The 72089-nt window shown below is 38.9% G+C and overlaps 3 protein-coding genes and 1 long non-coding RNA gene across 4 annotated transcripts; 2 read left to right on the top strand and 2 right to left on the bottom strand.

Moving 5' to 3' along the window:
- Nucleotides 1-6358: 6358 nt before the first annotated feature.
- On the top strand, nucleotides 6359-8183 carry LOC122027524 (7-deoxyloganetin glucosyltransferase-like). Its single transcript, XM_042586515.1, has 2 exons — nucleotides 6359-6900; nucleotides 7027-8183. Exons 1-2 carry the CDS (start codon nucleotides 6405-6407, stop codon nucleotides 7950-7952), a joined length of 1422 nt encoding a protein of 473 aa, XP_042442449.1. The 5' UTR covers nucleotides 6359-6404; the 3' UTR covers nucleotides 7953-8183.
- Nucleotides 8184-19726: 11543 nt separating this feature from the next.
- LOC122026748 (E3 ubiquitin-protein ligase XB3-like) lies at nucleotides 19727-21198 on the bottom strand. Its single transcript, XM_042585472.1, has 6 exons — nucleotides 21188-21198; nucleotides 20919-21026; nucleotides 20676-20816; nucleotides 20480-20587; nucleotides 19842-20097; nucleotides 19727-19780 (listed from the first exon to the last, which is right to left on the bottom strand). The coding sequence occupies exons 1-6, from the start codon at nucleotides 21196-21198 to the stop codon at nucleotides 19727-19729; spliced, it is 678 nt and encodes a 225-aa protein (XP_042441406.1).
- Nucleotides 21199-27339: 6141 nt separating this feature from the next.
- On the bottom strand, nucleotides 27340-28304 carry LOC122027526. Its single transcript, XR_006124441.1, has 2 exons — nucleotides 28265-28304; nucleotides 27340-27442 (listed from the first exon to the last, which is right to left on the bottom strand). It is a non-coding gene; the product is annotated as an uncharacterized LOC122027526 (long non-coding RNA).
- Nucleotides 28305-50901: 22597 nt separating this feature from the next.
- On the top strand, nucleotides 50902-52431 carry LOC122026747 (7-deoxyloganetin glucosyltransferase-like). The gene is made up of 2 exons (XM_042585471.1): nucleotides 50902-51397; nucleotides 51524-52431. The coding sequence occupies exons 1-2, from the start codon at nucleotides 50902-50904 to the stop codon at nucleotides 52429-52431; spliced, it is 1404 nt and encodes a 467-aa protein (XP_042441405.1).
- Nucleotides 52432-72089: the final 19658 nt, after the last annotated feature.

The following is a 72089-nucleotide window of genomic DNA, read 5'->3' as shown; positions in this document are numbered from 1 at the left end:
GCACACACTTTCATAATAACAAAGGTCTTGTTCTTTTATTAAGTCAGTATAAAAAGAACTTACCTTAAATGACCCTACTCAATACACTAATAGTGTACTAGTGTAATATATCAGTCAAGATAAACTAATACCAAATTACACTACGATTATTTCAATGGTTTGTTCCTTTCCATCTTAGTCGTGAGTAACTATTTATAATTTATAAGGAATTGATAACATGATCTTCTGTGTGTGACACCACACACCATGTTATCTACAATATAAATTAATTGAACAACTACACTTAGCATTTAAATGTAGACATTTGACCAATGTGATTCTTTATTTCAAAATAAAATATTTACTAAAGGATAGACTTTCAGTATACACTCTAACAATTGGAGTGTTGTGTTTGCTCGAGCTGCTGCTCAAAATAGGCCTAAACTTGACCTACTGCTTGTATCAGTTACCATATTACAAGACCTGTGATGGCAACAGAAAGTATGATGGGCGGTAGGGTAGACTTTCCTAACTGCTGATATAATGCCGCGATGTCTATCTGATACTGTGCTCATTGACTCTGGCTCAATATCGAAGAATCTCTTCGTATGATCCAAAAATCACTCTCATGCGAACCCACATTCAACTTCAGCGATTCCAAAGGCTACTGGGAGGACATTGTCATTAGCATCAATTATTGCAGCCATCAACAACACACCCGGATATTTGCCTCTTAGGTGTGTGGCATCAATTCCAATAAATTTGTGAAGGTAAGACCTTAATACTCTTCTACAAGCTCTAAAATCCCAAAAACATCATTGGAACTTATTATGCCCATTCCTGTGTAACGCCACATAGGTTTCAGGATCTCTGACTCTTAACTCACGCAGATATAGTGGAAGATCTCTATATACTTGGTCATAATCTCCAACGACTTTATTCATCGCTTTCTCTCGAGCTATGTATGCTTTTATGTATAATATGGTCACTCCAAACCTAGCTTTTATATCTGCTATAATCATACTTGGCTTGTATTATTCATTAGCAAGAAATTGTTCTTCAATAAAAGAAGCTACAAAGGATGAAGAGCATGCTTGATGATCATCACTTTCTCTAATGGTGACACATTGGTGTTCCTTTATATATTTCGTAACAATGAACTCTACATCACCCTGGGCAACTACTCTCCATTTACACGGTTGATTGAAGCAGATGACTTTTACTTTATTTTTTCGAGTGTCAACTGGGTTATATCACATATGTTTAGCCATGACATGTTTCACAAGAGCATTCTTGAACTCTTGTTGAGACAAAAAACTCTGTCCAAGAAAAAATTCATGCTCATCTGTTGCCTCTTCAATTGGCCTTTGGAGCAATCGAAAATTTAGAATATATGGGTCATCAGCTATTAGGAACTCCTCTAAGTCACTGGACTGCTCTGGAGATATTTCATATTGTTCAATCTGTATATCATCAGCTAAGAATTCTTGTATATCTGTATTACATTGCAATTCCTCTCCAATTCGTTTATAATACTGTAACGCCCCTAGTTTTTTTTTAAAAAAAAACACATAATAAAGCATAAACTGCGGGCGTCACTTATTTTTACTTCCATAATGGGTTCTTAGTTCAAATTACATAGACGGAACAAAAGTAAACATAACAAAATATGAAGTTTAATCTAGATGGTCTTCGGGTTATACTGCCCTTGTTCCGAGCTGGCTCACTGGTCAATATCTCCTATCTCGTTTGTCTTATTATCTGTAAAAAAGTATAATCTGTGAGTCGAGAGACTTAGCATGTTCGAAACAGTATTATGCATTAATTAGCAACTATAATCTAGTGTACTAAGGGGTACCCAAGCTAGGTAACTTAGGACTTACTTACTGGCATATTATGGGCACAAGCATAGGCATTGACATAGGCATGCAGACATACACATACGCATAAGCATGTAAATAACTAAGTATGAAATAGACATAATCATGATCATGTATATAAACATATGCATAAGCATACTTACATGGCATAACGTGCATACTATGGATGAACAGAAACTTAAGTATAAGCATGTAAATAACTAAGCATGAAATAGACATAATCATGAGCATGTATATAAACATAGACATAACCATACTTACATGGCATAACATACATACTATGGATGAACAGAAACTTAAGCATAAACATGTAAATAACTAAGTATGAAATAGACATAATCATGAGTATGTATATAAACATAGGCATAAACATACTTACATGGCATAACGTACATACTATGGATGAACAGAAACTTAAGCATGAGTATGTAAATAACTAAACATGAGTATCAACATAATCACATAGGGTCAGTGAGCTCCCGGGTTAAGGTCACCGGTCACACTCAGCTACATAGTTAGGTGAGCTCCCGGGCTAAGGGCACCAGTCACACTCAACCACATAAAGTTTTGGTGATCTCCCGGGCTAAGAACACCGGTCACACTCAACCACATAAAATTTTGGTGAGCTCCCGGGCTAAGGACACCGGTCACACTCGACCACGTACATTTGGCGAGTTCCCGGGCTAAGGACACCGGTCACACTCGACCACGTAGATTTGGTGAGCTCCCGGGCTATGGACACCGGTCATACTCTACCACATAAGATTGACGAGCTCCCGGGCTAAGGACACCGATCACACTCGGCCACGTAGATTTGGTGAGCTCCCGGGTTATGGACACCGGTCACACTCGACCACATAGGTTTGGTGAGCTTCCGGGCTAAGGACACCGGTCACACTCTATCACGTAAGATTGACAAACTTTCAGACTAAGGACACCGGTCATACTCGGCTATTTAAATTTGATGAGCTCCCGGACTATATCCCTATTTCATAACTTAACCCGTGAAAGATTTATTTTGACCACGGTCGAATCACCTTCCTCATACATATCCTAAATACAAAGGTGCATACATCCTTTTCATTTAGCATTCATGAGTTCTTATGCATGGCCGGGACCTAACATTTACATATAACCATAGCATACATGATTATTAAAACATGGCTGAGATCCTGGCTGAGACCAATCTCCTGGCTAAGAAGTGAGACCGAGTTTCTAGCCGACAAGTACATGAACATGAAAAACTATTTGAACGTTCTCTAAACTTTGATACAGGCATGCACATGTAACGCAACATAGAAGAGGATAAATGCATAAATATGCTTTGAACATGATTTATCATTATTATTATTATATCTCATCAACTGTTTAATGCATTAAAAGGTGTATATGTGTCACGTGGCAGGGGGATCAATACGAGGATAGCACGGCATTAGCATCTTGCGTATCTTAGTGCATTAAGAGAGATGTTCAGCAATAAAATAGAAACCAAAGCATATCCTTATATTAAACGGGCCATTAGTATTGAAACTATAGCATAACTTATCCTTTAAGTCGGTCATCAGAACACTTTACCCCAAGTTCCCGTCTACAAATCCTCCAACCCAACCTATCTCTTTTGCATAACTTAAATTAACGGACACATTATTGATCTAAGAAATAGGAACGTACCAGGTTAAAACATGATCCGTTCTTTAACCACCGTCAAATAACAAACCCTACACGAAGGTAAATGCAGCACGTAGGTTTAAAAGCATGGGCTTAATTGACAAACTAAACTTAATCGACCAACCAGGTTAACTTAGAGCTGAATATTGCACCAATCAAAAGAGGCAAAAGAAAAGAGTATGGAACGCGCATGGTCATATGGTATGGTACCCGAAATTTACAAGACTATAGAAACTAACTAGAGCATTACAAGTTAAGGAACATACACAAAATTGTAAAGTAAGGACACCATCGCTAAATAGATCCAAAACTTATTGTCCATACAACAATTAGGAGCACAATAAAAGAACCTAAATCATAGAGTCACCTTCCTAAAAATAGTAAAGGACATTAGAAGTCATGAGATCCAAATTCCACATGTTATAGCAACTAACTAAAACATAATTCAAGTAGGGAACATGTCTTTGATTTCTCTTTTCTTTTTCTTCCCATAGAGCTCTAGGGCCGGTGGAGAATGATGAGGACGGTGGAGCTTCTTAGGACCAGCTACCAAAAATAATTTCCTAGAGCTTTTGAAGATAGAGTTCTAAAGAGGTGCAAGCTTAAGACTTTATCTAAATTCTATCAATTTTATTATATAAATTTTATTTTACTCAGTCTTTATCAAAATTCATATATATATATATATATATATATATATATATATATATATATAATTCCATATTCTATAATGTTCTACTTATCTATACGTTATATTATATTCATCATATTTTCTTTATATTATTTATAGAGATTAAATTTATATTATATTTTATATTATATAATATGTCAATTATCTATAGTTCATGATCATATTCGCTTTAGGTTATATATAATATATTATTTATAAAGATTAAATTTATATATAATAATATCTAATTTATTTATACGTTTCTTATATATATCACAATATATAATATCTAAATTATCTTTTAGATATGAATGGTCTATAAAAATTTCATATATTTATATCTTATTATTTGATTAATCTAAATTCCTTAATTATAGACTAACTTAATTAAATAAATTAAGTAAATCATTTTAATTAAATCATTGAATTTCCGGACACTACAATTTCGTTCATATGTATATAATAATATTATGTATCCAAATGTTACATTTCTAATATGTTATATATTTTATATATAACATGTCTATTATTATTATTATTATTATTATTATTATTATTATTATTATTATTATTAATCTATATGAAAATTTTATATACTTATATTCTATTATTTGGTTAATCTAAATTTTACACTAAATTAAATAAACTCCTAATTAAGTGAACCCCTTTAATTAAAATTACAATTAACCCAATTAATATTCTTAATTAAATAAATTTAAAATCTAATTATAATTAATCCAATAAATCTCTTAATTAAATAAATCCATATTCTAATTAAATTATAATTTAATTCAATAAATTTCTTTAATTAAATAAGTGATTTTGAACACTACAAATACCCTTCCTCCTCACTCCAAGTAGGCTCAAAGTAATCATCAAGTGTTGTACAAGGATTCAGAACATCATCTTTTTTAATATTAGCTTCTTTATTTAGATGAAATGTGAAATTACTGCTTCTATTTCTATTTGTATTAGACACACAACTATACTACGAAGATGATGGATTATTTGTTCTGGATAATTCTCCTGCATTAGCTCCATGCATGTCCAATGCTACAATTTGTATCAAGTGTATTCCATATCTTAAAGAGAATTTCTTCAGTTATATGATCGTCCCTAATAAATAAAATATAAAGTAATTTAGAAAATTTGCAACTACAAAATCGGGTGTTGTTAATTTGTAATTTTACTTAATTCAAACCACTAGGAAGGGTTCAGCGAGGAAAAGATCTATATGATATAAAAACAAAGTCTTAACCAAAGTTCACGTTGGGTCTGATATCATCGATATCAGACCTCTATTAAACTAGACAATTCTTGCTTTAAACTTGGACCACCACTGACACAATGTGATGCCTAAATAAAAAATGGTTAGCCCAACTTAACTAACAACCTAAGAAACTAACAACACTTAAATCAATTAAGTTTTCGATTACATCATATTGCAGGTGTTGTTGAATATTTATTCCCCACACAACCAAAAGAAACCATAACAACGATTTTTCCCATCACCCTTTACAACAATACTGTAATTTTTTTTTTACCATCACTATCCTATTTTTCAATAATAAATCTATAACATACATGGCTAAATCTTTACATGTATCCTTCTACTAATTTTCCTCTTGCTTGAAGTTTGTCCTTTTCGGCTGACGTTCTTAACTGCAGTTGTCCTTTGGTCTCCTCTTGAAACTCTTATAACAATATCGCAAAACCCTAATTCGTCTATTGCAATCCTGCCAACCAGCACAAGTAGGAATGACAACCGTAGGAGATTCATTTTTCTTTCGTGTTTATAACACCACATAGAGAGAGGGAGGGAAAGAGACGGTGAGAGGATGTGCATATGAAGCACAATATAATTTTCAATTCTATTTGTGGCTTGGATGCATGGATAATAGTGATTGAAAAAGGTATTTGTCAAGTAATAATCTGAGAATTAAATTTTTAAATTTGTACCATTTGGTATAATCCAAACTACGGTATACCTTTTAATAAATACAATATCTAAACTACGTCTTTTGATAAATTGTAACCAAATTTTTGATAAATTGTAACCAAATTTTTGACACGACTTTCGGGAAAAAAAAATCATAGAAAAAAAATTCTAAAAAAAAGTCACAGCTAATTTTGAACTTTAACCATGATCGAAATAAACAGATCGTTAATCAAGAGCGCAGCCAGTCAGTCAGTGAGTCGACTCAGCCATGTCCTCGCTCCGCCCTCACGCCGTCGTCGTCTCCTTCCCCGATCCCGGCCAGCTCAACCCCACCCTCGACCTGGCCAACCTCCTCCACCTCCGAGGCTTCCTCGTCACCTTCGTCAACACCAGCTCCGGCCTCCATCGGATCCACCAGACCTCCCAAGCTTTCCCGCCCGAATCTGACGTCCTCCGCTTCGAGACCATCCCCGATGGCTACTCTCTCGACTCCGCCAGCGCTCCCAACCACGAGGAGCTACGCCGCTCCATTAACCGCACCTGCGCAGCGCATTTGGGGCAACTCCTGCGGCGACTTAAGCAGGATCCGGTCCTACCGCCCGTCTCCTGCGTCGTCGCCAACTTCTTGATAGCATCGGAGGCGGTGGGGGCGGCGGAGGAGATGGGAATCCCCTTTTTTGTGCTCTGGACTACCAGCGCTTGCAGTCTCCTCGGATCTCTCCATCTGCGGGACCTAATCCGAAGAGGATACGCGCCGCTCAAAGGTAAAACACCAAGAACACAAAATCATCATTTTGGGAGAACACGAGCTTGTTTCTAGTTTCAGTAATCAACAAGTATGAGAATTTCTTTAAACGATGGATTTGTTGCTCTCATTTGTTCCTTTGTAGATCAGAGTTTCTTGACAAACGAATACCTCGATACCCCAATCGACTGGATTCCCGGCTTCCAAGGCATCCGTCTGAGAGATCTTTCCAGTTTCATCAGAACAACAAACCCTAACCACTTCTTCCTCAACTGTGAGATGGAAGCAGTGGCTTGTGCCCAGAGAGCTTCTGGTGTGATCCTCAACACATTTGATGAAATGGAAGGCAAGGTCTTGGATGCCATCAAAGCTTCCTTGCCTCGAGCCCTTGCAGTAGGCCCTCTGTTCCTGCTACTCAACCAGATGAAAGGCGTGCCGAAGAATTTGAACCTTTTCGAAGAAGATTGCGGGTACGAAGAGTGGCTAAACTCTCAGAGACATGCTTCAGTGGTTTACGCCTGCTTCGGAAGCTTGGCACGTTTAACAAGTGAACAATTGATGGAGTTTGCATGGGGTCTTGCTGATAGCAAGCATCCTTTTCTGTTGAGCATCAGGCCGGATCTCGTTGAGAATGTTGATGGTGGATTGCCTGAGGAGTTCATCAGGGAAGTCGAAGGGAGGGGTTGGGTCGCGAATTGGTGCGATCAAGGCCGAGTGCTTCGCCACTCTTCCATTGGCGGCTTCCTCACACATGGTGGTTGGAACTCCATGTTGGAGAGTGTTTGCAGTGGAGTACCAATGCTCATTTGGCCTGGCTTTGCCGACCAATTCACAAACTGCAGGTTTGCTTGCGTGGATTGGGGGATAGCAATGGAGATCGATCAAGAAGTGAAGAGAGAGCAGATCAGGAAGCTCGTTGTGGAACTGATGGAAGGGGAGAAGGGGCAGGAGATGAGGAGGAAGGTGATGAAGTGGAAGGAGATGGCAGAGCAAGCTACAAATGCAGAGGGAGGAAGCTCTTATGCTAACTTGATGAGATTAACCGAAGCTTTGTGTCGAAACGAAGTTTGAGACAGAATTTGCGAATACCAAATCGAAGAACTTAGGGCATTCTGGCCACAAAACAGCTTCATTCAAGCCATGTTAGTTGAATATGAGAGGATGGCAAAAGCTGAAGGAGTGAAGTATATGTAACTGAATCAAGAATAAAGTGTTTCAAGTGTGACTTCATGGTGCTTTCAATCTGTTCCTGTTGGAAAGATTTGCTGAAGATAATAAAATTTTCTTGAGTGTCCGAGTCAACCGAGTGCCTATGCTGACTGAGTGCCAAGTGCGCCAAGCTGTTGAATAAGTCGAGTGCCTGAGCTACCTACTGGGGCGAGCTGGCCGAACCGGCTGAGTGGTTGAGTGGATGTGTGGTCAATACTACATTGTTAGATTTAATATCTCTTAAGGTGGGTACATGTATGATTTAATATATCTCTTATGTGTAGAACTCATTTTTCGTATCATCATCTATAGGCTGATAATAGAAGTAGATTATATATAGGATTGGTCCAAGGATTTAGAAATATTGACCTAAATTTCTATTAAAATGTTTTATGGTGTTGTCTCCCCCAAATTCCTTTGGAAAATCATTCTCTGCTTCTTCTTCTTCTTCATTAGGAATTACTCAGATGATGCTTCGACAAAGACATAACTATTCAATCAGGTTCTTTGTCTTTCAGTTTATGCATTTTGTTATACCATATATTTGATGGAACTAGATCATGTCTTTTGTTTTCTTTACTTGAGTTCTTATTCATTTCTAGAATTCATGTGGCTAGAAGAGAATTTAAGTCCTATTAATTGGTATAAGAGCCAAGGCTATGTTTCACCAATTTCATAACAATACGATTTGTTTTTGCATCAATATTTGTTTACATGTTGGATTAGACTTTTCTAGTATTTTATCGTCGAAATCTTTTGTATAGAAAACCTAGGAAAGACTTGATTTTCCATCTTGTTTGTATATTTCATGAAAAATACAACGAATAGTGGTGAATTGTCGCCGTCTTGGGGAAGAATTGTCGTGTTTAACCTAAATTTAAGTTAAATTGTGATGGTTTAATTGATTGGCTTAGTAGGTCAATCAATTACCAAGCTAAAATAATGAACAAAATTGATGGGAATCGATTGATCCAATCGATTCAATTGACGACAATCGATTAGTGAATTTTACTAATCGATTAGGACGTCAGAATCAAACAAAGGATTAATTTATGATCAATTAGATCAATCGATTGAGGCTACCTCGATTAAAAGTCTTGAGTTGCGATAAAATATTACTATCAATTGATTAAGAATGTTTCCTAATTGATTAACATTTTAAAATCGTGACAACCTTGATTAGAATCAATCAACCTAATTGATTGGTGTTTTTAATCGATTAGGATTGATGTCAAATCAATTAACAACCTTAAACTCAATGGTTATCCGTCGATCGTAATGGTTACAATTGATTAAAAGTTTTAGAATAAGCGATTCAATTTTATTCACGTAGAAATTGTTTAACTTCTAATCAATTAGAATTTAATTTCTAATCGATTAGAATTTATACATGATCTTGTCAGGAAATTATAAAGAAGGTTAGTTGGGGATGTGACTTTTTGATTGATCACATGTAAACTCCATTTTGTTTTGTAATACAAGAAACGCTAGTGCTGGGCCAGGGAAGAGGTCCTTAGCGTTGACCTTCCGATGCTCAAGTTAGTCACCGAAATAGTAGAAAAAAACAGAGTAATGATGAAAGCACAAGCATGAATAGTGAATAACACGTACCTCTGCCGGTGCATGAACCTCCTTTATAGTACCCCAGTGGCCATCATGAACGTGTCTGAAGATGTGGGCACACTACGCCAACCGTCCTATGAAAGGATGTGTCAAAAAAATGTCTCTAACACCATACCTTAACAAGACATGCAAATCCCTAATAAAACAGTAGAAGATTTCATTGTATGATTCGTTTGTTGACCATGCCATGTTGTTAGCGGTGTTACCTCCCAAAGGGAAATTAAGAGATACGGTAATGGTCCCACTGTTCGGCCGAGGTGGGTAGCCGCTCGGTCGAGACTCCTCCTCTTGGTCAACCTCTGTTGCTTTTCTCCGCAATGCCTTGGTTCAGTAGATTGTTCCCGTTCGACAGGACAAGAACTCTTATTACCTTAACGTTTCTCCGATCCGTAACGAGGATATGATGTTCTTGCCATAGTGCTCCTAGCCGGACGAACGTTCTACTCAGACAAACCACCTAGCCGATCGGACACTTCATGCCCGATCGACAGTTGGCGTCGCTTTCTGCTCGACCCTCTTTGGCGGGACCGTTGACCACCTTGACTTTGACTTCCATGTCAGCTACTGTCTCCACCTTTGAGCCACGCTTGGTGGGCCCCTTTTATCGCCGCATCACAAGTCTTCTCCTCATGTCTAGTTGAAAGAGGTTGTAAGTCCGACTGACTGGACCAGTATTGTCTTCGATGACCTTCCCCTGATCGGGCGTTCTCTATTATAGGGCTGCCGCTCAGCTTACATTATTTTCATAGTCGTCGTTCTGCCTTATCTTATTAACCCGAGCCTTAAATCACAGCTTAGCTACAATGAACTTTGAAGTTTTCTTATTGACCTAGGTTTAGAGCGGTCGCTTGGCTATCATCTAACCTGAGTTTAGAGTCGTCGTTCAGCTATCATTTGTCTTGGGTTTAGAGCCGCCTCTTGGCTATATCTTATTCAAAGTTTTATGTCGATCAGGATGGTCGGCGACAACACTTAGCAAATTTTCACATTTTGTCGCTTTCTCCGACGAGTGACCTTTTTTGGTTGTTGACATCCTCCTAATTTTTAGAACACTGTGCAAATCTTTGGCCATTATGGCTGAGCATGCCGCCCATGCCTTTTAATTAAGCTCCATTAATGCTTCCCCATCGCCGACTACCACGTATCCCGATCTCTACTGTTGCATGCTTGATATGTTATGCGAATATTCGCGGATGATGTAATAGGCGCCTTTTCGAATTCCAAAGTCAGATTTCAACTTCGTTATCTTCAACCCTCGATCTAACGGATCAGAGAGATCGCTTACTCGTCGTCATCTTCACATTCCTCACGTTTTCTTTCTTTGCGCATGTTCTTTGATGTTTCGACAAGGATATGGCTCTTCAATCAGGTACCTTATCTTTCAGTGTCACGCTCCGGGGGAGTCCCTACTCGAGGAAATTTCGACAGCATCTCCCCTGTACTGGTGACAATCTGAAATATTACTACAACCAACTCATACACGGCCAACACGACCAGAACAATAAATATAAAATACAATAACAATCCACGTAGTTTATATCATCTCAGCCTCTGGCTGACTCAACCACACAGTTTATTTGAAAACAACCTACTCCACTACTACGACGGAAAACACATAACACAACAGAGAAACCATCGCAACGAAAAAATAAATAGTAGACCAAAACTCGCTAAAAATCCTCGAGTACCAGTCATACATCACACACATATATATAAAATGCATAACAAGGAAACCAAAAACCCAAAATATATGAATCCGTCGCGACATGTAGTGGGGACTAGCGACTGTAACCTCCTGACGGCCTCACCTTGAAATAGAGTAAATTCAACGGCGTGAGTTCAACAACTCAGCAGGTATCGGGCTGACATGTATAGTAAGAAATAACCAATAGTAATAAATATGTGTGCAGTCTCCTGGAGTAATGGAAAATGCAAAACTGAAAGAAAAGGAGAAACTATACTCACCAGGACCTCCTATCAAGATAAATAAGGTCGTCAGACCGAAAATATCATATTGTTGGTGCAACCTTAGGTCAAGGTTGACCTGGTTGACCTGACTCGAGTTGACCTGACTCGAGTTGTATTTTGATGTTTGACGTAGGAAGATTGTTGGTGCAACCTTAGGTCAAGGTTGACCTAGTTGAGTTGTATTTTGATGTTTGTCACTCGTGGAAGAGTTGTATTCTTGATATGGGACAAGAATAGATGTTTGGGAGATTATTGGTGCAACCGTAGGTCAAGGTTGACCTGGTTGACCTGATTCGGGAAAGAGTCCAAGTATGGAGACTTGGCAATGGAAAAGTCCAAGCAGGGAACTTGGCACTGGAAAAGTCCAAGCAAGGAGCTTGGCACGCGAAAAGTCCAAGTGTGGAGACTTGGCACGGGAAAAGTCCAAGTATGGAGACTTGACACTGGAAAAGTCCAAGTATGGAGACTTGGCACGGAGAAGTCCAAGAGAGCTTGGCACGAGGAAAGTCCTAACTGGATGTTAGGCGTGTGGAAAGTCCTGGTGAGTGAGGCAGTGTGGAAAGTCCCGGTGAGTGAAGCCAGGCGGTGGGAAAGTCCTAACTGGATGTTAGGCGCTGGAAAAGTCCTGAGTGAGCCAGGCAAGGTGAAAGTCCTAATGGATGTTAGGCGGTGGAAATCCGTGAGTGAAGCCGTGAAAGTCCGTGAGTGAAGCGTGCAGGAAAATCCAGATGGATCGGGGATGATCGGACATCCGGTGTCGAGAAAGTCCAAGTAGGTCAAAGGATTGACCGACACTTGGCGAAATTAGCAGGTCAAGGGAGTGACCAGATGCTAGAAATGAAGTACCAACAGTCGAGGTTGACCGAATGTTGGTTTGGACAAAAACAAGTCACTAGTTATCCGATCGGTCGTGACCGATCGAGGTGTTATCGATCGGTATCGATCGGTGCGCACCGATCGAAGGTGATCGAGTCGCGAAAACGCTGATCGGTTCGTGGACCGATCGAGATGTCTGGGGACCGATCAGTAGTGCTTGATCGGTCCGCAGATCGATCGAGTACGCGAATGTTTACGTAGATCGATCGATCGCGGGACCGATCATAGGGCCCGATCGGTCCACGCATCGATCAGATTCTAGCCGCTGCAACGCACGCTAGTTTCTTCGCTGCTTCTTCTTCGCGCGGTATAAAGGAAACGAGGGCATCTTCGTGCTACCGCTTCTTCCTCTTCTCTTCTGCTACAGAGCTGCTGTTCGGTGCTTGAGCTTTGTTGAGCTCTTCAAGCTTCGCGTGAGCTTCTTCCTTCGGCTGGGACTCCGACTGAGCTGCTGCTGTGGTTGGCGTCTGAGAAGCTGTTGCTTCTTCAACAGTCGACGAGAAGGCAAGGGTTGTTTACATTTGCTGTGTATTTACTTCTTGCTTCTCTTGTATTTGTACTCCTTATCTTGCTGTTGCAAGAAGTAGTTGTGGCGAAGTTTCTCCACCCATAAGGAGCTCATATTTAGCCGGTTCTCCGGGGACTCATCCACCGACGGATTGGTAGGCTTCGTCCACCTTACGGACACGCCAAGGAGTAGGAGTTCATCTCCGAACCTCGTTACATCGGTTTGTTTTTCTTCTCCTTAGTTTCTTCCTTGTATTTCCGCTGCGACTAACCCTAACTGTAGGAAGAACGCGAGAATTTGGGGCGGCTATTCACACCCCCCCCTCTCTAGCCGAGTACGAACGATCCTAACACATATCTCCTGTATGCATGTTAATTATATGCATCAACTAAATATGCAACAAACAAAGTGCAGCAAACACAAGCAATAAATGCAATCATGCATATAATGTAAATGACTTGTCTTGGTCACCACTGTAGCCAGTCAGTCATCTCACACACGATGGTGAGACTGAGTGGGTAGGGCTATGACAACTGTGCACTCTGTCATCACTGCTCCTGATGAGTGACTGAGTGGACAGGATGCTGTTGAAGGGCGCTGAAATTCCGTTCTGTTTAAATTTCTCTGTACAAAAATTGTACAAGTACAGAACTTTTCCTAACAACCCGCATATTCAATCAAACATGTGTTTGATCAATCAAGCAAGTTCTTGACGGATCAAAGCACACTTTGATCAAAGTACAAGATCGCTGGCCTCTTGTGTTGATATTCAAAATCGATACAAAGAAAACTCGACTAATCACGCAGCGGAATTAAAGAACTAGTCGTACCTTTCCTTTGTAGCTAAAGACCTCTTGATCTTCAGTCGTATTTCTCTCCTCTTCTTGAACATCGTGTGGGCGACGATCTACCAAGACAACACCACCCTCCTTCTCTTCTCGGTTTCCAAACCGCTGGCTACAAAAGGAGCTCTTAGGATGGGGCACCTTCTCTTCTTCTTCATCTTCTTCAAGCCGCCACCCACCAAGGAGTAGAAGAGGGGGGCACCGACCTTAGAAAGGAGGGGGCCGCCGACCCTAGCAAGGAGAAGGGGAGGGGTGCCGACCCTAAGCAAAGAGGAGGGGAGGGGTGCTAGCCCTAGGTGAGGAGGAAAGGGAGGGGCGCTGGCCACAGGTGAGGAGGTGAGCGGCGCCAGCCACAAGGAGAAGGATGTGTGCCGCCAACCCTAGGAGGAGAGAAGAGAATTGTAGAACTAGGAAAATTAAGTTTTAGGGGCCACCACCTACTCTTTTTTATAGGCTTGCCGTCGGTTACAAGAAAAGAAAAAATAACAGAATTTTATTTAGAAAAAATCTAAACCAAAACCAAGTTAAGTTAACCCAAACCAAGTTAAGGATGGGTGGATGCGAGGCTTTATATAGAGGCTACAAAAGGGACCTAAAAGAGGAATTGGTTTAGGCCTCCTGATGGGCTTGGGCTTTCTGTGTCCAACTCGAACACCCAACCCAAGTCCATCAATAATTACTCATACCACTGAAGGGCTATTATTGAACTACCGTATCAATCTCATATTACAATATGGGCTCCTTCTTATCATGAGTGTGTTAATCTCCCCGTGTTTAAGATATCGTATGTCCGTTAATTAAAAGAGTTACTGACAACTCAATTAATTAACATCTGATTCCAAGAGTAGTACCACTCAACTTTATTATCATGCCGAACTAAGTCCATCTGCAAGGTTTACATGATAATCCTTATGAGACCCTCAAGGGGATATCATCAACCTAAATAATTAGGACATAGATTCCTTCTATAATCAACAACACACCATATAAATAGTAATATTTTCCAACTCATCGGGCCTATTGGTTTAACGAATAAATCTCACCCATTGATAAGTTAAAGAAATAAATACTAAATATACATGCTTATTATTATATAGGGATTAAGAGGATGCACATCCATAATAACAGAGGTTCTGTTCTTTTATATAGTCAGTATAAATCGAATAACCTCAAATGGTCCTGCTCAATACACAGATAGTGTACTAGTGTAATTTTATAGCCAAGACAAACTAATACCAAATTACATTACAACCGTTCCAATTGTTTATCCCAATCCATCTTGGTTGTGAGCCACTATTTATAATTTATAAGGAACCGATAACATGATCTTTTGTGTAGTGTTGGTGCGGGAAGCATCCGACGATCGAACCCAAGTTTTGATAATGGCAAAGGGATTCAAAGTTAAGATTACTTGTTTTCTAACATGCTTGAATGAGGTTTCAGGAAAGTCCTAACTACGGTTAGGCAGCTGGAAAATCCTAAGGGGTGGTAACCTTAGGTCCTAGGGGGCGGCAACCCTAGGTGGAGGAAAATCCTAAGGGGGGGGGGGGATAACCTTAGATCTTAGGAGGTGATAACCTTAGGTAGAGGAAAAACCCTAAGGGACGGCAACCTTAAGTTCTAGGGGGCGGTAACCCTAGGTGGAGGAAAATCCTAAGGGGGGGGGGTAACCTTAGGTCCTAGGGGTGGTAACCCTAGGTGGAGAAAAACCCTAAGGGGCAGTAACCCTAGGTCCTAGGGGGTGGTAACCCTAGGCAGAAAGTCCAGTCGTTCTGGAGGACCGGGCTGACATCAGGTAATTCTCTTGAGAGGAGTAGGTGAGGACGTGTTCCCCGCAGAGGGAACAGTAGGCGTCGGGTCGACCTAGGGTTTCTGGTTGGAAATTCGAAGTCAGACCCGGACAGTCCAGAGACTGTCAAACACCTTTCTTATCATATTTATGTGTGCTAACCTTGTCTTGCAGGGTATATGTGTATTTTGTGGACTAACACATTGTGAAGGAACAAAATAGCACACTTGACCTCGGATGAACAGTGTCTGAGGCGCCTCCATGGGGCTTGGAGGCGCCTCGGGTGTAAAGTCGAAGCCAGCTGCGAAGAGGAGCTGGAGGCACCTCAAGAGGATCTAGAGGCGCCTTCGACCGTCGGCTGAAGGCGCCTTGGAGGGCGTTGGAGGCGCCTTCAAGTGGATGAGGTGCGACCTGGCTCGATCCAATCCACGCGGCTGACTCGGCTCGTTGCAGGCGCCTTGGAGGGTGTTGGAGGTGCCTTCAGCACAGTATAAAAGGATGTCTCGAGCAGCAGTCAGATACAACACCTACCGATCAATCCTTACGCTACAAAATGTTAACAAGACGATCCCGAAGTACTGCAACATCATCCCGACGACCCGGAGCTTCAGTTTTTCATCTCTCTATTGTCGGTATTAATTTAATTACTGTCTTTTCTGTACTTAGATTGTAATAATTCTCGTGATTATAGTTGTTGCCCAACGTAAATGCTCAACGAGCGTGGACCTTTGAGTAGGAGTCGTCACAAGCTCCGAACCAAGTAACGACATGTGTCCTTCTGTGTTTGCTTTGTTTTTTCTTTACATAATTTCGCTGCATATTCTGACTCTATTTTTAAATCCGAAACGAAATAGCCACGAGTGCTATTCACCCCCTCTAGCCCTTTCGATCCAACATGTAGCACCACACACTATGTTATCTGCAATATAAATTAAATGGACAACTGCATTGACATATATATAAATATAAAATGCAGACATTTGACCAAAGTGATTCTCATTTCAAAATACTTCAAAACAGATGTTCATACAAAAGTTAGCTTATAGTATACATCCCAACAATCTTCCACTTATACTAAAAGATTGTGCTGTCATAAATGCTGTCATACATCTGATTCTCATCCTCTCAACATGTCTATCAAAAGCTCTCGCCGGAAGGACCTTAGTGAAAGGATCTGCCAAGTTATCTACTGATGTAATCTTGGCGACAACAACCTCTCCTTGTTTTACGATGTCTCGTATCAGGTGGTACTTGTGCTCAATGTGTTTACTTACCTTATGGGCTCGTGGTTCCTTCAAGTTTGCTACTGCACCACTATTATCACAATAAATTGTGATAACTTTGGGCAAATCAGGAATCACATATAAATCTATCAAGAAGTTTCTGAGCCATACAACCTCTTTAGCTACCTTAGAGGCTGTCACATACTCAGCTTCCATGGTGGAGTCCAAAACGCATTTATGCTTAACACTCCTCCATGCTATGACTCCACCTCCCAAAGTAAACACATACCCCGAGGTTGATTTACTGCTGTCCCTATCTGATTGGAAGTCCGAATCCGTGTAACCCACAGGGAGCAAATCATCTGCCTGGTAAACCAGCATATAATCTCTAGTCCTTTTCAAGTACTTTAATATATGCTTTACGACAGTCCAATGTCCTAGTCCTGGGTTACTTTGATATCTGCTAACCATGCCCATGGCAAAACAGATATCCGGTCTCCTACATAGCATTGCATACATTAGGCTTCCTACAGTCGAAGTATAAGGAACTGTCTTCATGGCCTCTATCTCCTTTGATGTCTTAGGACATATCTCTTTAGATAAAGGTACTCTATGTCGAAAAGGTAGAAAACCTTTCTTGGAGTTTTGCATGCTAAAACGAGCTAGGATAGTATCGATGTATGAAGCTTGGGATAAGCACAACATCCTTTTCTTGTGATCCCTTATTACTTTGATCCCAATAATATGTTCACATTCTCCCAAGTCCTTCATATCAAACTGCTTGGACATCCATACCCTTACATCTGACAACACTTTGACATTGTTGCCAATGAGTAAAATGTCATCTATCACTACAACAAAAACTGCAAACAACAACGGATAATATCCGTTGTCGTAGGGTCAAAAAACCGTTGTAACTGAGGGTGTTGTAGAATGTATTGCCCTACAACAACGGTTTTGAATCCGTTGTCTTTGTAGACATTTGACAACGGTTTTTATCCGTTGTTGTTTACATGCTCAAAATTTGTTTACGAAGGATACGACAACGTTTTAAAACCGTTGTGGTAGATAATTTCGACAACAGAAATAAACCGTTGTGGTAGACTCTTTTTACAACAGATTAATTTTAAAACCGTTTGATAGATAATTTTAATATGTTTTACAACAGATAAAACTGTTGTCTTTTATCACTTTTTATAAAAAAAAAAATCCGTTGTGATTACGTACTTTTTACAATATTTCTAACCGTTGTCTTTAATATTCATGTTGTAACATGATAATAACAAACAACCAATCTTTATTTAATATAAACAAACCACCAATACAAAATTAAATATTTACTACATTCAATCCATGAAAATGTTATCTTCAAATTTCAAAAATTAACTACACACATCAAAATGAGAAAATAATAGCTGTGTGATCGAAATCCATAATATGCAAGCTAAAATCCTCTTCCCAACTGAATCTTTAAAGCCTTTTCCAGCAACTTACTGGCTGCATCTTCACGTGACCTAGTATACAAATTTCCCTTGGCAATCAAATATGCAGAATTAAGCTGTAGGAGCTGATAAAAATAAACAAATTATAAAGACATTAAAAGATAAAATATACATGTAAGCGAATAAGAATTATCTTAACCTGCTGAAACACATATGGATTGATGATACAATTAAGCTTTGCACTACTGTTGTCTTATTTGTGCAGCATGTTATTGGAAATTAGCAACTGGTATAGAAGGAAATGAAATTGCATAACATCCACAGCTATTTGGCAATTTGCAACGATCTCAATCATATAAATCATATGGTTCTTCATTGAGTTCAATTTAGCCCAGTGGCATATTCAAATCAAAGCATGATACTTTAAGGTTAGCAATGCCATAAAACTTATCCAACAAACACTGAAAGGTCAAATGCAAAGTGCTAACATAACACATTCTAACATTGAGTAGAACTAATAAGATATTTTCACCCAGAACGCTAGTTATGCACTATATGTCAAATAAAAAGATAGAAGAGAACGCTTGTGTAATGGGGAAAAAAACTTCAATTGCCCAAGTAGAAAACAATTGGATAACATGTAACAATTAATGGAGCAAGCCAATGAAGCATCAAAGAGAATAGAAGAGTTACTCATGAAGTGCTTTGGAAAGTTACAAGGATTCCAACGATTGGAACTTCACCAGACAAGAAATTTGTTGATAAATTCCTACAGTTGTTAAAAAAAAATCATAGTCAAGCAGTTAACTCTGCAACAACAAACTGCCTAGCCACCAATAATCACATGAAGACTCATAGAAATCATAATGGGTTCAGAGAGCCAATAGATGGAGGAATTGTGCCCCTACGCAAATTGCTTGACAAGTCCCTACATTTCAAAAGAAAACAAGGGGATGTAAAAACTACAAGATGGTAAGGTGCACAAGTTCTCCAATCTCGGATGGAATGTTCCCTTGAAGGTAATTAGCTCTCAGATACCTTGAAAAATAAGTAATGTGACAACTTCATGCAACAATATATAGTAAATTCTCATTGCCAATAACTATAATCGATAAAAAAATATATGAATAGAAGAAAACGCATACAATGCTGTTAGCTCAGTGCAGTTCTTTATGGAATAGGACCGTGCAATATCAACAATTTATTCAAGTGTACAGCAGAAAAGTATCAATCATTGTGCTTTAAACAAGGTTAAAGACATGCTCAAACTTAGCTCAATCATTATGATCTCTTATCACAATCATGCGAACAATGCACCGTTGTCCATTGTTATACAGATATGTTCAACAAGTGAAATAACTATTAAAATGCCGTAACGTTCACCAAAGCCTCTGTGGTGCCGCAAGATCTACTAGCCTAAAATCCATTATAAGTTGGAAATCATTAGAAATGCTTAATCAAGGAGATGTTGTAATACCTCAGAAGCATCATCATGAAATGCTTCATCCACATTTGCAGGAGACAACAATTTTTTTCTTTCATTCAATATTATTTTCTCGCTTTCCTTGTTAGCGTCCATCAGAGCTACTTCTAGAAGAGCTCTTGCATCTGGATCAAGTTCACTGATGAACTTTAATGGAGAAGGCCAAACAAGAGGTTCTGCTACTGATGGGTTTAGCAAAGCTGCACAAGCTCCATGATTGTGCTTTATAGCTACAGAATAAGGTATTCGCCTGTGGAATATGGATCAACATATGTTTAATAACAGTGAAACAAAGACAGAACTTCCATGAACACAGAAATTTTAATTAGTTTGTTAGTAGAAAAGTAGAAAATTAAGAGAGAGAGACTCCTTAAATTGACTCTCCTAATGTATGGAAAATTTTGATTCATTATAATTCATCTCAACTAACAAAAGACAGCCAAAATATAAAAAGGCTAAATGCTGCCTAAAATATTCCTAAAAAGAGATTTCATGGTTGTTGGAAGATAATCACCAAAAGGCCAACTAACAAAGAATCTACACTGTCTGTTTGTTCAAGATTTCAATTGTAAAGCTAGCAGTTCCAATTTCTCCAAGAGTATAGGCAATTTGAAAAGATGAAATATGCCCACCCAGATGAATCCCTCAGGAGCTGATCGGCTCCCCATGCAAGCAATGTGCGAACACAATCCAAACTTCCTCCGCGAGCTGCCAAATGTAGAGGAGTGCTCCCAGAATGACTGAAAAATATGGATTTCGATCTCAAAACAGAAAATTGACACATAAACATAATGGCAAATGATCGAGTATATAAATCAGTCAAAATACCCATATTCCCTAGTGGAAGAAGAAACAAGAGCCCCATGGTCTAAGAGTACACGGACACACTCAGTCCATCTTCGCCGTGCTGCAAGATGTAGAGGCGTCTCTCCCCTTTCATCCCCAACATTTACAAACCGGGCAAATCCCCTAATAACAGTATACCAAAAGGAAAATTGCAGAGCTAAGTAATTAAAACAAGGCCAAGGACCATCAATCAAAATGAATCAAGGGACTTGAAAAAAACCGGACCAAGAATCAACAACCACAGTGGATTGGGAAATCCACTGCGGTTGTTGATTCTTGGTGCGGTTTTTTTCAACTTCCCAGAAACATAATCCCAGTCGAAGTAGGATCGGGCTCCAAAACCACAAAGCTCACATAAGCACTAAGAGCTTGAGGCAACGATATCTTCGCGGGGGTGGGAAGGGAGTGAGCACAGGTAGTAAGGTTCGGAAGTCGTTTCCCAAATAAGAGAGCACCTAAATCCAACAAAAAGGGAGCCAAGCAAACAATAAAACCTCACAGGCATCACCTTTATCAGGGGAATCGATCCCGACGCAGCAGCCTGAACCGAAAAGGGTTTAGATTCAGCCAGAATCTCTCCATGGACAGTTCGGCCGAGGAGTTCGCCACCCAAACCCGGACAGAGCTAGGGGAAGAGACACAGCGGCGTCGATCCGAGCCTCGAAAGCGAAAGTCCACCAGAGAAGAGGGGGCGACGGTTTTTGTAAGCAACGGACGAGGAGCTTCTACGGCGCGGAGAAAGAAGGCGAAGTGGCTACCGGGGCCACGGAGAAGTGGGAAAGTCTCCGTTGAAGTGACCGGTGAAGAATCGTAGAGGAAGAGCGATAGCTTCTTGCCTTCGTCACGAGCAGGAGAGCAACGAAACAGATCGCTCCATTTGGTGTCATGGCGTGAGATAGTCGAGGAGAGGAAAGAAAAATGGCTTAGGGTTTGGGAACGCTAAGGGAAAAACGCGGCGCGAAAATTTTTTTGCAGAGTGGGAAAGTAAAACTGCGAGCGGAAATGACGAAACGAATAAAGCCAAAGACAACGGTTTTTTCAAAACTGTTGTCGTAGACGCTAAAAATGCGGATAAAGACAACGGTTTATAAAACCGTTGTAAAAAGTGTTGTCGTTTTAAAAAAATATTGCTCAATGACAACAGTTTTGCCAAAACCGTTGTCTTTTATATTTAATGGGGAGTTCAAAGACAACGGTTTTGGCAAAAACCGTTGTCTTTGAACAAATACGCAACGCTTTCTCTTAAAATCGTTGTCGTAGGGGTGTTGTCGTTTGCAGTTTTTGTTGTAGTGTATGTATAGTACAAGAAATACCACCACGTTTCCGTCACTTTTCTTGTATACACAAGACTCATCCGGACACTGAATGAATCCATAAGACTGGATCACTTCATGAAATCGGATGTTCCAAGATCTCAAAGCTTGCTTCAGTCCATTAATGGACCGATTAAGCTTACATACAAGATGTTCTTTGCCCTTCGCAATGAATCCCTCTGGTTGTTTCATATAGATGTTTTCTTCAAGACTTCCGTTAAGGAAAGCTGTCTTGATATCAATTTTTCAAACCTCATAATCCATATGAGCAGCAATAGATAAAAGAATCTGGATAGACTTAAGCATGACTACCAGCGAAAAAGTTTCCTCATAATTGATTTCCTCTTTCTGAGTACACCCCTTCGCAATAAGCCTCACTTTAAAGGTTTCCACCTTCCCATCTGTTTCTCTTTTTCGTTTGTAGACTCATTTACATCTAATGACTTTTACATCATTTGGTAGTTCTATAAGCTCCCAGACCTGATTAGAATGCATAGATTTTATTTCAGAGTTCATTGTACTTTGCCAAGATGCTACATCTTTAACTTGGAGTGCTTCATCATATGTCCAGGAATCAGCTTCATGTTCACCAGGGATCAAGTCCGAAGACTCTCTCAAAAACATGAATATATCAGGTTGTCTAATAACCCTCCGACTACGACGAGGCACTACCTGTAATTGTGCATCATTTATGATACGTGTTGTAGTTACTTGTGGTATCTCGTCTTGTACCGTTGGTACTAAAGTAGAAGTGTCCTATCTTATTTCCTCAAGAACAATTTTACTCATAGGCTTATGGTTCATTACATAGTCATTCTAAAAATCGGGTATTAGTGCTAACAATGACTTTCTGATCTTTAGAACTATAAAACAAACCACCTTTCGTTCCTCTAGGATATCCCACGAACAAGCGAACTTCTGTACGTAATTCCAACTTATTAGCGTCTCCCTTCAGCACATGTGTTGGACTACCCCAAATCCGAATATGTTTCAAACTAGGCTTACGCTCATTCCACAATTCTGTGTGAGTTGAGGGTACTGACTTAGAAGGTACTAAGTTCAGAATGTACGCCGTCGTTTCCAGAGCATATTCCCAAAACGAATTTGATAATTCTGAATAACTCATCATTGATCTAACCATTTCCATAAAAGTCTTTTTCCTTCGTTCCGCCACATCATTCTATTGGGGTGTACCAAGTGCAGACAATTGGGATTGAATCCCGACCTCTGATAAGTAACTCCTAAACTCTCCTAAGAGGTACTCTCCACCACGAACAGATCGTAGTGTCTTGATATTTTTACCATAACGTTTCTCCACATCAGCCTTGTACTCTTTGAACTTATCAAAGCACTCAGACTTGCGGCGCATCAAGTAAATGTACTGATATTTCGAATAGTCGTCTATAAAATAGACAAAATATTTGAAACCACCTCTTGCCTGGATAGTCATAGGCCCACACAAATCAAAATGAACCAATTCCAACACTTCTTTGGCTCTATACCCCTTTGCCTTAAAAGACCTCTTGGTCATTTTTCCTTCCAAGCAAGACTCGCAGGTCATAAAAGTTTTCCACTACCAATGAACCCAAAGGTCCATCGACTATTAACCTTTGAATCCTACTCAAGTTAATATGACCTAATCTTAGATGCCAAAGATATGTTTGGTTCATTTCTGAAGGTTGCTTTCTCTTATTAGAATTAGAAGATGTGTTATTAATTTCCATTTGTTACATCGTAGGAGTTATTGGATTAAGAGTATACAAATTGTCAACCAATGCACCAGAACAGATAACAACCCTATTTTTCTTAACAACTACTTTGTCATCAAAAGAAAAAGAATATCCATCCATAAATAATTTAGAAACTAAAATCAAGCTCTTTCTAAAACATGGTACGTAAAGATAATTTTTCAAAATCAAAGTTTTATTGTTATCAAAAGATAAATAAGCATTTCCCACTGCAACAGCCTTCACTCTCGTAGCATTTCCCATGTAGACGGTGATTTCCCCTTCATGTAGCCGTCGGGTTTCCTGGAACCTCTGCAATGAATTGCAAACATGATCAGTGGCTCCCGTATCTACACACCAGGTACCGGTAGATAACACCGCTAAACATGTTTCAACAACTAATGAATAAGATACACCTTTATTGTTCTCCTGCCTGGCAGCCCGATTCTGGTGTCCGAAGAGTTCCTCGAGATCGAGCATCATGTCATAGGCAGTGGGTGGGACATGATACTGATATTGCAGCACATTTGACATAGAAGCCAAAATGTAATACCGCGTCATCTCATCTACCTTGACTCATTTCCTATGTCTCTCTATCTCCTATTCACTAGAATCCTTATCAGACATTCTAGGATAGACCTCAAGAAGTACGAACTTGTATTCTTCAGTAGTTAAGACAATGTCCAAGTTTCGTTTCCAATCAATATAATTTGGACCATTAAGTTTATTTTCTTTTAAAAAAACAGCAAGAGGATTGAAAATCATTTTGAAATCCTGAAAATCACAAAATAAAATATTTGATCAAAACTTTAGAATTTAAAATAATATTGATTCCTCAAACAATATAATTTAAATTCACCAACACCTAAAAACACTGTAAATTTTATATGGCACGATAGTGTGGACGTATACTAATTCAAACATTTGTAAGAGGAGGTTTTACCCATTAATTTTATTATCTTGTCAACCTAACTTTATGACAAATAAAATTAATAGTTGCTTCATCTTCGGCCACACAAATAGTGACTCTGATGGGGATGATATTATTAAATACGCTTAAGTATATACAATTACTTGATACTTAGTCCATTAATTAGGATTGTGCCCCTTCAGATGGAGGAGATCTTACAAAACTAAATAATTTCCTATAATCATCTATAGAGGAAGTTTGATCTAATGATCCGCAAACAAACTCATCCGATATGGAAGAAGACACTTAAAGCCAACGCGAAAGTTTGAATGCATCACTTACAAACCAGTAATGGAGATCATGAAATTTATTTAAATAATCTCTCTCCTACTTAGTTATTTAAATTGAGAAATTTTAACATGCAACCACATCACAGCACGCACATCACAGCACACACAAACAGCATATAAAGGCAATAAATATAAAAATAAAATTTCCAACTATTATGGCATCATCCAACGCTGCCCTCCAATGTGCCGCCAATGGATCAAGCTGTCGCATCTATCTTGCTTCCTTCTCCGCCGCGCCTCCGACCCTCAAAATAGCACCACGCATAGCAAGGATACAAGCCGTCACTACAAGAAAAAAGCTAATAGACAACGCTTTTAAAGCGTTGTCTTTGTGCCTGAAAAAGCGTTGTTAAAGGCACTGTTGTTAAAAGTCTGCTCAACGACAACGCTTTTAAAGCGTTGTCGTTTGTAGCGAAGACAACGCCTTTGCAACGCTTTAAAAGCGTTGTTGTTTTTTTACAAAGACAACACTTTTTGCAACGCTTTAAAAGCGTTGTTATTTTAAAGAAAAAAAATTATTTAAAAAATAATATTTTTATATTTATGAAACTATTAATTTTCTTTCACCATGTCTAGATTCGAATTTTACATATAATCAACTCAGCTAATGATTTCAAACTCATACCAAAATAATAGAATTCTGACATTGAAGTAATATTAGTATTTAATTACATGAGAAGCTAGTAAATATTAAAATTAACACTAATTCTGTTTCAAAGTAGATAGTGATATTCACATATAAAATAAAAGAGCACAAGCTATAGCTTGTCTTTCACATATTCACATATAACTCATACCAAAACAGTACAGTATTTACTACCACAATTTGAAGAAGTAGCTTGTCTTTCTCAATCTATTACAGGAATAAGGAATTGGATTTTGTCTAGGATCTTTGTGAGCTTTGAACAGATTGAACAGTTGGCCTGAAATATAAACAAAAAATTACTTCTACTAGCTATTTTCTATAAATGAACCAAAACTCATTACTCAGAAATGAAATGCTTGTAGAAAGAAAGAAAGAGAGCTTGCAGAAATGCAACGTTTCCTCAAACTGCAGAAAGAAAGCTTGCAGAAATGAAACGCTTTCTTCTCTGCAAACGCTTTCTTGCAAAAAGTACTGTTGTTGCAGAAATGCAACGTTTCTTCAAACTGCAGAAATAAAGCTTGCAATTTCTCCATTCTAAAATGCATACAGTATTTCTCCATTCTAAAATGCATACAGTATTTGTAGAAAGAAAGCTAAAATGAAACGTTTAGAATATGAGTTTAAACAATGGTGGAAAATTGCCAACTTCCTAAAGAAAGCTTGTAGAATTTTTAGTTTAACATGCTTGATAGACTTAAAGCTTGCCAAAATCTTGCATAAATCTTGCAAAACTCTTGTAGAAAGCTTGCAGAATATTTGCAAAGAAAGCTTGTAGAATAGACTTAATATTGTGCCATTCATCACAATTCCGATGACCGAACCCATAATGACTTAGCATGAATTAAGTGAAACAAACTGAAGACAAGAAAGTACTCCAATGTATCTGAGCTACAGCTTAATTGTTGCCCTTGTAATTTTTAACTACTGCTGATGTGGCTTGAGCCAAGTAGGAAAAAAATGATCTAGAGTTTAAGTACTGGAGCATCTCCACCTAAGTGACTAGTCACCAATGATAATTAGATTGTGTACAAAATAGAACTTATCCATTTTAGAGTGTCATTGTGTTGATTAGAACTGGAGCATCTACATCCAAGCGACTAGGCACTAGGATTGATAAGAAGCCATTAATAAGCAGCAGTGAAAATTAATAAGCTGGAGAAACTATTGCTCACAAATCAAATATATTTTACTAGGAAGTCAAAAGGATACGACTAACTGGAGCATTTTATAGAAAAAGTAATATTGAAGACTCTCACTACAAGATAAAGAAAAAGTAATTATAAACTATGTCCAGCGAAGTGTAGTAGGGGTTTAGACAAATAAAAGTATTCCTAAATGAACTTTCACCAATAGGTTTTAGTCCAACGAAGTGTATAACAACATCAAACCTGCAGAAACAAACAAAATGATGTCATGCAACGTTAAAAAGGATATCCAAATAAAATCAGAAGCAGACTATTAAATGACAGCAAAATAAAATTAGATCAATCAACACAACCGTTCATGTCCCAATCACCTTCCATTCTTCTAATCCTATTGTTTTCGACCATGTGAAAAGAACAAATAAAATATTTCCATGTGTTAACTTGTATTGTGATACATGCAACAAGCAATAATTTCAAAAGTGATTAGCAATCAAAAACCTTTATCAAATTATTCAATAATATAACCATTTATGAAACCCAAATCAAATACCTTTATCTGCTTTCCATTGCATTTTCCACCATTTTGAGTTTTGATCTCCAGAACCCATCCCAAAGGCAACAATTCGGGATCATCTTTTCCCTCATTTGCATTTTGACTCTGTATGGGTAAAGCATGTTAGAACATATCTTATAATTGAAATTATAAAACTCATCTAAAGCTTGGCATTTCTTTGTCTGAAAAAGAGAAAAAGTGGGATATTGTTTGGCATCTAAAGTTCACAATCACACTTCATTTTGGAACCTTATGTGATAGTTGTAAGAAGTGGGAAGTTGTATAACTGGATAAGTAAAAATCTTAAGGGAAAAATGGATGCCTGAACAAAAAATATCACAGATGTATAATAGGTTATGTGAGATCAGATTGCTTATTAAGAGAACTCAAATATAATGGGATATACATTTTGATGCCTAGAGTTGGGGTCTTTCATTTTTTTTTTAGAGCTTGGTTGAACCAAGGCTAACCTGCTCAATTGAAGAGATAAATATCATAGATACCAACTCTACTGCGATTCCAAACACTAGAATCATTTTGGGAAAAAAAATCTACTATATTGGTTGATTTCAACTACAATATTATAATACAAACACAAAAATAAGGTAGGGACAACTCGAAGAAATCTCCAAGAACATTGCAAATATCAAATCTCCATAAAACTCAAAATCTCTCTTCCGTATTCTTCCCTGAATGCTAGCAAAGTCTACTCTTTTTCGTGCCTTCGACCAAAAAAAGAAGAGTCCTCCTACTAAATAAAGGAACAAATTCCGCATTCCGAATCTAAAATGCAAAACATAATACTAGGGCAAGCAAAGAGATCCACAAGCTTTGTAATCCACGCAGCAATCGTTCTCGGGAATCAATTAACTCCAAGAAGAATCGGAAAGAAAAGAGATAGAAATAGGGGAGGGAGAGAAGACGAACTTGATCTGCCAAATCCTTTTCTCTTTCTTCCTCCACAGTGAAGTGTGTGAGGGAAAAGCAGAAGCAGCCCAAGATAGTCAACAATATCTTTTACAACAAAATCAGCTTGACACAAAATTAGATCGAGGTCAACAATATTTTTAGTTTATATTTTTTTTTTTGCTGTGTTCATGGTTTACAGCAAAAAAAAAAAAAAAAAAAAAAAAAAAAAAAAAAAGGGAAAGGGGGCAAAATTAGATCGAGGGTTGGTTGTCATCGATGTACAACAGATTGAAGAAGAAAACAAAGAAAATGGAAATTTTTCGAAGGATCCGCCGACCTAGAATGGCGAGGTAGCCGGCGGCTGGTTGCGGAGGCGGTTGGTACTGCAGCGGCGACTTCATAGGGTTGGGAAGAAGAGGAGCCGTCGGGAGCGGCACTTGCTGCTGGGGTAGAAAGGTGCCGTAGGGAGTGGGAGAAGGAGGGAACGGAGGCCGACGGCCGGCGGGAGTCTTGGAGAGATCGGCGTCGCTGCTGCACCCGGCCATCGACTTCTGCATCGAGCTGGGTGGGATCGCTGTGCAGTCCGATTGAAAACATAAATGGACGAAAAAGGATCAGCAATATAGACCGTGGTCACACTGCCATATCGTCGGGGGCGAAGGAGGCGAAGAGCTGGGTTGATCTGTCGTGGTCGATCACCTCAGCACCGGGATCTGCCACTTGACGAAGGTGTGGTCAAAGAGATTGGGCAGTGTGACGGAAGCGTGAATGAGGCGACGGAGGCGAAGAGATTAGGGCATGAAGAGTTGAAGGAATAAGGTGATTAATCCCGTGGTTTTGACGGAGAGGAGTTCGGAGGAGTGGTTCGCAGAGAGGGGTTCACCGGAGAGGGGTTTGCCGGAGAGGAGTTGGAAGGAGAGGGCGTGAGAGGAGGAGTTGGGAGAAGGGTTCGGGATCAAAAACGATAGGAAGATAGGAGTTAGGAGAAGGGTTCGGGTTTTCTAATAATAGACAACACTAAAAAAGACTTAGATTAAAATTTAATAAGAGACAACACTAAAAAAAGGTTAATAGACAACACTTTTTATAAAGCGTTGTCTTTGACTCGTAAAAATCACTAATATACAACGATTTTTAGAAAAACGTTGTCTATTAATTAGAAAATAATGGAATAGACAACGCTTTTCACTAAAAGCGTTGTTAAAAAAAAATAGACAATGCTTTTTAAAAAAAAACGTTGTCGTTTTAGTGTTGTAGAATTTCATTTTTCTTGTAGTGCGTAACAAAAAAAAATTACATTTATCGATCTTATATTCCACAAAGGAATTTACATGTAATCTAGATCGAACAAAATGTAAAAAATAATAATAATACGGCAACAGACCATATTTAATTATTACAATCATACACACACAACAACCTCGACATGCCCGAGGGTTCAAATCATATACAACACACAAAAAGCCATAATAGTTGGACTTAGGATGCCTGCAACCACAGAGTTAATCTTTCTTGCACATCCTATTATTATTCGACCTAAACTTATGTACGAATAGTGCATAATTTAACCGAAAACCAATCACCAATCACACAGAACTAAAAATCCAAGGCGCCTTTTTATTGTAACGACTCGGCCCCTAGGCACCTTGGGCGGCCCAACTGGCGGCCCATTTGGCAGTCCCTTGGGTGGCCCAACTGGCGGCCCAAAATGGCGGCCCCTTATGTCGTCGATCGACGACCCTCGGCCGTGCCGTTACTCACTAGGTCTTCTCACCCCTGGCCAGTGGATTTTTGTCTTCCCCAAGATTCGAACTCTAGACCTCCAGGCTAAGTACTAGAGTTTATGAATCCTGGTATCCAAGTGAGTGTTGCTCACTTGGCTACCAGGATTCATAAATTCTAGTACTTAGCCTGGAGGTCTAGAGTTCGAATCCTGGGGAAGGCAGAAATCCACTGGCCAGGGGTGGGAAGACCTAGTGAGTAACGACACGACCGAGGGTCGTCTATCGATGACATAAGGGGCTGCAAAATGGGTCGCCAGTTGGGTCGTCCAAATGGCCGAGGGGCCGGGTCGTTACATGAAGGGCGTTGGAATTCTGTTCTGTTTAAATTTTCTTGTACAAAAATTGTACAAGTACATAACTTTTCCTAGCAACCCGCATGTTTGATCAGACATGTGTTTGATCGATCAAGCAAGTTCTTGATGGATCAAAGTACACCTTGATCAAAGTACAAGATCGCTGGCCTCTTGTGTTGGTATTCAAAATCGATACAAAGAAAACTCGACTAATTACGCAACGGAATTAAAGAACTAGTCATACCTTTCTTGTGTAGTTAAAGACCTCTTGATCTTCTGCCGTATTCCTCCACTCTTCTTGGGCGTCATGTGAGCGATGATCTATCAAGACAACACCACCCTCCTTCTTTTCTTAGTTTCCAAACCGCCGGCTACAAAAGGAGCTCTTAGGATGGGGCACCTTCTCTTCTTTTTCCTCTTCTTCAAGCCGCCGCCCACCAAGGAATAGAAGAGGGGGACGCCGACCTTAGTAAGGATGGGGCCGCTAGCCCTAGCAAGGAGAAGGGGAGGGGCGCCGACCCTAAGCAAAGAGGAGGGGAGGGGCGCCGACCACAGGTGAGGAGGTGAGCGGCACCGGCCACAAGGAGAAGGATGTGTGCCACCGGCCCTAGGAGGAGTGAAGAGAATTGTGGAACTAGGAAAATTAGGTTTTATGGGCCACCACCTACTCCTTTTTATAGGCTTGCCATTGGTTACAAGGAAAGAAAAAATAATAGAATTTTATTTAGAAAAAATCTAAACCAAAACTAAGTTAAACCAAACCAAGTTAAGTTAAACCAAACCAAGTTATGGATGGGTGGATGCGAGACTTTATATAGAGGCTACAAAAGGGACCTAAAGGAGGAATTGGTTTAGGCCTCCTGATGGGCTTGGGCTTTCTGTGTTCGGCCCGAACACCCAACCCAAGTCCATCAATAATAACTCATACCACTAAAGGGTTATTATTGAACTACCGCACCAATCTCATATTACAATATGGGCTCCTTCTTATCATGAGTGTGTTAATCTCCCCTTGTTTAAGATATCGTATGTTCATTAATTAAATGAGTTACTGACAACTCAATTAATTAACATATGATTCCAAGAGTAGTACCACTCAACTTTATTATCATGCCGACTAAGTCCACCTGCAGGGTTTACATGATAATTCTTATGAGACCCTCAAGGGGATATCATCAACCTAAATAATTAGGACACAGATTCCTTCTATAATCAACAACACACCATATAAATAGTACTATTTTCCAACTCATCGGGCCTATTGATTTAATGAATAAATCTCACCCATTGATAAGTTAAAGAAATAAATACTAAGTATACGTGCTAGTTATTATATAGGGATTAAGAGGACGCACATCCATAATATTAGAGGTTCTGTTCTTTTATATAGTCAGTATAAATCAAACAACCTCAAATGGTCCTGCTCAATACAGTACTAGTGTAATTTTATAGTCAAGACAAACTAATACCAAATTACATTACAAACGTTCCAATGGTTTGTCCCAATCCATCTTAGTTGTGAGCCACTATTTATAATTTATAAGGAATCGATAACATGATTTTCTGTGTAGCACCACACACTATGTTATCTACAATATAAATTAAATGGACAATTGCATTGACATATATTTAAATATAAAATGTAGACATTTGACCAAAGTGATTCTCATTTCAAAATATTTCAAAACAGATATTCATACAAAAGCTAGGCATATAGTATACATCCCAACTGCTATCGGAGTACACCTATCCTCCTACCCCAAATCATAAGTGGGGGAGCTTAATGCTCTCATATCCTTGAGACAATCTAGAGGAGGGATCCTTGTCCTGCTACCACGCTGCAGTCACACTACCCATGAGCGGACCAACGGAGCACCGACAGAGCAACCTGCTGCAACACACCCTGCCTGAATAAAAACCACTAACCCATGTGTGGCTGTGTGTGCAGATCCATGTAATTGGTGATGTGCTCAACAATAATGGAGCCGACAATCGTGCAGCATGCAATCATGCGAGATGGTGCATGGCACGAATCATAAAAATCCTGATCATATCTACCTCCATAAAACATGTATTAAAAATAAATAGCTCAAATAAAAAGATCTAGATACACGTATCAGATATGGTAACTGTCTAGTCCGGTATATCATAAGGCATGGTATGCTACTACCTCTATGAGCATAAATAATCAAGAGAATAATGAATGCAAAATAGGTAAGCAAAATCAAGCATGCAACAGGTAACAAGTAGTGACATACCGATGCAGATATGAACATAATCATTACTACTCGTTAAAATCTACTATGCATATCAAATGACAATATCTAAAGATAAGTCAAGGTACCCACCTAAAAAAGGGAGATCATATCCGAAAGATCCCACGCGAGACGCTCGTCTTGAATCAAAGTCCTGTAATAAATCGTACAATTTAGCTAAGTTTTATTGTAAACAAGATAGCTAAACCAAACTCCTAATCCGATTAAGAAACTAGATTTTCAATTCCATTTAATCTCTGTTAACTACATAAATCAGATCTAGCCCGAAGCTTAGATTAGATCATCATTTAACCCTAATTAAATATATCTCAACGATCAATTAGGGTTAGTTTCCTTAACCCTAATTTTTCCATTTAGATTTAGATCTATACTTAATCAACCTAAACTTAAGTAAATTCTAGTACAATTCATTACTAGCCTTTCCCAGCTTCAACTCTGTGTACACTATAATAAGAGAAACAATTTCTCTACACCTTACCTCAATTCACCAAACCACTCTTGTTGATCCATAGCTAGGTAGTTGCTGCCGGAATAGGTATAGCTGCTGAAAACCAAGAAATACCTTGCATTTCACTGTCCAGATCAAAGTAGAACTCAAGAAATCATCACATCCAACAACAACCTAAATTCAGAACTTACCAAATGCCAACAACAGTCCGCTGTTGGTTCACGATCAATGGGTGGCTCACGGCTGTGGAATGATCTAGCTAGCGACTACAGCGACGCAACGTTACCCAAGGCTAAGGCACAGTTCTGTATCGAACAATAGTGTAGATCGGAGAGAAGGGGACAACGAAACCTGGATCCCAGCGGCAGTGGCTAGTAGCACCGGGGAGGTGTCGGCGACGTCGGCAAGGCGATATAGGGAGGCGAGCCACGAACTAGAGAAGACACGGGGAGAAGAGCCTCGGCTTAATCGGGCGCTGGTGACTGGTGTTGGCCGTGGCCACCGGGGCGACGCGAGAAGGAGGGTGAAGGTTATGGGAGTCCTAATCAGCAGTGAGTCGGAAGGCGTCGACGCTGGGGTGGCTAGCGACTGGAGATTTGAAGAAAGGTAGGGACTGTGGAGAGGCTAGGGCAGAGATCGGGGAAACAGAGAGGTACCAGCATCGAACGATGATTGGGAGTGAGGAGGTCTCGGCCGACTGTTCGACAAATGGTGTCGGCGGAGGTGGTTGCTGCAACGAGAACAAGCAAAGGAAAAAGAGGGAAAATCGACAGAGGGAGTGGAAGGGGAAAGGGTTCGACGACGAAGAGGAAGAGAAGAGGGGAAGAAGAGGAATCAGGCGAAGTAAGGGTGCGGGAAAGGAAAAGAAAAAGAAAAGAAAAGAGAAATTCAACTTTTCCCCGTTTAAATGGGGTAGCTTAAACAGGCTTTCCCGTGGCCTAATATTTGATCTCCTTAAAGTCGTCATACAACCTCTGAAAAATTCTCAGAAAATTTCTAAAAATTCTTGAAAATTCCCTTAAGGTTATTCCTTAAATAACCTATTATTATTTAATTAGTATTTGGGGAATCATATTTTACATTCTCCCCCACTAATAAAAATTTGATCTCCAAATTTTTGTTATTTATCAACAGCAAGTACTAGCTATAGCTAAACAGTATAAATGCTGAACGAAAGTTTAACCCACATACCTCAAGTGAAAAAATGGGGGTATCAAGCTCGAATCATATCCTCGAGCTCCCAAGTAGCCTCGTCGTCGGAATGATGCTCCCATCCGACTTTAACCAACCGAATTGTCTTGTTCCGCAACTGACGATATTTGTGGTCCATAATCTGTACCGGAACCTCCTCGTAGGTAACGTCAGGCTGAATGGGAACTGGTATATCTGACAGAACATGTGCTGGGTCTGCTACGTATCTCCTCAGCATGGACATATGGAATACATCATGAATGTCTGCCAGAGCTAGTGGTAGCGCTAGACGATAAGCTACTGCTCCAATCCTCTTCAAGATCTGGAAAGGCCCAATGTATCATGGAGCTAGCTTACCTCGGAGGCCAACTCTCTTCACCCCTTTCGTGGGTGAAACTCTCAGGAATACATGGTCGCCAGTAGAGAACTCCACGGGTCTGCGTCTTCGATTAACATAACTCTTCTGACGGTCCTGCGCCTCAAACATCCTCCGTCTAATAATGCGGACCAACTTTGCCTCCTGCTGAGCTCTCTGCGGTCTTAGCAGCTGGGCCTCCCCAACCTCCTCCCAGAGGGTGGGTGTCCGACAAGGGCAACCATATAACGCTTCAAATGGTACTATCTGGATAGCCGAATGATAGCTGTTGTTGTAGGCGAACTCTACCAATGACAAGTGGTCCTCCCAGCTGCCTCCAAAATCCATAATGCAATACCTCAGCAAATCCTCTAATGTCTGGATTGTCCGCTCTGATTGTCCATCTTTTTGCGGATGGAAGGCTGTACTGAATCAGAGTTGTGTGCCCAAGGCCTGCTACAGACTTTGCCAGAACCGGGACATGAACCGTGGGTCTCTATCCGATATAATACTTACTAGAACACCATGCAATCTGATGATCTCTCGACAATACAGCTCTGCCAATTGATCTATAGAATTGGTCTTTCGGATCGCTAAGAAGTGTGCAGATTTGGTTAATCGATCAATGACTACCCAAATCGCGGCATGACTTCGTCGTGTCCTAGGCAATCCCACCACAAAATCCATGGTGATGTGCTCTCATTTCCACTTTGGAATCAGAATCCTCTAAAGTAATCTGGCAGGTCTTTGGTGCTCAGCCTTCACCTGCTGACAAACTAGACATCTAGCTACAAACTTTGCGATGTCTTTCTTCATGCCGTTCCACCAGTAGGAGTGTCTCAAGTCTTGATACATACAGGTCCCGCCTGGGTGGATAACAAATCGAGAGCGATGATCCTCCTGAAGTAGCTCCTGCTAGACCGGGTGAGATTGAGGTACGCATAACCTGCCTCAAAAATAAATAATGCCCTCCTAATCTCGGGTGAACTCAGTTTGCTGCCCAGAAGCTATCTGGCTGCCAATGGACTGTAAGCGCTGATCGCCGGCCTGGGCCTCTCGGATCCTCATCCTGATCGATGACTGAGCAACCATAGTAACCAGAATACCCTACCTTGTCTGCCCCTGCTCCTCAAGGCCCAACTCGGAGAAATCCTGAATCAAGTACGTGACCACAACTCAGTGGCAAGCTAAAGTCCCTCTGGACTTCCTACTAACTGCATCGGCAATCACATTAGCTTTTCCCGGGTGGTAGCTAATGGTACAGACATAATCCTTAAGGAATTCCATCCATCTCCCCTGTCAGAGATTGAGTTCCTTCTGAGTGAAAAGATATTTGAGGCTCTTATGATTAGTGAGAATCTCAAATATAATACCATACAGATGATGTCGTCAAATCTTTAAAGTAAAGATAATAGTGGCCAACTCCAAATCATGTACTGGGTAATTTTTCTCATACTCCTTTAACTGACGAGAAGCATAGGAGACTACCCTGTCGTGCTGCATCAAAACAACACCCAAACCATGTAGAGAAGCATCAGTGTAGAGTATGAATCTGTCCTCTCCAGAAGCTAAAACCAAAACTGGTGCCGACATTAATCTCCGCTTCAGCTCTTGAAAGCTGGTCTCGCAAGATTCTGACCAAGTGAATTTCACGCCTTTCCTGGTCAGGCGTGTCAGCGGTATAGCAATGCAAGAGAAACCCTCGACGAACCATCTGTAATATCCAGTTAGTCCCAAGAAACTACGGATCTCCTGAACTGATTTCGGCAGCTCCCAGCTGGTGACAGCCTCGATCTTCTGAGGATCTACAGAAATACCTTAGCTAGACATCACGTGTCCCAGAAAACCAATTGAGGATAACCAAAAAGTACACTTGCTAAATTTTACATATAGTCGATGTCGTCGAAGTGTCTCCAAGACTATGCGAAGATTGTTAGTTGATACACCTGGATTCCGTTCAGTTCCCCTGTACAAAAATTTTGTACAAGCACAGAACTTTTCCTAGCTACCCATGTGCTCTACTGAAGTTAAACTTGGATTGCAAACGATGCTTAACATTATTAATCCATGTTGCTCTTCAAAAGTTAAACTTGGATTGGAAACGAAACATAACATTTTTACTCCAAATTCAACCGATGTGTTCTTCAGAAGTTAAACTATATTATAGAAGATGATTAAACATTTATTTCAAAGATTGACTTCCAGGTTAAACATGGCGAGGCACTAGGCCTTCTTAGGTATAAGATCATCCACCACTTCCTAGACAAAGCCTTTCAAAGAAATTCAATATTTAAACTTATTATAGTAACCCTTGGTTTAACTAAAGAGACCTCAATAGAAGCACAAGATCGAAATATGAAATCGAAACACCAAATTGATAACACAAAACTGATAGCCAAAAATCAATAGCCTCTTGTGTTGGTATTTCAGGATCCATACAAAGAACACAAACTAATTAATTTGAAGTGGAAATAATTAATTAACTATACTTTTCTTTGTAGCTAAAGACCTTTTGATCTTCTGTTGTATTCCTCTCCTCCTCTAGGAGGTCGTGTGGGCGACGGTCTACCAAGATGAAATCCACTCGAACCACTTCTTATCCTCCAAGACTCTCGAGCTACCAAGGGATGCCAAAATAGGAAATTTCCTTTTTCTTCTTCTCCTTCAAGCAACCGGCCACCAATTGCTTCTCTTCTTCTTCTTCTTCCTCTCCAAGCAACTGGCCATAAGAATTTTGCAATCCTTGATGCCGCCGACCCTAAGGAAGCAAAAGAGGAGACAAGAAGAAAGGTGTCGCCGACCCTTATGGGAAAGAAAACAAAGAAAGAAGAAGGGAGAGGGAGGGCCAACCACAAGGAAGAGAGGAGAGGGGACAAGGCTTAGGTTGTGTATCTCATGAGGCACCTTCTCCTTCTCTTTTATAATCCTTGGTCATGGCAAAAAAAAAAGGAAAGTTTTAAACATAATTAAAACTTCCTTATTTATGGCCTCCCCTTAAAAAAGGAAATTTTAACAACAATTAAAATCTCTCTTTTCTAAATTTCCTATTGTACATGACAATAAAGGAAAGTTTTAAAATTAATCTCTCTCTTTTAAAACATGTAGACAATTACAAAAAGGAAAGATTAATTAAAACTTCTCTTTTTAAATCATGGTTACAAAAAAGGAAAGTTTTATAAAAAATTAAAATCTCTCTTTTAAACATTATAGATAACTCCAAATAAGGAAAGATTTTAACAAAATTAAAATATGTCTTTAATCTTTTGTAGATAGCTATAAAAGGAAAGATTTTAAAATTTTAAAACTCTCTTTTAAAACCATGAGGATTGCTATAAATGGAAATTTTAAAATTAAAATTTCTTTTTTAAATCACTTTATGAATGGCTACAAAAGGAAAGATTTTAACAAAAAATAAAATCTCCCTTTAGTTCTAATGGTGTGGTCAGCCCCATGCTTGGACACCAAGCATGATTTGGCCGACCACCTCTTGGGCTCCAAGCTGATTCTTGGCCTGCCCCCTTGCTCCAAGCAAGGATGTGTCCGACCCATTACTTGGGTAAAAAAGTGGACTTGGTGGATACAAGGCTTTATAGAGGCTACAATAGGGACCAAGAGGAGAAATTAGTTTTGGTCTCCCAATGAGCTTGAGCTTCCTGTGTTCGCCCCGAACACCCAACTCAAATTCATCAATAACAACTCATACCACTAAAGAGTTATTATTGAACTACCGTATCAATCCCAAATTATATTATGGGCTCCTTCTTATTATGAGTGCATTAATCTCCCTGTGTTTAAGATATCGAATGTCCACTAATTAAATGAGTTATTAACAACTTACTTAATTAATATCTATCTCCAAGAGTAGTACCACTCAACTTCATTGTCATGCCGGATTAGGTCCACCTCTAGGGTTTACATGACAATCCTTATGAGCTCCCCAAGGGGACATCATCAACCTAGATTACTATGACACAGTTTCCTTCTATGATCAACAACACACCATATAAATAATATTATTTCCCAACTTATCGGGCCTATTGATTTAATGAACTAAATCTCACTCATTGATAAATTAAAAAAATAAATACTAAATATATGTGTTTGTTATTATATCGAGATTAAGAGTACACACTTCCATAATAACAGAGGTCCTGTTCTTTTATGCAATCAGTATAAAAAAATAAGCTCAAATGGTCTTGCTCAATACACTCAGAGTGTACTAGTGTAATTTTATAGTCAAGATAAACTAATACTAAATCACACTACGACCATTCCAATAGTTTGTCCCTATCCATTTTGGTCGTGAGCTACTATTTATAATTTATAAGGAACTAATAACATGATCTTCTGTGTGACATCACACACCATGTTATCTTCAATATAAATTAAATGAATAACTACATTTAACATAAATTAAGATATTTGACCAACATGATTCTTATTTCAAAATAAATGTTTATACAAAAAACTAGGCTTTTAATATACATTCTAATAAAGATGTCGTGCATGTTCCTCCTTGGATCGCGAGTAGATCAAAATGTCGTCAATAAAGATGACAACGAACTGATCTAGATACTCTAAAAAGATGCAGTTCATCAAATCCATAAACACCGCTAGAGCATTGGCAAGCCCAAATGACATTACTAAAAATTCATAATGTCTGTATCTGGTACGGAATGCTGTCTTCTGAATATCAGATTCTTTAACTCTCAGCTGATGAAATTCAGACCGCAGATTAATCTTAGAATATACTGATGTACCTCTGAGTTGATCAAACAAATCCTCGATCCATGGTAAGGGGTACTTATTCCTGACGGTCACTGCATTTAGCTGTCTGTAATCGATGCACAACCTCAGAGTACCATCCTTTTTCTTGACAAACAATACCGAAGAACCCCACGACAAAACATTAGGGTGAATCAATCCCCTGTCTAATAACTCCTGGAGTTGGACCTTTAGCTCGTTCAACTCTTTCGATGTTATACAGTAAGGAGCTTTCGATATTGGTACAGTCCCTGAAATCAGCTCAATAGCGAACTCCACTTGCCTTTGGGGAGGCAAACCTGGTAGCTCATCTGGAAATACATCTGGATACTCTCGGACCACTGGAACGTCTAAGAGCTGAGTACTACTGCTGTCGTCAGTATTAATTAATGACAAAAGAAATCCCTGACAACCATGCGATAACAGTTTCTGAGCATGAATCGCAGAAATGATCGATATGTCGTCATCCCTGATGCTAATGAAATCTCACGAGGGTTGGTTCGGAGACAAGGTGCTAATGAATCCGAAACATGAAAATCGACGGAAATCCGTATAAATCCGAAAATTACCCAAATCAACTCGTAAAAACCTAGGCTTTGATACCAAATAAATTGGTATCAAATTAACTCGGAAATCCAGAACATGAAGAACAGACATTATAAACTTGCTCTGATACCAAAAGAATTGGTATCAGATTAACTCGAAAATCCAGAACACGAAAAAGCAGGCATCGTAAACCTGCTCTAATACCAAAAGAATTGGTATCAGATTAACTCGAAAATCCAAAACACGAAGAACATGCATAGTAAACCTGCTCTGATACCAAAAGAATTGGTATCAGATTAACTCGAAAAATCTAGAACACAAAAAAGCAAGCATTGTAAACCTTCTCTGATACCAAATAAATTGGTATCAGATTAACTAAAAAATCTAGAACACAAAAAAGCAGGCATCGTAAACATGCTCTGATACCAAATAAATTGTCACACCCCAGGGGAGTCCCTGCTCGAGGAAATTTTGACAACATCTCCCCTGTGCCGGTGACAATCTAAAACATTACTACAACCAACTCATACACGGCCAACACGGCGAGAACAATAAATATAAAATACAACAACAATCCACGCAGTTTATATCATCTCAGCCTATGGCTAACACAACCACGTAGTTTATTTGAAAACAACCTACTCCACTACTATGACGGAAAACGCAAAACACAACAGAGAAACCATCGCAGCGGAGAAATAAGTAGAAGACCAAAACTCGCTAAAAATCCTCGAGTACAAGTCATACATCACACATATATATAAAATGCATAACAAGGAAACCAAAACCCAAAATATATGAATCCATCGCAACATGTAGTGGGGACTAGTGACTGGAACCTCCTGACGGCCTCAACCTGAAATAGGGTAAATTCAATGGCGTGAGTTCAACAACTCAGCGGGTATCAGGCTGACATGCATAGTAAGAAATAAACAATAGTAATAAATATGTGTATAGTCTCCTGGAATAATGGAAAATACAAAACTATAAGAAAAAGAGAAGCTATACTCATCAGGACCTCCTATCAGGATAAATAAGGTCGTCAACCCGAAAATATCATATCTCCTGTATACATGTCAATCATATGCATCTACCAAATATGCAGCAAACAAAGTACAACAAACACAAGCAATAAATGCAATCATGCATATGATGCAAATGACATGTCCTGGTCACCCCTGATGCCAGACAACCATCACACACACGATGGTGAGACCGAGTGGGTAGGGCTATGACAATTGTGCACTCTACCATCACTACTCCTGATGAGTGACCGAGTGGATAGAATATTGTCGGAGTACACCTATCCTCCTACCCCAAATCATAAGTGGGGGAGCCCAATGCTCTCATCTCCCTGAGACAATCCAGAGGAGGGATCCCTATCCTGCAACTACGTTGTAGTCACACTACCCATGAGCGGACCAGCGGAGCACCAACAGAGCAACCTGCTGCAACACACCCTGCCTGAATAAAAACCACTAACCTATGAGTGGTTGTGTGTGCAGATCCATATAACTAGCGACGTGCTCAACAATAATGGAGCCGACAATCGCACAGCATGTAATCATGCGAGATGGTGCATAGAACTAAGCATAAAAATCCTGACCATATCTACCTCCATAAAACATGTACCAAAAATAAATAGCTCAAATAAAAAGATCTAGGTACACGTATCAGATATGGTAATTGTTTAGTCCGGTATATCATAAGGCATGGTATGTCACTACTTCTATGATCATAAATAATCAAGAGAGTAATGAATGCAAAATAGGTAAGCAAAATCAAGCATTCAACAGGTAATAAGTAGTGGCATACCGATGTAGATATGAACATAATCATTACTATTCGTTAAAATCTACTATGCATATCAAATGACAATATCTAAAGATAAGTCAAGGTACTCGCCTAAAAAATGGAGATCGTATCCGAAAGATCCCACGTCAAGACGCTCGTCTTGAATCAAAGTCCTGTAATAAATTGTATAATTTAACTAAGTTTTATTGTAAGCAAAATAGCTAAACCAAACTCCTAATCCGATTAAAAAACTAGATTTTTAATTCCATTTAATCTCTGTTAACTACATAAATTAGATCTAACCCAAAGCTTAGATTATATCATCATTTAACCCTAATTAAATATATCTCAACGGTTAACTAGGGTTAGTTTCCTTAACCCTAATTATTCCATTTAGATTTAAATCTATACTTAATCAACCTAAACTTAAGTAAATTCTAGTACAATTCATTCCTAGCCTTTCCCAGCTTCAACTCTGTGTACACTACAACAAGAGAAATAATTTCTCTACACCTTACCTCAATTCACCAAACCACTCTTGTTGATCCACAACCAGGTAGTTGCTGTCGGAGTAGGGGTAGTTGCTGAAAACCAAGAACACCTTGCATTTCACTGTCTAAATCAAGATGGAACTCAAGAAATCATCACAGTCAACAACAACCTAAATCCAGAACTTACCAAATGCCAACAACAATCTAGTGTTGGTTCACGATCAATGGGTGGCTCACGGCTGTGGATCGATCTGGCTAGCGACTACAGTGACGCAATGTTACCCAAGGCTAAGGCACAACTCTAGATCGAACAACAGTGTAGATCGGAGATAAGAGGGCGACGAAACCTGGATCTCAGCAGCAGTGGCTAGTAGCACCAGGGCGGTGTCGACGACGTGGGCAAGGCGACACAGGGAGGCGAGCCACGAACCAGAGAAGACTCAGGGAGAAGAGCCTCGGCTTGATCGGGCGCTGGCGACCAATGTTGGCTGTGGCCACCGAGGCGACGCGAGAAGGAGGGGGAAGGTTATGGGAGTCCTAATCGGCAGTGAGTCGGAAGGCGTTGGGGTTCGGGTGGCTAGCGACCGGAGATTTGAAGAAAGGCAGGGACTGTGGAGAGGCTAGGGCAGACATCGGGGAAACAGAGAGGTACCGACGTCGAACGATGATCGGGAGTGAGGGGGTCTTGGCCGACTGTCGGACAAATGGTGTCGGCGGAGGTGGTTGCTACAACGAGAACAAGCAAAGGAAAAAAGAGGGAAAATCGACGGAGGGAGGAAGGGGAAAGGGTTCGGCGACGAAGAGGAAGAGAAGAGGGGAAGAAGAGGAATTGGGCGAAGAAAGGGCATGGGAAAGGAAAAGAAAAAGAAAAGAAAAGAGAAATTCAACTTTTCCTCATTTAAATGGGGTAGGTTAAACAGACTTTCCCGTGACCCAATATTTGATCCCCTTAAACTCGTCATACGAGCTCCGAAAAATTTCCAAAAAATTTCTAAAAATTTCTGAAAATTCCCTTATGGTTATTCCTTAAATAACCTATTATTATTTAATTAGTATTTGGGTACCATATTTTAAATTCAGTCTATGTATTACTTTGTTATACCATATTTTCGATGAAACTAGATTATGTCTTGCATTTTCTTTGTTTGAGTTCTTATTCATTTTTAGAATTCATGCGGTTAGGAGAGAACTCAAGTCATATTAATTGGTATCAGAGCCATGGTTATGTTTCACCAATTTCATGGCAATACTATTTGTTTTTTCATCAATGTTGGTTTACATGTTGGATTAGGCTTTTCTAGTATTTGATCGTCAAAATCTTTTGCATAGAAAACCTAGGAAAGACTTAATTTTCCATATCATTTGTGTATTTCATGAAAAATATGACGAACAATGGTGAACTGTCGCCGTCTTCAGGAAGAACCATCGTATTTAACCTAAATTTAGGTCCAATCGTAATGGTTTAATTGATTGGCTTAGTAAGACAATCAATTACCAAGCTTAAAATAACTAACAAAATTAATGGAAATCAATTGTACCAATCGATTAGTGAAATTCACTAATCGATTAGGATATCGAGATCAAATAAAGGATCAATTATGATCAATTAAAACAATCGATCGAGGCTACCTCGATTAAAAGTCTTGAGTATCAATAAAATCTTGCTATCAATTGATTAAAATGTTTCTAATCGATTAACAGATTGAAATCATGACAGATTCGATTGGAATCGATCAACCTAATTAATTGGTATTTTTAATCGATTAGGATTGATATCTAATCGATTAACAACCTTAAACTCAAGACAAAATCAGTTAAGCATCGATTGGAATGGTTTCCAATTGATTAAAAGTTTTAAATAATCGATTCAATTTTATTCATGTAGAAATTGTTTAACTTCTAATAAATTAGAATTTAATTTCTAATCAATTAGAATTTGTATCCATGGAATAAACAATAATAATAAACAATGATTTAGGTAAGAATGGATTAATTAGTATTAAATAATAATTAAATCATAAAATTTAAAGGAAGGTTTAGCTTGTTAAGGGTGGATTTATATATATGATCATGTAGTCGTATATAGTAGACTTTCAAATCGATTGGGTAAACCATATGGTATCAGTTGATTGATAAACCTTATAATGTGGAGTTATTAAGGATAATTAAGTAATTATTTGTTTAGTTAAAGTTTCTAGTATTTTCTTGGGCCTATCTATACGACGTGCTACTAAGTTGAATTATTGTGTCAGCCCAAAGGAAGACACCTTAGGTAGATTTAATGCATTTTATGTTGGTAGATGTATATCTATGTTAAGAGTAATTAGCCCAAAGGAAGGTTATTTTTTGCCAGATATATACTTAAGGTAACTTACAACTATGGAACACAATTTTGTTTTGTTCAAATCATGCACAAAATAGGTCGATGGAAGGTATATTATGCAACTAATTAAGGTTGTTGTAAGCTATAGACCAAAATATATCTCATATAAAATATCATATTATGCGCATAAAAAGTCAGAACAAAGGAAGACACATTGTGTGACTAATTAAAGTTTGAGTTATATCAGAGAGTATTACTAGCAAATTATATTTTAATTCATTGAGTAAAATATAATGTTGTATTTAGTATCTCATAAGGAGTTCATTCGTAAGTATTTAAATTTTATTTTATTTGTATAATCTTGTGTTTTACTACTTGCACTTATACATGTTATTGGCTTTTGTGAGCTAAAATAAATTTCTTGCTTTAAATTCAGTGCAATCTGTAACTACTAGTATTAATAACATCTCAACATTAACTAGTTTGAATTTTAATGGTAAAAAAGAATATGTGATCGTAGTCTTAAGTTGCATAGACTTAAACTATGCATTAAGGAACGATAGTCTCGCACCTCTGACCAGTACTAGCATTATAGAGTATAGGGCTGAATTTCAGCTATGGAAGAAATTAAATTATATAAGTCTAAGTATCATGAGGGTTTCCATGCCGACACCAATAAAGGGCTCAATAACAGAGAATGAAGATGCTAGGAGTTTCCTAAATCAACTAATAGGCTGATTCACCTCAACGAAAAGGTTGAGACTACTATACTTCTTACGAAGTTGGTACCATGCGATACAGTGGTAAAGGAAATATAAGAGAGTACATTATAGAGATATCAAATATAACTATAAGTTTGAAAGCAGTAAAAGTTGATATGTTTGAAAGTATGTTAGTGCATTTCGTCTTGATGTCTCTGCTTTCACGGTTCACTCCTTTTAAGATATCATATAATACTCAAAAGGAAAAGTGGACATTGAATGAACTCATTGCTCAATGCGTGTAAGAGGAGGGGAGACTAAAGATTGAAACATCTAAGAGTGCTCACTTAGCATATGGTTCAGAAGTCAATTTAGCTATTGTATCCGCTGACACTTGGTGGGTAAATACCAGCGCTACTATTCACATAAGTATCACTATGCAAGATTATCTCAAGAGTCAATTTTCTCTTGATGGTGAAAGATATATATCTATACAAGAAATAGAAAAAAGACTACAATCAAATCTATTGGTATTTTTAGGCTTTATTTAGGAACTTATGTCAATTTAGATTTAGAAAATACTTTTATTGTACCATCTTTTAGATATAACTTAATTTCAATTTCTTGTTTAGATAAATCAAGTTATTTTTGTTCATTTGGAAATAAATTTTTTAGTATTTTCTTTAATTCAGTTTTGATTGGCAATGATTATTTGATTGATAAGATTTATAAATTGGGCACTTTTACTTCTACGGTTGATAATATAATTATGCATAGTATAGGTATAAAACATAAATTGACTGACGAGAGTTCATCCATATTGTGGCATAGGTTTAAAACATATATCCAAATAATGCCTAGAAATGTTAATGTCACATGGTATTTTCGATTCCCTTGACATGTCCGACTTTGATATCTACATAGAGTATATTAAGGGAAAGACCACTAACAAAAGCAACAAGGGCTAGCCGTTGTGATATTTTAGAGCTGATACATACGAACATTTGTGGACCATTTCCTAAGACATATTTGAATGAACACATATATTTTATTAGCTTCATAGATGACTATTCCAGATTTGACTATCTGTACCTTATTCATAAGAAGTCATAATTGTTGGACATGCTCAAAATTTTCATAGCCGAAGTTGAACTTCAACTAGGTAAGAAAATTATATTAAAGTCGTTTAATCTGACTGTGGAGGTGAATATTATGATCGATATAATGAATCAGGTGAACAACATCCAGGACCTTTTACAAACTATTTACCTTGTTGAGTGTGGTATTGTGCCTCAATATACCATGTCTGGTACACTAAGTCAGAATGGTGTAGCTGAGCAATGTAATTATACTATAAAAGACATGGTGAGAAGTATGATGCACTTCACTTCTTTACCGAAGTCTTTATGGGATGAGACACTCAAGACTGTAGTTTACCTACTCAATATAATACCTAGTAAGGCAGTAACTAAAATTTCATTGGAGATGTGGACGGATAGACAACCTAGCATTAGACATTTACATGTCTGGGGTTGTCCAGCTGAGGCTAGTCTTTATAGGCCTAATGAAAGGAAACTAAACTCAAGAACGGTTAATAGTAATTTTGTAGGTTACTCTGAGAAGTCAAGGGATATAAATTTTATAATAGCTTAAATAGATCTTTCTTCGAAACGGAAAATGCCAAATTCATTAAGAATGATGGGAGCACTAAGATTAGGGAAGTTTTTTTTTTGAGGAAAACGTTAGTAATCCTCTTGTGATCACTGCTAATGCAATAAGTAGCGGTATGATTTCCATATTATACATTATGGACATTGAATAAAGGTGATTCATTAAGCACATTAATATCATTACATAATCCTACGATTCCAAAATAAGTGTGCCATATCCACAAGTTTGCTGATGCAACCACTTCAAGAATAATTGTCGGGACCCCATGATCGCCTTGAGTAAACTGACATTTTCATGTAACGGGGCAATTTCTCCATTCCCAATGCATACAATCAAGGTTATCCAACATACTAGGGAAGTTGTGTCTCTGTTAATGCATTTTAAGAAAACGTTGCATGTCAGAAACATTAATCCTTCTTAAGTATTGTAGCACAAATACTTCAATCACACATCGACAGAAGTTGACCAAGCAATCTAGAGCAGTTGTTTCACCTATTCGTATGTACTCATCACAAATATCGGTAGGAGATCCATACGCCAATTGATGGATAGCAACCTTACATTTCTGAATGGCTAACAAACTACGTCTTCCCACTGCATTAACCCTCCATTCAAAATATTTTGAATGATTTCGCAAGGCATGCTAAGGAATAACTCTTTTCGCATCTAAAATTGTCGTCGGAATACTTCATTGGGATATACTGGCTAATTAGAGAAATAATCATGTCTGACTTCACGATCTCGATTTAAATACCTTCTATTAATTCTGCTAAAAGAACTTTGAGCTACTAGAACTTTCATTTCCTCATGCTCAAGTAGCATCAGAATCATTTGGTCCAAGTCATCATTTGAATTAGCCAAAAAATTAGTCCACTAATCGTGGAGAATAAAACACCTAGAGCAATTAGGATCGTGAGACATTTGAAATAAATGACTATTATCAATGTGGTTTGAGAAGATAATTTTAGTAGAATGGAGGATTCTAGGTTTTATACATGAATATATAGAGGTATTTGTAATGACTAGTTGTATAATGGCTGGTTTAGTATAATGACTAATTTGTAACGGCTATTTTTAAATTGGCTAAAAACAGTAAAAAAAAAAATGGCAAAAAATGATCCGAAATGAAATGGTAGGAAGAAAAATAAAAATGGTAAGAAAAAAAAGTCAAAAACAATGATTAAATCATAAAAAAATATTATTTTTTTGAACTATATCCCGCCATTTGATAAAAATTTGGGTTTTATATTTCGAATCCAGCTGATGGTTTTAAAAAAAAAATTGATCATCTTTAGTAAATCAAATTATTTCTCCTCATTTTATAAACTCATTTCAATATAAATAATATTAATATAGATAAAAAAATGAATTACATAAAATAAAAAATAAATTTTTTATAAAAATTATCTTAAAAACATCCACTACATACCATATCTCTTTTTAATACTTTCATAAAATTTATAATGTAACTTAAACTGATCTTCTATCATCCCATTAGTATCCTTCATAAATATTTCATATTCCTTCATTGATATTCGTGCTTTTTACATCTCAATTCGCTCTCTTTGTAGTTCTATCATTTTTTGCCACCTATTATTGAAGTCCATGTCATCAATGTCTTTAGTTTTGGATTTGCTCTTTCTTTTCGTTGCTTTTTGCCCCATTTGATGAGTATGAACTTCACAATCATCTACGTTGATAGGAGTGTCCGAATTGGATGAGGATGTCTGCCCCGTTGATTCTGAGATTTTTTATTGTTTGTTAGCACGATGACCAACTTTTTATGGAGCATATTTCTCATAATCTCTGAGAATTCCTCAAACATGTTCATAATTAAATGACTTATTGCAATGATTTTCTTGCCACATTTTATGTGCTCTCAAAGCACATCCTCATCGCTCCATCCGCTTTTATGATATGTATAAAAGTTGTTGTATATATATACCTGTAAATTCATTCACCATTAAATGGAGTCAATAGAAATGTGATTTTATCTTTGCTCCAACAATCCATCAGGCTGATACTTGTTGTAGAAATATGTGATTCCTTTCCAGAAAGTTTGTTTCTTTTGATCATTATCGATGGTTGAATCGAAGCTAATATTGATCTATACCTTTGCAAGGTGTATCTCTTCATCCATTGACCATTTGGCTCGTTTAGTGTCATGCACACTCAAACTCGCTTCATTGTCCAACTCTGGAACATCAGATGATGGTACTAATTCTTTGTCGGTCTCGGATACGTCTATGCTAGTCCTCCTTGATTCATCCGAGAGCATGAATGATGGTTATGGAGAAGAAATTCCATAAAAAGGGGGTGACATTACAAATTTACTTATCATGGATTGTCAATATTCGGATGGGTACATATAAAATGGAAGTTAAGGATCATTACTCGAAGGAGCCGACAAGGTTTGAGAACTCTAAAAATTTGGAGGATATTGTGGAATGTATGGAATATTTAGAAAATTTTAGGGGTAGTGCGTGGAAGTGGAAAATTGAGAATATTGAATATCAGGATGATTGTGTGAACTTTACAAAGTTGCATTTTTAGAATTGGAAAATTTTCTAAAAGATCCACTATAATTTGGATCCATTTCAAAAGAATGAAGGATGAATGGATTATAAAAAAGAAGAATGGAATGACTTAATTGGAAATTGTTGGGAAAAAAATAGTTAGAAAAAAAATCGACCAGAAAATACTATTGAAAGAAAAATTGAAAAAAAGAGGGCAGATATTTTGGTCCATGAAAAAGTAGAACAGGGGATGAATCATTTATAATTACGGTCGGATCGTGATTGCGATCATGCCGTAATTGATTATGATTCCTCCCTACGTTCATCATCTGCTCATGTTATAGTTTGGGTTGAGGCGGGTGGCTGGAGGCTGTTGACAATGGGCAAGTGCCCAGACAGCTTAGCGTAGGGGAGGAGGGTTTCTGGCCATTCGTCTCGATCCAAATTATAATCTATAAAATAGTAAACTTAGGGATAAATTGTAATCCATTATGATCAAATCGTAGTCATAATTCGATCCTAATAAGATTACAAATCATAAGTGGTCCAATGCTAATCATTTTTTTATTTTTTATAATTGGGATAAGACAAAATGTGACAAAAACCAACGGTAAAAAACACAACGGTTCAAGGAAAAAAAAACTTGATAGGAAACCACGTAAGAAAAAACTAGCTTGAAACAACATTTGACTAATATATATATTTCTTTTGAGAGGGCCCACCTTCCAAGAACGATTTCGAAATATTAAACCCAACCACAGATAATCGAGCCGAGCTTATTTGATAAGATAATCGAGCCGAGCCGAGCTTATTTGATAAGATAATCTAGCCGAGCCGAGCCGAGCCGAGCCGAGCCGAGCCGAGCCGAGCTTAAAATGAACCAAGCTTTTGAAATAAGTGTTCAAGGTTGGCTTGGTTTATTTTTTATTAGCTTGAGCTTGTTTGAAACTTGGCTTGAGGTTGATTCATTTAGATGTTATCAAGCTCTTAATTCAAGCTTGCCTTGAGCTTGGTTCGAACTTAGCTTGAGCTTGGTTCATTTAGATGTTATCAAGCTCTCAATTTAAGCTTGTTTGATTGTTTGAAATTTTTAATTATTTGATTGGTTATTAGATTGATAATTTAAATTTATTTATTTATTTTATTTTATTATTTATTTAGCATATTGAAAATAGTTTTATTAATAAATATGATTCATGAACATTGTTCACGAACGTTAACGAGTTGAACACATATGTGTTCAAACTTGTTTGTTTAGCTTAACGAGCTGTACAAGCTTGTTTGTTTAATTAATCTTATGTATATTGAATGAACATAAACAAACTCTTATCAAGCTGAACACCAAACTTATTCACGAATGCCTGGTTCATTTACAACCCTAATCGTAATCCAACTTATAAATTGGGAAAGGATTAGAGGACCCCTGTTAATTACGTTCTTTCTCATTTATTACAGATCATTAATCGAGAGCGCAACCAGTCAGTTAGTGAATCGACTCAGCCATGTCCTCTCTCCGCCCTCACGCCATCGTCGTTTCCTTCCCCGCCCCTGGCCAGCTCAACCCCACCCTCGACCTGGCCAACCTCCTCCGCCTCCGAGGCTTCCTCGTCACCTTCGTCAACACCAGCTCTGGCCTCCATCGGATCCTCCAGAACTCCCAAGCTTTCCCGCACATATCCGACCTCCTCCGCTTCGAGACCATCCCCTATGGCTACTCTCTCGACTCCGCCAGCGCTCCCAACAATGAGGAGCTACGCCACTCCATCAACCGCACCTGCGGATCGCATTTGGGCCAACTCCTGCGGCGACTGAAGCAGGATCCGGTCCTACCGCCCGTCTCCTGCGTCGTCGCCAACTTCTTGATAACATCGGAGGCGGTGGGGGCGGCGGAGGAGATGGGAATCCCCTTTTTTTTGCTCTGGACTACCAGCGCTTGCAGTCTCCTCGGATCTCTCCATCTGCGGGACCTAATCCAAAGAGGATACGTGCCGCTCGAAGGTAAAACAGCAAGAACATAAAATCATCATTTTGGGAGAACATGAGCTTGTTTGTAGTTTCAGTAATCAACAAGTATGAGAATTTCTTTAAACGATGGATTTGTTGCTCTCATTTGTTCCTTTGTAGATCAGAGCTTCTTGACAAACGAATACCTCGATACCCCAATCGACTGGATTCCCGGCTTCGAAGGCATCCGTCTGAGAGATCTTTCTAGTTTCATCAGAACAACAAACCCTAACCACTTCTTCCTCAACTATGAGATGGAAGAATTGGCTTGTGCCCAGAGAGCTTCTGGTGTGATCCTCAACACATTTGATGAAATGGAAGGCAAGGTGTTGGATGCCATCAAAGCTTCCTTGCCTCGAGCCCTAGCAGTAGGCCCTCTGTTCCTGCTACGCTACCAGATGAAAGGTGTGCTGAAGAATTTGAACCTTTTCGAAGAAGATCGTGGGTACAAAGAGTGGCTAAACTCTCAGAGACATGCGTCAGTCGTTTACGTCTGCTTCGGAAACTTGGCACGTTTAAGAAGTGAACAATTGATGGAGTTTGCATGGGGTCTTGCTGATAGCAAGCATCCTTTTCTGTTGAGCATCAGGTCGGATCTTGTTGAGAATGTTGATGGTGGATTGCCTGAGGAGTTCATCAGGGAAGTCGAAGGGAGGGGTTGGGTCATGAATTGGTGTGATCAAGGCCGAGTGCTTCGCCACTCTTCCATTGGCGGCTTCCTCATGCATGGTGGTTGGAACTTCATGTTGGAGAGTGTTTGCAGTGGAGTACCAATGCTCATTTGGCCTGGCTTTGCCGACCAATTCACAAACTGCAGGTTTGCTTGCGTAGATTGGGGGATAGCAATGGAGATTGAGCAAGAAGTGGATCTGGTTGTGGAACTGATGGAAGGGGAGAAGGGGCAAGAGATGAGGAAGAAGGTGATGAAGTGGAAGGAGATGGCAGAGCAAGCTACAAATGCAGAGGGAGGAAGCTCTTATGCTAACTTGATGAGATTAACCGAAGCTTTGTGTCGAAACGAAGTTTGAGACAGAATTTGCGAATACCAAATTGAAGAACTTAGGGCATTCTGGCCATAAAATAGCTTCATTCAAGCCATGTTAGTTGAATATGAGAGGATGGAAAAAGCTGAAGGAGTGAAGTATATGTAACTGAATCAAGAATAAAGTGTTTCAAGTGTGACTTCATGGTGCTTTCAATCTGTTCCTGTTGGAAAGATTTGCTGAAGATAATAAAATTGTCTTGAGTGTCCGAGTCAACCGAGTGCCTATGCTGACTGAGTGCCAAGTGCGCTGAGCTGCTGAATAAGTCGAGTGCCTGAGCTACCTACTGGGGCGAGCTGGCCGAACCGTCTGAGTGGTTGAGTGGATGTGTGGTCAGTACTACATTGTTAGATTTAATATCTCTTATGTGTAGAACTCATTTTTCGTATCATCAACTCATTTTTCGTATCATCATCTATAGGCTGATAATAGATGTAGATTATATATAGGATTGGTCCCAAGGATTTAGAGATATTGACCTAATTTTCTATTTCCCTTCGACAAGAAGTTTTGCCCCAAATTCTTTTGGAAGATCATTCTCTGCATCCTCTTCTTCTTCATCAAGAATTACTCAGATGATGCTTTGACAAAGACAACTCTTCAATCAAGTTCTTTGTCTTTCAGTTTATATATTACTTTGTTATACCATATATTCAATGGAACTAGATCATGTCTTGTGCTTTCTTTGCTTGAGTTCTTATTCATTTCTAGAATTCATGTGGCTAGGAGAGAATTTAAGTCCTATTAATTGGTATAAGAGCCAAGGCTATATTTCACCAATTTCATGACAATACTGTTTGTTTTTGCATCAATATTTGGAGGTCCTATTAATTGTTTTTGCATCAATGTTTGTATTTCATGACAATACTGATTAGACTTTTCTAGTATTTTATCGTCGAAATCTTTTGTATAGAAAATCTAGGAAAGACTTGATTTTACATCTTGTTTGTATATTTCATGAAAAATACGATGAACAGTGGTGAATTGTCGCCATCTTCTGGAAGAATTGTCGTGTTTAACCTAAATTTAAGTTAAATTGTGATGGTTTAATTGATTGGCTTAGTAGGTCAATCAATTACCAAGCTAAAATAATGAACAAAATTGATGGGAATCGATTGATCCAATCGATTCAATTGACGTCAATCGATTAGTGAATTTTACTAATCGATTAGGATGTCGAAATCAAACAAAGGATTAATTTATGATCAATTAGATCAATCGATTGAGGCTACCTCGATTAAAAGTCTTGAGTCGCGATAAAATCGTACTATCAATTGATTAAGAATGTTTCCTAATTGATTAACATTTTAAAATCGTGACAACCTTGATTAGAATCGATCAACCTAATTGATTGGTGTTTTTAATCAATTAGGACTGATGTCAAATCAATTAAATACCTTAAACTCAACGGTTATCTGTCCACTCTCCGCAAGTGTACGGAAATGTCGCAAGTAATATAAAAGATTATCGTATCCACAGGGATTGTTGATTAAGCACTAGTTAACTTCACACGGCGAATTATCTAGACAATCTAAAGTTGTTAACAAACTCTAAAGAGAAATAAAAAGAAAAGAGAAAGAATGAGCGTAGTGAATGGAGGAATGATAGATTCTAGGATTTCGGTTTCCTTGTAATGCTAGGAAATGTAAATGATCCACCAAATCTTATTCCTCAATTGTCCATAATTTGTAGAAGGTTGCCGATTCTCTCTTGCAATAGACAACCGACCTAGGACTAAAATCTATACCTAATGTGATCAATTAGGAATGAATCCTATGTTGTCCTTACACAGGCTTGCACCTGTCACGTGCTTCCCTCGAATAATCAACATAGAAATCATCACTCTTCAACCCATTAAGATATAAAATATGAATGCTCATGAGTTCTATCCTATCCCCTTGAATGACCTTATTTTACCTTTAAGATATTCCCTCAAACATCCTTACACGGGCTTGTACCTGTCACGTACGTCCCTCGAAAAATTGAGTGAGGAATTATCTCTACATGATCCACAAGATATTCAAACATTCAATCGAGCATGGTTATTAAGTCCAATCACAACAATCCACACAAGATCAAATAGATACAAACATGACAAAATCATAGAAATTGGAAATTGGCAAATCTACAAGAGTTTTACATCACAATCACATCACAAATACTCCCTACATCTTAGATCTAGAGATCTACTCCATAGCAAAGGAATTACAATCAAGAGACAAGAAATAAAGCAATCTACAACTCAAAATATAAGGAGAAGAGAAGAGAAAGCTTATCCATGTAGCGTCAGTCTTCTTGGATGCAATCCTTGCTCCGGAGGTGGACGGATCAGCGAAGGATGGAAGATCTAGGGTTCCCCCAAGGGGGAGAACCCTTCCCCAAGCAATGGGGAAGAGCCCCAAGCCAAAGACCAGCCAAAGATCTCAGAAAAGGGGAAGAAACCCCCTTTTATAGGCTTGGCACGGGCGCCAAACGGCCCCGTGGCATGGCCGTGTAGATCTACACGGCCTGCACTGCCTCCAGTTCTGGTACCCTTACACGGCCATGTCTGGGACATGGCCATATTCTTCTCCTTCTCTGTCAAAGTTACACGACCGTGTGGATTCACACAACCATGCCATTCTTCTCCTCTGGAAACATTACACGGCCGTGTGGCTCACACGGCCATGGGCCATGTGCCTCACACGGCCGTGTGGAGCTCACACCCCCTTGCATGGCCCTTGCACACCCCGTGTCTTGGCTCTGGATGGATACGTTTCATTGAAACGTCTTTGAGACCACCAATATGAGGTTTTCTCCAGTTTAAGTATTCATAAAAGTTGTAGATCTTGAAGTTATCTACAAATCAATATAAAGAACAGCTCAAAACTCCAACCGAGCACAAAGTTATGTCTGTTTTACTCTTGGCATGCAATGCAGGAATTCCACACGGCCGTGCGCCAAGCCTGTGTCTCATAGAAACGCATTTTAGACCTTCAGGACGTAGTTTTCTCTGGTTTAAGTCTTCATAAGAGGTGTATAACTTGAAGTTATCTACATTTTGATATCTGGAACGGCTCATAACTCTAACTGAGCAGAAAGTTATGATCATTTTACTTTTGGTCTGCAGTGCTGAATTTTCACACGACCGTGTGATGTTCACACGGCCTTCACACGGCCGTGTGAAGTTCTCACGGCCTTAGCACGCCCCCTACCCGGCCTTGACATGCCCATGTGGTCTCCACATGGCCAGAACTTGGAAGAACTTAGTTTTTGCATGCCCGTGACACTCTGGAAGCTCTAGACTTCATTTAAGCTCCGTTTTTGCTCCAAATCACGTCCTATCAATCAAAACAAGCAAAGAGCATATCTCCGAATAAAATATAATGGAAGTATGACATTACAATGAAATAGGATGCAATAAACATAGTTTATGTTAATGAAATACAAGTAGATGTGCAACAAGACATGCATAAAAGTGTATATAACCTACGCACATCACACCCCCAGACTTAAACCTTTGCTTGTCCTCAAGCAAAACCCGCAATCTAGATTCATGTGGTTAAATAGTACATCATAATCTCTAGCAAGTCAATCTAATCCTATCAAATGATTTCATTGGTGAGCAAGATACAAAAGTAGTTTTAGTATGACCTAAATAGTAGTCCTCCGTGCTCAGTGCGAAAGTGGCCTAAATTTATCAAGTTTCAATCCCTAAGTTTAGTCAAGTCGTCATAAAATTGTGTTCTTTATACTTCCAGTGATAGGCACTTACCTACCACATGGAAGGTTCGTTCCCCTAGAAAATGCTATGCATCGTCTACACAAGGTCTCAAAGGAAATACTCAGTATCAAGAGAAACATAGCATTCATTTCCCTAGTAACCTAACTCGGTCTCAAAGGGGTGAATTACTAGTTTCCACTCATGACAACTATTTTTTATCCCTTGTTTTTTTTTCTTTGAATGTTTTCAAAGTATCAAACTTGAACAAACTTTCATTTTTTTTTCTTGGAATTGATTTTTCCAAATGAGCTTACATGATCTGAGTTTATCCAGTAACTAAAATATAGTTGAGAGGTCACCATAGAAGCACAAGTACTAGTCCAATTCTATGAATCATGACTATTTTAGAGTTATCAACCATCAAAAATAGGCATAATGTATAGAGATCCTAAAATAAGGCTAATACTTAAACTCTTATAGTAAAACATTGCTCACTTCATGCTATCATAGATAGAAAAAGAAAGATTACTAAACATAATAGCACCATAAGTAACCACATGAAATCTAGAACAAACGTGCTAGTATTTTGCAATAAGGACAAACAATCATGATGTGATGAATGATGCAACTAGCAAAAACAAAAAATTTATTATGCAAAAACAAAACAAAACCAAATGCATCTAATGCATCCCCCCAGACTTAAACTTTTCATTGTCCCAATGAAAACTAAAAACAATGTGGAGGAGATTAAAAGTAAGAGAAGTTACCAAATGATGAGCTCCAAATGGTTGGCATTCATGTTTTTAAAGATACTCCTCTATCCAATGCTCACATTCCTCCACAACTTTGAAATATACAAAAATAAGATAGACAAGAAAAATTAAGTAGAGGGCATATGTTTATTATAAAGAAATGAAACTAGAAAGAACTAAAGACATGAATGAAAATAAGGAAAATGAACTTGGGTTGCCTTCCAAGAAGCGCTTGTTTAAGGTCATTAGCTCGACCACCTCATTAGATTCATCTAAATCTTACTCTTGGAGGGGTAAGATATTTTAGAACCCTCCTACCAAGGGCTCTTATTATGGAGGGAGCTTTCAAAATAGGAATTGAAAAATGAGGTATCGCTCTCTCCATCTTCGTCTTCTTTAAAGTTCTTTAAGGTGGTCAAAGACAGTTCAGTATGAGCTTCCAATTATTGGCCTCTTGAAAACCTACACACCAAAAAGAAAAACAAACCTCCCACAAGCATGTTATATAGTATAGAACTAGAACCATATCAAGATAAGATGAATAAGTAATAAAAACTAAATCACATCCAACAAAGTCAATTATAGGTACCTCTATGAAATTTTCTAAAAGATCACTAAGAATACTAACCTTGCATTGTTGAGATGTACCTGAAAGTTCTAAACAATGGGATGTGACTTCTTCAGAATTATGTAGTGGCTCTAGCTCAGACTCAAATGGTGGTGCTTGTGAAAATGGTGATTCTTGGCACTTTGTTTCCATTGCATAAGTCTCTACACAATTATCATCAACCAATTCTATTCTTACACATTCCATAGTATCAATTGGTTGTGTGACCAAAGGAGGTGATCCTTGGGACATTTCCTCCATAGTACATGTCCCTACACTTTTATCCACCACATCATCATCATAAGTAGTGAAGAGTCCACTAACATCAATATCATCAATAGAGGAATCAATAACTTTATTGGAATTTTGTAGTAGTAGTCGTAAAGCTAAGATTCCCCATTGTACCATTAGCTCTTCAGAATCTTGTGTTGTGGTCTTCATCTGATTGGGAGCAAGAGTATTTGAGTTTTGGGAGTCCTCCCAAACAATCGGCTCATCAAATTGTGAATGATGTGGTCCATCTAATGAAGAATCATCCTGAAATTCTGACAAACTCTGATTTACTTGGGAAGTATACTCAACATTTTGTATGTAGTTGTAGTCCAAATTTTGTTGATTCATCCAAAAGTGATTATAATGTTGAGGAGGGCCAGAGATCTGCTGCTGGAATAATGACTACTCACTCTGCTCTGAAATTAGCTGGGGTTGAAGGTACTGAATTTGATGATCTTCTCAGTCATAGCCATAAGTATCAGGAACTTGCTCATATGTATCTTGATGTTGAGGTTGAACCAAACACTGAAGTTGCGGAGTTATAGCAGTCTTTTGAAAAAAAATGGCAAATAGCAGCTGGATGAGATGTGCTACCACACACTCCACAAAGGAACTCAAATTCATCATCTTCTGAGTCATAATTTTGATAGATGGAAGATCTCGCGCTCAAGGGTGTGAAAAATTCTCTTGAAGCCCCGCTTAACATGTTAGTGCTCAAGATATCTAAAAAAAATTACAAGAAAAACTAAAAATACAGAATTAAAGACAAGAAATAAAATGCATAATGAAAAGCAAGAAGAGAAATGCAAAAAGAGAAAGAAAAATGTCTAGAGTAACTCAAATGCTAATCAACTAATGTTAATCGAAAACAGTCCCCGGCAACGGCGCCAAAAACTTGTTCGCTCTCCGCAAGTGTACGGAAATATCGCAAGTAATATAAAAGATTATCGTATTCACAGGGATTGTTGATTAAGCACTAGTTAACTTCACACGGCGAATTATCTAGATAATCTAAAGTTGTTAACAAACTCTAAAGAGAAATAGAAAAGAAAAGAGAAAGAATGAGCGTAGTGAATGGAGGAATGATAGATTCTAGGATTTCGGTTTCCTTGTAATGCTAGGAAATGTAAATGATCCACCAAATCTTATTCCTCAATTGTCCATAATTTGTAGAAGGTCGCCGGTTCTCTCTTGCAATAGACAACCGGCCTAGGACTGAAATCTATACCTAATGTGATCAATTAGGAATGAATCCTATGTTGTCCTTACACAAGCTTACACCTGTCACGTGCTTTCCTCGGATAATCAACATAGAAATCATCACTCTTCAACCCATTAAGATATAAAATATGAATGCTCATGAGTTCTATCCTACCCCCTTAAATGACCTTATTTTACCTTCAAGATATTCCCTCAAACGTCCTTACACGGGCTTGTACCTGTCACGTATGTCCCTCAGAAAATTGAGTGAGGAATTACCTCTACAAGATCCACAAGATATTTAAACATTCAATCGAGCATGATTATTAAGTCCAATCACAACAATCCACACAAGATCAAATAGATACAAACATGACAAAATCATAGAAATAGGAAATTGACAAATCTATAAGAGTTTTACATCACAATCACATCACAAATACTCCCTATATCTTAGATCTAGAGATATACTCCATAGAAAAGGAATTACAATCAAGAGACAAGAAATAAAGCAATCTACAACTCAAAATATAAGGAGAAGAGAAGAGAAAGCTTATCCATGTAGTGTCGGTCTTCTTGGATGCAATCCTTGCTCTGGAGGTGGATGGATCGGCAAAGGATGGAAGATCTAGGGTACCCCCAAGGGGGAGAACCCTTCCCCAAGCAATGGGGAAGAGACCCAAGCCAAAGACTAGCCAAAGATCTCAGAAAATGGGAAGAAAACCCCTTTTATAGGCTTGGCACGAGCGCCAAATGGCCCCGTGGCACGACCGTGTGAGGCTCACACTGCCTGCACCACTTCCTTCTCTGCCAACCTCACACGACCGTGTGGGGTTGGCACGGCCGTGGCCTGCTCTGCCACTACCCCCTTGCATGGCCGTGTAGATCTACATGGCCTGCACTGCCTCCAGTTCTGGTACCCTTACACGACCATGTTTGGGACATGGCCATATTCTTCTCCTTCCCTGTCAAAGTTACACGGCTGTGTGGATTCACACGGCCATGCCATTCTTCTCCTCTGGAAACATTACACGGCCGTGTGGCTCACACGGCCATGGGCCATGTGCCTCACACGGCCGTTGGAGCTCACACCCCCTTGCATGGCCCTTGCACACCCCGTGTCATGGCTCTGAATGGATGTGTTTCATTGCAACGTCTTTAAGACCACCAAGATGGGGTTTTCTCCAGTTGAAGTCTTCATCAAAGTTGTATATCTTGAAGTTATCTACAAATCAGTATAAAGAACAGCCCAAAACTCCAACCAAGGACAAAGTTATGTCCGTTTTACTCTTGGCGTGCAATGCAGGAATTCCACACGGCCGTGTGACAAGGATGTGTCTCATAGAAACGCATTTTAGACCTTCAGGACTTAGTTTTCTCTGGTTGAAGTATTCATAAGAGTTGTAGACCTTGAAGTTATCTACATTTTGATATCTGGAACGGCTCATAACTCCAACTGAGAAGAAACTTATGATCATTTTAATTTTGGTCTGCATTGCTGAATTTTCACACGGCTGTGTGATGTTCACACGGCCTTCACACGGCCTTAGCACGCCCCCTACACGGCCTTGACATGCCCATGTGGTCTCCACATGGCCAGAACTTGGAAAAACTTAGTTTTTGCATGCCCGTGACACTCTGGAAGCTCTAGATTTCATTTAAGCTCCGTTTTTGCTCCAAATCACGTCCTATCAATCAAAACAAGCAAAGAGCAGATCTCTGAACAAAATATAATGGAAGTATGACATTACAATGAAATAGGGTGCAATAAACATAGATTATGTTAATGAAATACAAGTAGATGTGCGTCAAGACATGCATAAAAGTGTATATAACCTACGCACATCTTTATCCGTCGATCGTAATGGTTACAATTGATTAAAAGTTTTTGAATAAGCGATTCAATTTTATTCACGTAGAAATTGTTTAACTTCTAATCAATTAGAATTTAATTTCTAATCGATTAGAATTTATACGTGATCTTGTCAGGAAATTATAAAGAAGGTTAGTTGGGGATGTGGTTTTTTGATTGATCGCATGTAAACTCTACTTCGTTTTGTAATACAAGAAACATCAGTGCTGGGCCAGGGAAGAGGTCCTTAGCGTTGACCTTCCGATGCTCAAGTTAGTCACCGAAATAGTAGAAAAAAATCGAGTAATGATGAAAGCACAAGCATGAAGAGTAAATAACATGTACCTCCGTCGATGCATGAACCTCCTTTATAGTGCCCCAGTGGCCATCATGAATGTGTCTCAAGATGTGGGCACACTACGCTGACCGTCCTATGAAAGGACGTGTCAGAAAAATATCTCTGACACCATACCTTAACAAGACATGCAAATCCCTAATGAGACAGTAGAAGCTTTCATTGTACAATTCGTTTGTTGATCATGCCCTATTGTCAGCGGTGTTACCTCCCAAAGAGAAATTAAGAGACACGGTAATGGTCCCACTGTTTGGCCAAGCGGGGTAGCCGCTCGGTCGGGACTCCTCCTCTTGGTCAACCTCTCTTGCTTTTCTCCGCAATGCCTTGGTTCAGTAGATTGTTTCCGTTCGACAGGACAAGGACAAGCACTCCTGTCACCTTAATGTTTCTCCGATCCGTAACGAGTATCTGATGTTCTTGCCATAGTGCTCCTAGCCGGACGAGCGTTCTACTCAGACAAACCACCTGGTTGATCGGACACTTCATGCCCGATCAATAGTTGGCGTCTCTTTCTACTCGACCCTCATTGGCGGGACCGTTGACCATCTTGACTTTGACTTCCACGTCAGCTACTGTCTCTGCTTTTGACCCACGCTTGGTAGGCCCCTTTTATCACCGCATCACAAGCCTTCTCCTCATGTCTAGTTGAAAGAGGTTGTAAGTCCGACTGACTGGACCAGTATTGTCTTCGATGAACTTCCCCTGATCGGGCGTTCTCTATTATAGGGCTGCCGCTCAGCTTACATTATTTTCATAGTCGTCGTTCTGCCTTATCTTATTAACCCGAGCCTTAAATCGCAGCTTAGCTACAATGAACTTTGAAGTTTCGTTATTGACCTAGGTTTAGAGCGGCCGCTTGGCTATCATCTGACTTGAGTTTAGAGTCGTCGTTCAGCTATCATCTGTCTTGGGTTTAGAGCCGCCTCTCGGCTATATCTTATTCAAAGTTTTATGTCGATCAGTATGGTCGGCGACAACACTTAGCAAATTTTCACATTTTGTCGCTTTCTCCGACGAGTGACCTTTATTGGTTGTTGACATCCTCCTAATTTTTAGAACACTGTGCAAATCTTTGGCCATTATGGCTGAGCATGCCGTCCATGCCTTTTAATTAAGCTCCATTAATGCTTCCCTGTCATTGACTACCACGTATCCCGATCTCTACTGCCGCATGCTTGATATGTCATGCGGATATCCACGGATGATGTGATAGGCGCCTTTTCGAATTCCACAGTCAGATTTCAACTTCGTTATCTTCAACCCTCGATCTAACGGATTAGAGAGATTGCCCTCGGGATTTGTAAACCCATATTTACTCGTCGTCATCTTCACATTCCTCGCGTTTTCTTTCTTTGCGCATGTTCTTTGATGTTTCGACAAGGATACGACTCTTCAATCAGGTACCTTATCTTTCAGTGTCACGCTCCAGGGGAGTCCCTACTCGAGGAAATTTCGGCAGCATCTCCCCTGTACCGGTGACAATCTGAAATATTACTACAACCAACTCATACACGGCCAACACGGTCGGAATAATAAATATAAAATACAATAACAATCCAAATAGTTTATATCATCTCAGCCTCTAGCTTACAAAACCACGCAGTTTATTTAAAAATAACCTACTCCACTACTACGACGGAAAACACATAACACAACAGAGAAACCATCGTAATGGAAAAATAAGTAGTAGACCAAAACTCGCTAAAAACCCTCCAGTACAATTCATACATCACACATATATATATAAAATGCATAACAAGGAAACCAAAAACCCAAAATATATGAATCCGTCGTAACATGTAGTGGGGACTAGCGACTGTAACCTCCTGATGGCCTCAACTTGAAATAGAGGAAATTCAACGACGTGAGTTCAACAACTCAGCAGGTATCTGGCTGACATATATAGTAAGAAATAATCAATAGTAATAAATATGTGTGCAGTCTCCTGGAGTAATAGAAAATGCAAAACTGAAAGAAAAGGAGAAACCATACTCACCAGGACCTCCTATCAGGATAAATAAGGTCGTTAGATCAAAAATATCATATCTCCTGTATGCATGTCAATTATATGCATCAACTAAATATGCAATAAAGCGCAGCAAACACAAAAAATAAATGCAATCATGCATATGATGCAAATGACATGTCTTGGTCACCACTAATGTCAGTCAGCCATCTCACACATGATGGTGAGACTGAGTGGGTAGGGCTATGACAACTGTGCACTCTGCCATCACTGCTCCTGATGAGTGACCGAGTGGACAGGATGCTATTGAAGGGCGCTGAAATTCCGTTCTGTTTAAATTTCTCTGTACAAAAATTGTACAAGTACAAAAATTTTCCTAACAACCCGCATGTTCGAACAGACATGTGTTTGATCAATCAAGCAAGTTCTTGATGGATCAAAGCACACTTTGATCAAAGTACAAGATTGCTGGCCTCTTGTGTTGGTATTCAAAATCGATACAAAGAAACTCGACTAATTATACAGCGGAATTAAAGAACTAGTCGTAAATTTCCTTTGTAGCTAATGACCTCTTGATCTTCTGTCGTATTCCTCTCCTCTTATTAGACATCGTGTGGGCATCGATCTACCAAGACAACACCACCCTCCTTCTCTTCTCGATTTCCAAATCGCCGGCTACAAAAGGAGCTCTTAAGATGGGCCACCTTCTCTTCTTCTTCCTCTTCTTCAAGCCACCACCCACCAAGGAGTAGAAGAGGGGGACGCCGACCTTAGCAAGGAGGGGGACGCCGACCTTAGCAAGGAGGGGGTCGCCGACCCTAGCAAGGAGAAGGGGAGGGGCGCCGACCCTAAGCAAAGAGGAGGGGAGGGGTGACAGCCCTAGGTGAGGAGGAAAGGGAGGGGCGCTGGCCACAGGTGAGGAGGTGAGCGGCGCCGGCCACAAGGAGAAGGATGTGTGCCGCCGACCCTAGGAGGAGAGAAGAGAATTGTAGAATTAGGAAAATAAGGTTTTAGGGGCCACCACCTACTCTTTTTTATAGGCTTGTCGTCGGTTACAAGGAAAGAAAAAACAACAGAATTTTGTTTAGAAAAATTCTAAACTAAAACCAAGTTAAACCAAACCAAGTTAAGTTAACCCAAACCAAGTTAAGGATGGGTGGATGCGAGACTTTATATAGAGGCTACAAAAGGGACCTAGAGGAGGAATTGGTTTAGGCCTCCTGATGGGCTTAGGCTTTCTGTGTTCGGCCCGAACACACAACCCAAGTCCATCAATAATAACCCATACCACTAAGGGGTTATTATTGAACTACCGCACCAATCTCATATTACAATATGGGCTCCTTCTTATCATGAGTGCATTAATCTCCCCGTGTTTAAGATATCGTATGCCCGTTAATTAAATGAGTTATTGACAATTCAATTAATTAACATATGATTCCAAGAGTAGTACCACTCAACTTTATTATCATGCCGGACTAAGTCCACCTGTAAGGTTTACATGATAATCCTTATAAGACCCTCAAGGGGATATTATCAACCTAAATAATTAGGGCACAGATTCCTTCTATAATCAACAATACACCATATAAATAGTATTATTTTCCAACTCATCGGGTCTATTGATTTAACGAATAAATCTCATCCATTGATAAGTTAAAGAAATAAATACTAAGTATACGTGCTTGTTATTATATAGGGATTAAGAGGATGCACATCCATAATAACAGAGGTTCTGTTCTTTTATATAGTCAGTATAAATCGAACAACCTCAAATGGTCCTGCTCAATACACATATAGTGTACTAGTGTAATTTTATAGTCAAGACAAACTAATACCAAATTATATTACAACCGTTCCAATGGTTTATCCCAATCCATCTTGGTTGTGAGCCACTATTTATAATTTATAAGGAACCGATAACATGATCTTCTGTGTAGCACCACACACTATGTTATCTACAATATAAATTAAATGGACAACTGCATTGACATATATATAAATATAAAATGTAGACATTTGACCAAAGTGATTCTCATTTCAAAATACTTCAAAACAGATGTTCATACAAAAGCTAGGCTTATAGTATACATCCCGACAATCTCCCACTTATACTAAAAGACTGTACTGCCATAAATGCTGCCATACATCTGAGTCACATCCTCTCAACATGCCTATCAAAAGCTCTCGCCAGAAGGACCTTAGTGAAAGGATATGCCAGGTTATCTACTGATGTAATCTTGGCAACAATAACCTCTCCTCATTTTACGATGTCTCGTATTAGGTGGTACTTGCGCTCAATGTGTTTACTTACCTTATGGGCTCGTGGTTCCTTCAAGTTTGCTACTGCACCACTATTATCACAATAAATTGTGATAACTTTGGGAAAACCATGAATCACATCTAAATCCATCAAGAAGTTTCTGAGCCATACAGCTTCTTTAGCTACCTCAGAGGCTGCCACATAATCAACTTGAATGGTGGAGTCTGAAACGCATTTATGCTTAACACTCCTCCATGCTATGACTACACCTCCCAAAGTAAACGCATACCCCGAGGTTGATTTACTGCTGTCCCTATCTGATTGGAAGTCCGAATCCATGTAACCCACAGAGAGCAAATCATCTGCCTGGTAAATCAGCATATAATCTCTAGTCCTTTTCAGGTATTTTAATATATGTTTTACGACAGTCCAATGTCCCAGTCCTGGGTTACTTTGATATCTGCTAACCATGTCCACGACAAAACAGATATCCGGTCTCCTACATAGCATTGCATACATTAGGCTTCCTACAGTCGAAGCATAAGGAACTGTCTTCATGACCTTTATCTCCTTTGATGTCTTAGGACACATCTCTTTAGATAAAGGTACTCTATATCGAAAAGGTAGAAAACCTTTCTTGAGGTTTTGCATGCTAAAACGAGCTAGGATAGTATCGATGTATGAAGCTTGGGATAAGCACAACATCCTTTTCTTGTGATCCCTTATTACTTTGATCTCAAGAATATGTTCACATTCTCCCAAGTCCTTCATATCAAACTGCTTGGACATCCATACCCTAACGTCTGACAAGACTTTGACATTGCTGCCAATGAGTAAAATGTCATCTACGTATAGTACAAGAAATACCACCACGTTTCCGTCACTTTTCTTGTATACACAAGACTCATTCGGACACTGAATGAATCCATAAGACTGGATCACTTCATCAAACCGGATGTTCCAAGATCTCGAAGCTTTCTTCAGTCCATTAATGGACCGATTGAGCTTACATACAAGATGCTCTTTGCCCTTCGCAATGAATCCCTCTGGTTGCTTCATATAGATGTTTTCTTCAAGACTTCCGTTAAGGAAAGCTGTCTTGATATCAATTTTCCAAATCTCATAATCTATATGAGCAGTAATAGATAAAAGAATCTGGATAGACTTAAGCATGACTACAGGCGAAAAAGTTTCCTCATAATCGATTTCCTCTTTCTGAGTATACCCCTTCGCAATAAGCCTCGCTTTAAAGGTTTCCACCTTCCCGTCTGTTCCTCTTTTTCGTTTGTAGACTCATTTACATCCAATGACTTTTACATCATTTGGTGGTTCTATAAGCTCCAAGACCTGATTAGAATGCATAGATTCTATTTCAGAGTTCATTGCACTTTGCCAAGATGCTACATCTTTATCTTGGAATGCTTCATCGTATGTCTAGGAATCAGCTTCATGTTCACAAGGGATCAAGTCCAAAGACTCTTCCAAAAATATGAATCTATCAGGTTGTCTAATAACCCTCTAACTACGACAAGACACTACCTGTAATTGTGCATCATTTATAGTACGTGTTGCAGTTACTTGTAATATCTCATCTTGTACCGTTGGTACTAAAGTAGAAGTGTCCTATCTTATTTCCTTAAGAACAATTTTACTCATAGGCTTGTGGTTCATTATGTAGTCCTCTTCTAAATATCGGTCATTGGTGCTAACAATGACTTTCTGATCTTTAGAACTATAAAACAAATCACCTTTCGTTCCTCTAGGATATCCCACGCACAAGCGAACTTCTGTACGTAATTCAACTTATCAGTGTCTCCCTTCAGCACATGTGCTGGACTACCCCAAATCTCAATGTGTTTCAAACTAGGCTTACGCCCATTCCACAATTCTCTGTGAGTAGAGGGTACTGACTTAGAAGGTACTAAGTTCAGAATGTACGCCGCCGTTTCCAGAGCATATTCCTAAAACGAATTTGGTAATTCTGAATAACTCATCATTGATCTGACCATTTCCATAAAAGTCCTATTCCTTCGTTCCGTCACACCATTCTGTTGGAGTGTACCAGGTGTAGACAATTAGGATTGAATCTCAACCTCTGATAAGTAACTCCTAAACTCTTCTAAGAGGTACTCTCCACCACAAACAGACCGTAGTGTCTTGATATTTTTACCATGACGTTTCTCCACATCAGCCTTGTACTCTTTGAACTTATCAAAGCACTCGGACTTGTGGCACATCAAGTAAATGTACCGATATCTCGAATAGTCGTCTATAAAATAGATAAAATATTCGAAACCACCTCTTGCCTGGATAGTCATAGGCCCACACAAATCAGAATGAACTAATTCTAACACTTCTTTGGCTCTATACCCCTTTGCCTTAAAAGACCTCTTGGTCATTTTTCCTTCCAAGCAAGACTCGCAAGTCAGAAAAGTTTTCCACTACCAATGAACCCAAAGGTCCATCGGCTATTAACCTTTGAATCCTACTCAAGTTAATATGACCCAATCTTAGATGCCAAAGATATGTTTGGTTTATTTCCAAAGGTTGCTTTCTCTTATTAGAATTAGAAGATGTGTTATTAATTTCCATTTGTTGCATCATGAGAGTTATTGGATTAAGAGTATACAAATTGCCAACCAACGCACCAGAACATATAACCACCCTATTTTTCTTGACAACTACTTTGTCATCAAAAGAAACAGAATATCCATCCATAAATAATTTAGAAACTAAAATCAAGTTCTTTCTAAAACATGGTATGTAAAGATAATTTTTCAAAATCAAAGTTTTATTCTTATCAAAATATAAATAAACATTTCCCACTGCAACAGCCGCCACTCTCGTAGCATTGCCCATGTAGACGGTGATTTCCCCTTCATGTAGTCGTCGGTTTTCCTGGAACCCCTGTAATGAATTGCAGACATAATCAGTGGCTCCCGTATCTACCCACCAGGTACCGGTAGATAACACCGCTAAACATGTTTCAACAACTAATGAATAAGATACACCTTTATTGTTCTCCTGCCTGGCAGCCCGATTCTGGTGTCCAAAGAGTTCCTTGAGATAGAGCATCATGTCATAGGCAGTGGGTAGGGCATGATGCTGATGTTGCAGCACATTTGACATAGAAGCCAAAATGTAATACCACGCCATCTCAACTGCCTTGTCCCATTTTCTATGTCTCTCTATCTCCTTTTCACTAGAATCCTTATCAGACATGTTAGGACAGACCTTAAGAAGTACGAACTTGTATTCTTCAACAGTTAAGACAATGTCTAAATTTCGTTTCCAATCAATATAATTTGGACCATTAAGTTTATTTTCTTTTAAAAAACAGCAAGAGGATTGAAAATCATTTTGAAATCCTGAAAATCACAAAATAAAATATTTGGTCAAAACTTTAGAATTTAAAATAATATTGATTCCTCAAACAATATAATTTAAATTCACCAACACCTTAAAACACCGTGAATTTTATATGTCACGATAGTGTAGACGTATACTAATTCAAACATTTGTAAGAGGAGGTTTTACCCATTAATTTTATTATCTTGTCAACCTAACTTAATGACAAATAAAATTAATAGTTGATTCATCTTCGGCCACACAAATAATAGCAGTGACTCCGATGGGGATGATACTATTAAATGTGCCTAAGTATATACCATTACTGGATACTTAGTCCATTAATTAGGATTGTGCCCCTTCAGATGGAAAAGAAAATACAAACCTAAATAATTTCCTATAATCATCTATAGAGGAAGTTTAATCTAATGATCCGCAAACAAACTCATCCGATATGGAGGAAGACACTTAAAGCCAACGCGCAAGTTTGAATGCATCACTTACAAACCAGTAATGGAGACTGTGGAATTTATTTAAATAATCCCTCTCCTATTTAGTTATTTAAATTGAGAAATTTTAACATGCAACCACATCACAACACGCACATCATAGCACACACTTCACAACACACACAAACAGCATATAAAGGCAATAAATATGAAAATAAAATTTCCAACTATTATGGCCTCATCAAACGCTGCCATCCAATATCCCGCCAATGGATCGTTGCCCTCCAATGTGCCACAAATGGATCAAGATGTCGCGTCTATCTTGCTTCCTTCTCTGCCGCGCCTCCGATGTGCCACAAATGGATCAAAATAGCACCACGTATAGCAAGGATACAAGCCGCAACAAAAAAAAATTTACATTTATCGATCCTATATTCCACAAAGGAATTTACATGTAATCCAGATCGAACAAAATGTAAAAAATAATAATAATACGACAACAGGCCATATTTAATTATTAAAATCATGCACACACAACAACCTCGGCATGCCTGAGGGTTCAAATCATATACAACACACAAAAAGCCATAATAGTTAGACTTAGGATGTCTGCAACCATAGAGTTAATCTTTCTTGCACATCCTATTATTATCCGACCTAAACTTATGTACGAATAGTACATAATTTAACCGAAAACCAATCACATAGAACTAGAAAACTCGCTCTGATACCACTTGAAGGGCGCTGGAATTCCGTTCTGTTTAAATTTTCTTGTACAAAAATTATTCAAGTACATAACTTTTCCTAGCAACCCGCATGTTTGATCAGACATGTGTTTGATTAATCAAGCAAGTTCTTGACGAATCAAAGTACACCTTGATCGAAGTACAAGATCGCTGACCTATTGTGTTGGTATTCAAAATCGATACAAAGAAAACTTGACTAATTACGCAGCGGAATTAAAAATTAGTTATACAATTCCTGTGTAGCTAAAGATCTCTTGATCTTCTGTCGTATTCCTCTCCTCTTCTTGGACATCGTATGGGCGATGATCTATCAAGACAACACCACCCTCCTTCTCTTCTCGGTTTCCAAACCGCCGGCTACAAAAGGAGCTCTTAGGATGGGGCACCTTCTCTTCTTCTTCCTCTTCTTCAAGCCGCCACCCACCAAGGAGTAGAAGAGGGGGGCGCCGACCTTAGCAAGGATGGGGCCGCCAGCCCTAGCAAGGAGAAGGGGAGGGGCGCCGGCCCTAAGCAAAGAGGAGGGGAGGGGCGCCGACCCTAGGTGAGGAGGAAAGGGAGGGGCGCCGAACACAGGTGAGGAGGTGAGCGGCGCCGGCCACAAGGAGAAGGATGTGTGCCGCCGGCCCTAGGAGGAGAGAAGAGAATTGTGGAACTAGGAAAATTTGGTTTTATGGGCCACCACCTACTCCTTTTTATAGGCTTGCCATTGGTTACAAGGAAAGAAGAAATAATAGAATTTTATTTAGGAAAAATCTAAACCAAAACCAAGTTAAATCAAACCAAGGTAAGTTAAACTAAACTAAGTTAAGTTAAACTAAACCAAGTTAAGTTAAACCAAACAAAGTTACGGATGGGTGGATGTGAGACTTTATATAGAGGCTACAAAAGGGACCTAGAGGAGGAATTGGTTTAGGCCTTCTGATGGGCTTGGGCTTTCTGTGTTCGGCCCGAACACCCAACCCAAGTCTATCAATAATAACTCATACCACTAAAGGGTTATTATTGAACTACCGCACCAATCTCATATTACAATATAGGCTCCTTATTATCATGAGTGCGTAATATCCTCGTGTTTAAGATATCGTATGCCCGTTAATTAAATGAGTTATTGACAACTCAATTAATTAACATCTGATTCCAAGAGTAGTATCACTCAACTTTATTATCATGTCGGACTAAGTCCACCTGTAGGGTTTACATGATAATCCTTATGAGACCCTCAAGGGATATCATCAACCTAAATAATTAGGGCACAAATTCCTTCTATAATCAATAATACACCATATAAATAGTACTATTTTCCAACTCATCAGGTCTATTGATTTAACGAATAAATCTCATTCATTGATAAGTTAAAGAAATAAATACTAAGTATACGTGCTTGTTATTATATAGGGATTAAGAGGATGCACATCCATAATAACAGAGGTTCTGTTCTTTTATATAGTCAGTATAAATCGAACAACCTCAAATGGTCCTGCTCAATACACATATAGTGTACTAGTGTAATTTTATAGTCAAGACAAACTAATACCAAATTACATTACAACCGTTCCAATGGTTTATCCCAATCCATCTTGGTTGTGAGTCATTATTTATAATTTATAAGGAACCGATAACATGATTTTCTATATAGCACCACATACTATGTTATCTACAATATAAATTAAATAGGCAACTGCATTGACATATATATAAATATAAAATGTAGACATTTGACCAAAGTGATTCTCATTTCAAAATATTTCAGAACAGATATTCATACAAAAACTAGGCATATAGTATACATCCCAACTGCTGTGGAGTACGCCTATCCTCCTACTCCAAATCATAAGTGGGGGAGCTTAATGCTCTCATCTCCCTGAGACAATCTAGAGGAGGGATCCCATGTCCTGCTGCCACACTACAGTCACACTACCCATGAGCGGACCAACGGAGCACCGACAGAGGAACTTGCTGCAACACACCTTGTGATCTGAATAAAAACCACTAACCCATGAGTGGTTGTGTGTATAGATCCATGTAACTGTCGATGTGCTCAACAATAATGGAGTCGACAATCTTGCAGCATGCAATCATGCGAGATGGTGCATGGAACTAAGCATAAAAATCCTGATCATATCTACCTC

Source organism: Zingiber officinale, chromosome 10A, assembly GCF_018446385.1.
Source record: "Zingiber officinale cultivar Zhangliang chromosome 10A, Zo_v1.1, whole genome shotgun sequence".
NCBI lineage: Eukaryota > Viridiplantae > Streptophyta > Magnoliopsida > Zingiberales > Zingiberaceae > Zingiber > Zingiber officinale.
This window is presented reverse-complemented; position numbering and strand designations above follow the sequence as displayed.

What these genes read in the sequence shown, in the direction of transcription:
- LOC122027524 (XM_042586515.1), top strand. Translation starts at nt 6,405, where the DNA reads ATGTCCTCGCTCCGCCCTCACGCCGTCGTCGTCTCCTTCCCCGATCCC. An exon ending in AGGATACGCGCCGCTCAAAG is followed by an intron (nt 6,901 to 7,026) that starts GTAAAACACCAA and finishes GTTCCTTTGTAG; the next exon opens with ATCAGAGTTTCTTGACAAAC.
- LOC122026747 (XM_042585471.1), top strand. Translation starts at nt 50,902, where the DNA reads ATGTCCTCTCTCCGCCCTCACGCCATCGTCGTTTCCTTCCCCGCCCCT. An exon ending in AGGATACGTGCCGCTCGAAG is followed by an intron (nt 51,398 to 51,523) that starts GTAAAACAGCAA and finishes GTTCCTTTGTAG; the next exon opens with ATCAGAGCTTCTTGACAAAC.
- LOC122026748 (XM_042585472.1), bottom strand. An exon ending in TCTTCCACTAGGGAATATGG is followed by an intron (nt 20,588 to 20,675) that starts GTATTTTGACTG and finishes CATATTTTTCAG; the next exon opens with TCATTCTGGGAGCACTCCTC. An exon ending in TTCATGATGATGCTTCTGAG is followed by an intron (nt 19,781 to 19,841) that starts GTATTACAACAT and finishes AATGGATTTTAG; the next exon opens with GCTAGTAGATCTTGCGGCAC.